Genomic DNA, 60,948 nt, shown 5'->3' on the forward strand with positions numbered 1-60,948 from the left:
CATCATTTTTAATCTAGCCGTTTTTTGTTTTTGTTTTTTTTTTTTCAGAAGTCGTGCTTCTGAAGTATGGAGTTAACAGAATTTATACGCTCTACTTTGGCTCAATAGTTCATTCAAACGTCGAACTTAATTTAATCGTGCTTGACCAGAAGGTCCATTATTCTCGACAGTTGATATAACATATGATGGCAGCCATCAAGAAAACCTGGATTTCTGATTTCGCATCAATCCCTGAGTCTCTATGACATAAGTTTAGGGCTACGGTTACAGGGCTCGTGGTAGCTCATAGCAAATAATAATAGATCCCAATTAAATACATTTTAATTAAATTTACTTGGCAAGCAAAGATAAGATTAAAACGTTCGACCAAGGCTGGTTTGGAACCCCGGGGGGTGGGTACTGCCACATATGGGTTACATAGGTATGTGCGTCTGTGAAGGGTATGGTTTTCAAGCAGTTTACTCCGGGATAGGGTATATAAATCAGAGAGTTTGGGTCAAGAATAGGGTATCATTTTCCATGAAACAGATCAGTTGGTTGAAGATGTTAGTCTAGACTAGGGAACCGGGAATTGCCTCTCAAAAATTTTAAAAAAATCAAATCAGCAAGTTTAAATTTATGCAACTCAGCCTAAAAGGTACTCTAGGATAGGGGGGATTTGGGGAGTGTAGTCTAGTATAGGGCAGCAAAATTCCGCTGAACTAGCTCTGGTGTAGGCTAAGGGGTCCAGGTCCCAGCGGCACATCCCCAAAATGACAAAACTTTCAGCTCGGGCCTACGGTTACAGGAGTCGGTACTCAAAGCGAATACAGTAGAACCCCGATAACTCGAACTCGGATAATTCGAACTCCCTGCTAACCCGATCAAAAAGTCACTGAAATTTTCCCCGATAACTCGAATTCTGTTTCTTTTAACTACATTCGGATGCCACCCCATTAGCTCTTCTTGTTGTAAAGGGCCCGAAAACACTAAAATTCGCACTGGTCACTATTAAAGGAAATTTGATTTAAAGTGGTAAAACGAACAGATCACGTTTTATCATAAAAGTGCCTAATCGTGTTATCGGACTGTTTCTCATGAAATAATTAAATTTGTGCTCCACCATACACTGAAGCACTGAGAAAATCAGTAAATATCAATTTCTAACATGGCATATTGAATTTTTCAATCGACCCTGATAACTCGAACCCTCGCTAGTTCGAAATGTTGTTCGTTTCCTCTCAGAGTTCGTGTTACCGGGATTCTACTGTTCTTAGAATACTTACTAGTCATTAAAAATTGGTAGAAACCAGTCGAGGAGGGTGACAAGCGCGTGGACTGAGATTTTCACGCTGTTCTCGCTCAATTCGCTCACTTTGCTTTCTCTGAGGAAAACGAAACAATACTCGAGTCTATGAATCTACGGTCTGTCCGTCCGAAAAAGTGGACGGTGTGGACGCATGTATCTTTGTAGACAGGTTGTGACTGCAATGCGATCAGCTGAAATTGCAATAGTAATTAAATGCTCGGCCAAATACAATGAAGACTGCCAAAACTTAAAGATGTAAAATTAGGATTTAATGGAGCCCAAAACAATTGTAGAATTGTACGAACCTTAGGCATCCTCTACTGATGTATGGATATCTCAATTGCAGGAGCAACAATCAAGTCTGTACCCTATTAATTCAATAATCAGTATTAATTATTCAATCCTCTATCTGTATATTAATTCGTCGTATCATTCTCAGCTTCATTCAATAACAGTCATGAACTTTTTAGCAAAAACTGAAATCGCTCTTTTTCTTTACCGACCTTTTTTTAGTTGATTCGGCTACACACATCATGCTCTACTTTCCGCTCATAAACATTAACGAAAATGTTAGTCTTATCCACTTCTAAAAAAAAGTTATGAACTTTATAGCAAAAAACTGAAATCGCCCTTTTTTCTTTGCTGATTCTTTTTAGTTGATTCGGCTACATACTTCATGCTATACTTTCCGCTCATAAACCATTAAACCATTAAAGAAAATGTTAGTCTCATCCACTTCAAATAAACTTGAACGAATGAGTAGAAAACAAAGTAAGGTCTTAGTAAATCAAGTATACTATTAAAGCAAATACAACTTGAAGAGCAGTTCCCATGGTAACAACATCCTTTGCACCGCTGACCACCTCCTTATTGACATCGAACTTCACCTGCTCCAATTTAGGATAGTAATTATTCCAAAAAGACATTCGGCGAGAATTATATGACGTCTTCAGTTTGGGACTTGTGTCCACTTTTAGGTAAGCTCTGTGACTCGAGTTGTATTTCTCCCACGCGACACCGTTGACTGAAGGATCGCCAGACCGGGCGAAGTTTGCATACATGGTCATGATAAACAGACTGACATTTCTGTCAGCCTGACTATAATGTGGCGAAAATTTGGGAAGCAAAGGAACACCGAAATCAAAGGGAATGTTTTCGCCATGAACAACGCCCATCCACTCTGCACGTGCCACCAAACTTGACTTTGCCCGATGAGCAAATTCATACATATAAACAGGAGCGACCTGACTGTGAACATCAGCGACCTTGTGACTGGGGGCAACGAAAAGGTTATCTCCAATAACATCAACAAGTCCACTTCTTAATGCGTATGTGTTACTGTTGTCAGGCCAAGGGGTGTACATGAACTCCAAGGCATCGGCGAGAAGATCAGCAATCTTCTTCCTAAAAAAAGTGACAGATATTTAATAATTTTTCCACAGACCAGAGCCGTGCCCAGTATGAAGCAATCCGAGGTACTTGCCTCACTGGTTTTATCTTGAAGGCGAAAGTAAAACACTGCTTGCAAATAAATGTTAATGTAACACAAGAGAGAAACATGATCGGTGGCCTGTTATGACCCCGCTGGGGTACTTGCTTATATGACCTATACGGGGATTTGCCTCTGGACAGGGTGTGGTTTTTGACCGCTCTGTCCTTAACAGGGTATATAATTTCATGCGAGCCTATCCTAATTGTAAACAGGATAAAATATGCTTCCCCTCCAAGTATACAGAAGCAATGACTATAACGTGAATTTTCTCTATTGAAATTGCTAATAAATGGCTTAAAAACAAGACGGCGTGCATTTTTTCCTGTGTCCTAAACGTCGGCACCTGACAGGGTATGTATTTTAGAATTTTGTTGTACTAAACGGGGCCAGGGTTTCAAACCCTCAGCAGCTCATCTATACCCAAATATTGCCCCCCCCCCCCGGATTATGACGTGCGTCTTCACCCCCAACATCTCCATTATTTTTCAGCCGAAATCAAATAGTCAATTCAAAATTAAATCTCAAGAAAAAGAGTGCTAACGAGCCAGTCCATTTTGTTTCATTGACTGATAGTTTTATAACGTTGTCTGCAAAACTATCGAAACCTCTGTCTTTAAGGTAAGACGCCCCTGCTTCAACCGTGTATCTGTGGGCTCAAGAGGCTTAATTGTCCTGCATGCAGCAGCCTAATGTAGAAGCGAAGTCCCTGTGGAGCCACGCGAGGGTCTAAAACGCCGGGTTCAGTGCTATTGTGCTGAGAATCCACGTTTATGAGCAAGTCAATAAATTCCAAAAGTGTGACTACATCTACAGTAGAACCTCAGTAACTCGAACTCAGAAGGGAAAGGAAAAACAGTTCGAATTAGCGAGAGTTCAAGTTATCGCGGTCGATTGAAAAATTCAATATGCCATACTTCAGTGTAAGGTACACTTATTTCATCAGAAACGGTAACATGATTAGGCACTTTTTTGATAAAACGTGATCTGTTCGTTTCCCCAATTTAAATCAAATTGCCTTCAATAGTGACCAGTCTTAGTTTTAGTGTTTTCAGACCCTTTACAACAAGAAGAGTTAATGGGATGGCATCAGAGTGTAGTTAAAAGAACCAGAATTCGAGTTATCGGGGTAAATTTCACTGACTTTTTTTGATCAGGGGAAAAGAGTTTTAGTTCGAGTTAGCGGCGAATTCGAGTTATCCGAGTTCGAGCCATCGGGGTTCTGCTGTACTTTAAAAACTACTGAGCAAATATTTAATTTTCACTGATCTTACCTACTGTTTTGAACTTGAGCAAACTTGATAAGAAATGATTTGAACAAAGTCGGACTGACTCCATTGTCCACGCTCTGCATCAGCCCTAGAGAATTGTTGACCATGTCTCTAAGAAAAGTCGACCCCTCGTGACTTGTGAAGGTGATGATAAGCGGCACTTGCTTAAATTCTCCTTTTTTTCTCAAAACTTGGGGTGTATCATGAAGAAAATTTTCATCTACGACTGGTGCCCAGTAAAGATAATTAACGAAACCAAATTTGATTGACTCGGCGGTTTTTTGCATGTCGGACGCTGTTTTACTGCGCATACAAGAAACCATTGCATAATGGTCACTGGAACCACAATTCAGTTTTTGTGCAAGCTCTTTAGTGAAACGGAGACCAAAAGACGTTGGCTGAATCGCAAAGGGACTTAAATCTACACCGCTCTCTGGAATGGCTTGATGAAAGAGATCACGAGATAGAGGCGATAGAAGATGGAGTCCCACGCTGGATCCTCCAGCGCTCTCTCCAAATATGGTCACTTTGCTGGGATTCCCGCCAAAGTTCTCAATGTTTTCTTTGACCCACTTCAGTGCTTCCACTTGATCCAACATCCCATAGTTACCAGGCGCCGCCGAATCACCAGTCGTCAAGAAACCAAAGGGACCTAGACGATACTGGATTATGACCACCACCACCCCCTGGAGAGCCAAGATATCGCTAGGAGAAGTGATCGCTGTTCCTAAAACGTAACCTCCACCGTGAATGTAAACCATCACTGGCAAACTGAGGCTGATGTTCGGGCTGTAGACATCAAGATATAAGCAATCCTCGCTGAAAGTGAAATTTGAAGTAAAAGGCTTGATTGAGTTTTCGAAAAGTTTGAACTGTAAGCAGACGCTTCCATGGGTTTTAGCCGAATAAACCTTTGGTTTCCACTTTTTTGGCGGCTGTGGTGCTTTAAACCTCAGCTCTCCAGTTGGTGGAGCGGCGAAAGGAACGCCAAGAAATTTGCTGACAGATTTGAACGGACCAGAGGCATTCGGATACGAAGTCACGAGACCCTCGATATCTCCATACTTAGTTGACACTGTTTCTGCTCGAATATGAAGCCAACATGCACAAAAGATAGAAAACGTTGCTAGCAGCATCTTTGAATACTTCTTCTTGTGGAGCTGTTTCTTTTACTAATACCAAACAACGACCGCGCCTGACTTGTTAACACTAGCCAAATGAAGGTTAAGTCGACAGTTTTAAGTTACCTTTCAACTCGCGGCGAGTCTGTTTATGGAATTTCTTTAAAATCCTGGACGTCAATCAAACTTGATACATGTACATGTGATGGTGAAAGAGTGCCGATATTTTACATGAACACAATTTGAGCACCCCACATTTTCCTTATTGGCGTTTTATTGACTATATAATCTGGCTGATAAAAACATATTTCTAAAAAGGTTACAAGAAAATTTAATGCAAACTATGAGAAAAATCTGGATCAGTTCAAGCATCTTCACCCTGAATGATCGATCTGGGCCCAACACATGCAACTCAAGTTGCCCCGTCAAGTTGTCGAATTTCCTTAGTCTTATTGCATGAGCGAGCCGGAGCACCTTAGATTCGCTAACTGTACACTTTACAGAACAAAAGAAAACTTGTGTTGTTCATGGCTCTCTGCTTTTATTAAGGATATTATTCACTGAGCTGGTGGTTTTAATACTGACAAACAAAGGTCTTTTGAAAACTATATCCTGGCACATCATGCAATTAATAAAAGCAAAATGCCATGAAACTAAAACCTAATATCGTCCCGCACGTCGACTTAAGAGAAAGTAGGTCTTTAGAGTCCTTAAAAACCTGTATACTCAGCAAAATTTTTTAAGGACCCACATAGTGGCATGGATAAAACAATTGTTTTCCCTTAAGGTTAATTTCCACGGACGATTTCATCGGCTACGCACATTAACGCACGCAAATTTTAATCACGTAAATAAAATTGAGGGAAGATAAAAAGTGCTGAGCTTAAACGAGAAGTTGAGCGAGGTTCAACTTTTACGCTTACGAGCGACCTTTCATGTATGGCCTCTATTTTATTTGCGAACGTAAATTTTAGGCACCTACGAACGTAAAAATTACGCGACACCGGTAATCAACCCTTACACTTATCCATACGGGACTTGTCAGAAATCAGCAGGGAGGGGTGGAACCAGAGGGAGGGTCACAAGTTTTTGAGACTGCAGAAAAGGGAGGGGTCATGAAAAATGGGCCGTTAAAAGGGGGAGGGTCATGTAAATATGTGTCCGTGATCATGTAGAGGTTCGCCCACAGAAGAAAAAAGAAGTTCTTTATTTGTTAAAAAAATCCTGGGCGGGATTACGGGTCATTGCGAATGCCATATCGCAATTAATGTGTACTTAAAAATCCGACTAATGTAACTCACCTCGACGAGATTAAGCTAAAGATATGGAGATTAATTAATGCAAATTGAGTTGGTTTCTTCGTTAGCAAATGAGGAGTTTGGACGAAAAGTTGTGGCAGAGATGCCTTCCCTAGGTTTGGTGGAGGATCTTAAAATTTTTGGAAAGAAAACGAGGGTATGATAAAAGTGTCCGTAGGCAGGAAGCTGGGTTACCAATTTTTTGTGCTTCTGCAATAAAAATCGAAAAAGCGTTTGAATAACTTGAACATAATCAATAAAACAGGTATGGGCATAATGTTCAGAACAAGAGTATTAGCAAAACAAAGTGAACAAGACACAATAAATACGTCAGTTTGTTATATAACTTTAAAAGGTTGCTTTTGCAATCGGGTATTGGGCATTAAGGGCATACGGAACTCACTACGATGATTTGCTCGAGTGGCCATCAAACAGTAGCTTCCCAGTGCACAATTGCCCAACTTCAGTTCATTGAATCAGATATATGGTGTTGGATTTTAAATTGCCGTGAGTACGGGAAAATAACATAATGACTGTTGCCGACTTTCAGAGAAGTTCAACTTTACTTTTCTGAGCTCAGAGCAATAAGCAGATATAAGCTAAAAAGACAAATAAATGCTAATAAAGTAAAATCACAACAAATTCAAGACTGCCAGATCTGATACCTTTCCAAAAACTGTTCCCTTTATTAAGTTCATTTGGATTACGTCATGGTCTACTTCCCACCGAGAGAGATTGGGGAACAGACCTAATCCTATATGCACTTGTAATTGACTAAAATAAATGAATACATAATGCGAAGCAAGGTCTTAAGCCCAGTACACATTTTTTAGAAGCGCGTGGTGACATACATCTTCTTAGTGAGGGTCAATTTCGCGTTGTCGATAAGTGCCACGGCAACTTTGACTGCCTCGTAAATCCTATTCATCAAACTGAACTGAGGCCTAGACTTAACACTCAGAGTGACTCAATCAGTGCTATACTCTTTGTTTTTAAAACTTGTAACATATTTCTTATATGTTACTTTTCTTTTTAATGAGCTATTGTTTTTCTTGCATTTATAGAACATTCATACTGCATTTTTTACTTGATAATGACAGCTGAGAACGTCGAAACGTAGTCTGTTTTTAAACTTTTTAAAATGTTTTTAAGAAAAGTTTTTTTCGCAATTTTTTATAGCTAAATGTTTTAAGTCGCTTCTTTTTGAACAATTATAGTTTTACAAAATAAAAATGTAGTCACAACTGAGTATAAAGCACAGATTGAGCAGAAAGTAGACACAATCAGGTACCTTCCAAGACAGCACTGCCAAATGTTTTCAATGCGATACCACACCATATTTGGAACTCCACAGAATTTAGTCATGTTAAGAGTCAGTTGACAAGTCACCTTAAAACTAAGCCGAAGGGCAAGGCTGTATTCTTAGTGACCTTTTCATTAGTTTTTCTTTTTCACTAGCTTTTCTTCAATTTTGGAACTTGTCGTTTTATTATCATTTTACTGTTCATAGGTTTGTAGTAATGATAATTTATAACAAATTGATGAGTAGATTAGTAGGTTAGGTTAACGGTAGTAGTGAGTCACAGACAAAGAGCCGTATTTTTAGTTTATGGATACAGTGGAACCCCTTCTTACGGCCACTTTTTTTTGGCCGCCCGGCAAAACGACCATACATTTTCTTGTAAAAAAAAAAACCTCGTTAATACGGTCACCCGCTAATACGGCCAAATTTTTTTGGCCCATTGGCGACCGTATTAAAGAGGCTGTCCTTTGAATAAACCATTATAATTATTATTTTATCATTGTTATTATCATTATTATTATTATTATTATCATTATTATTATTTTGCTTCCCTCTCAATCAAAGCAGGAGGATCGAAGCCTTTTAGACCAAAAAGCGAGATCCTAGAATTACCGGCGAAACAGCAAAATGACAGCAAAAAGTACTCTGTAGTTTGAAAAAACGAAAAAGACAGAGACCTCACACTTTCCACGTTATAATTATGAACTGTAAACAGCCCCGGACCTAAGAATCAATTCCAACATATTATAGCTACTAAGCAAAAAGTTACCTTATTTCACATTTTAACCGAATCAAAGTCCCTCCACATCGTCCCTCCACTGAGACCGCCATTTTTTTTCTTTTGTTGAGTCCGCCTCGTTTTGGCGCACTAAATTGTGAAAAAGAGTCATTCGGAAGTCAACCGGTCCACCGAAAACTGGAATGTCCGCATGGTTTCTAAAAATAACTTATCTCTAATCAAGATATCCCAGCCGACGCCCAGATGTCCTATCACTCCCCTGGTATTAAGATTTCTTACCTAATGTCTTGACCTTGAGCTAACTTGCTTACACATGATTTGAACAAAGTCGGACTGACTCCGTTGTCCAAGCTCTCCATCAGCCCAAAAGAATTGTTGACCATATCTACAAGAGATGTCGCCCCCTCGTGACTTGTAAAGGCGATGATAAGCGGCACTTGCTTGAAATCTTTCTTTTTCCTCAAACTTTGGGGTGTATCAAGAAGGAAGTACTTGCCTACAACCGGTGCCCAGTAGAGATAATTAGAGAAGTCAAGTTTGATTGACTCTGAGGCTTTCTGTATGTCTGAAGCTCTTTTGTTGTGTATGCAGGAAACCATTGCGTTGTGGTCGCTTGCACCACAGTTTAGTTTTTGCGCAAGCTCCTTAGCGACTCGAAGACCAAAAGACGTTGGCTGAACCGCAAAGGAACTTAAATCTACACCGCTCTCTGCAATGGCTTGATGAAAGAGATCACGTGACGGAGGTGATAGAAGATGGAGGCTCACGCTGGATCCGCCAGCGCTCTCTCCAAATATCGTGACCTTGCTGGGATTCCCACCAAAATTCATCCACTTGATCCAACATTCCATAATTACCAGGGGCTCCCGAATCACCAGTCGTCAAGAAACCAAAGGGACCAAGACGATACAGGATTATGACCACCACCACACCCTGAAGAGCCAAAAATTCGCGGGGAGAAGTAATCGCTGTTCCTATAATGTAGCCTCCACCGTGAATGTAAACCATCACTGGCAAACTAAGGCTGATGTTCGGGCTGTAGATATCAAGATATAAGCAATCCTGGATGAAAGTGAATTTGAAGTAAAAGGCTTGATAAAGTTTTCGAAAAGTTTGGACTGTAAGCAGACGCTTCCATGTGTCTTAGCCGAATAGACGTCTGGTTTCCATTCTTTTGGCGGTTTGGGGGCTTTAAACCTTAGCTCTCCAGTTGGTGGAGCGGCGAAAGGAACGTAACCTGAGTGTCAGGCGTTTCTGGGGGGAAAGGGGAAAGATGGAAAGCAAAAATCTCCTCTCCCGTACCCCCTTAGGAAGGCCTGATACTCAGGCTAAAAGGAACGCCAAGAAATTTGCTGACAGATTTGAACGGACCAGAGGCATTCGGATACGAAGTCAGGAGACCCTCGATATCTCCATACTTAGTTGACACTGTTTCTGCTCGAACATGAAGCCAACATGCACAAAAGAGCAATAACGTTGCTAGTTGCATCCTCGAACACTTCTTCGTGTGGAGCTGTTTATTTTACCAAGATCAAAAAGCAGCAGGGCTTGACTTGTTGACACTAGCTATTATGAAGGTCAAATGAGCAATTTTAAATTACTTTTCATCTCGCAGCAGCGGACTTTTTTAATCCTGACGTCATTCGAACAACATACACTATTTAAAGACCCCTTATTGGCTTTTTGTTTATCATGCAATGTGACTAATGAAAAATTTTTCGCAAAATGTTAGAAACTGATTTACTACAAAGTGTAAAAAAAAGATCAAAAACTAAAGTAGTGCAAGCATCTTACCTTAACCGTGAATTACCTACAGTGTACCTTCTAATGTCGATAGCTTTCTGAAATAGTGTGACATTGTTTTTGTTTTGTTTTTGTTTTTTATTACTTTGCCACTGCGTTGCTAGGAGCTGTCAAGTTAACCATTTTTTGATTATAGTAAACGGAATGATGTATCAAGTCAATCAACGTTGTCTGTTCTTATCGTGAACAGGAACAATGAACAGATGTTACTGATGTATTTTAGGTTTGCATGCTCACGCGATATATTCAGATGTAATCAGCTTTTGTACGGAACGGGTCCTTTTTGGAAATACAGTCTATCACTTTCGACGGAGTTGGATTTATTACTCATTCTCAACATCTAAAACCTTCTTACTTTTTTAAAATTAGTTTAGTGCGTGATCGCAGATCGACCGCGCGTCGGATTCGATGACTACGCAATTTAGAGAACAATGGCAAGCTGACATGGGCCTAAACGATACAATTCATTAAGTTGGAAGTTTAATTAGAAATAAAACTCATATCAATACAGTATATCACTACAGATCATGCAATCAGCAAAATCACTGAACCACCCATAACTGACATCATCGCCATCATTTTGACTCTAGCCGTTTTTTTTTTTGTTTTTTTTTTCAGTATCGTGCTTCTGAAGTATCGAGTTAACAGAATTTATACACTCTACTTTGGCTCAATAGTTCATTCAAACGTCGAACTTAATTTAATCGTGCTTGACCAGAAGGTCCATTATTCTTGACAGTTGATATCAGTCATATGATGGCAGCCATCAACAAAACCTGGATTTCTGATTTCGCATCAATCCCTGAGTCTCTAAATGACATAAGTTTAGGGCTACGGTTACAGGGCTCGTGGTACCTCATAGCAAATAATAATAGATCCCAATTAAATACATTTTAATTAAATTTACTTGGCAAGCAAAGATAAGATTAAAACGTCACACAAGCGTCAAGCTAATTTAAGGTTAAATTGAAGTGGGTTCGACCAAAGCTGGTTTGGAACCCCGGGGGGTGGGTACTGCCACATATGGGTTACATAGGTATGTGCGTCTGTGAAGGGTATGGTTTTCAAGCAGTTTACTCCGGGATAGGGTATATAAATCAGATAGTTTGGGTCTAGAATAGGGTATCATTTTCCATGAAACAGATCAGTTGGTTGAAGATGTTAGTCTAGACTAGGGAAACCGGGAATTGCCCCTCAAAAATTTTAAAAAAATCAAATCGGATGATGAGAGAGAGATGCCACCTTGATAAAACTAGTATTTTGTCCGAAAGCTCCTTCCAGCTCTCAGCGGACCTTTCATTAGATTTACTTAAAATGAAAAATAAAAATTACTACTGGCTCTTGATTAGTAAAGATCAACTTGAAATAAACGCTAACATGAAATGGGAAAGAGACCTCCTATCTGAAACAATACTTGCAAGGCATCATTTCTCCCGTGTGAAAAATATTTGCAGAGACAACAAACTAAGAGAATTCTACTTTAAACTCTTACACAGAATTGTCGTCACAAAAAGAGAACTGTTCACGTATGGTATTGCAGAAAATGCGCTTTGTCCTTACTGAAGACAAAATGATTCAATAATTCATACTTTTTGTAACTGCCACTGGACCAAGTGGTTTTTTTCAGAAGTAATCAAATGGTTCAACGTCGAGAATGCCACCTCCTTTGCGCCATCCTCAAGTGAATCAATTTTTGGTCTTAATAATGACAGAAAGAATCAAAGCTCTTCGGCAATTGTCAAAAAGCTCGATTTTACTCTTTTGTTTGCTAAATATTACTTGTACATAAATAAGTTAGCTCCTAAGGATTTATCTTTGGATGAATTTAAGGCTAAAATCAGTTGGAGATACGATTTCAAAAAACCCCCTCCTTCAATTAGTTAGTAAGTATCCATCTTACCGGAATAATCTGTTAATTAGCAGGTCTATCGTTATTGTGCGTATTATTACAACTGCTGTACTATTCTTTCTCGTCTTTATGTAATTTTAATTCAATCTGTAATATCGATATATACTTTTTTTTTTCTTTTAGTTTTAAATTTTGCAACTGTAATATATGTTTTGTCAATAAACGTAAAAAAAAAAAAAAAATTCAAATCGGCAAGTTTAAATTTATGCAACTCAGCCTAAAAGGTACTCTAGGATAAGGGGAATTTGGGGAGTGTAGTCTAGTATAGGGCAGCAAAATTCCGCTGAACTAGCTCTGGTGTAGGCTAAGGGGTCCAGGTCCCAGCGGCACATCCCCACAATGACAAAAGTTTCGGCTCGGGCCTACGGTTACAGGGGTTGGTACTCAAAGCGAATACAGTAGAACCCCGATAACTCGAACTCGGATAATTCGAACTCCCTGCTAACCCGATCAAAAAGTCACTGAAATTTTCCCCGATAACTCGAATTCTGTTTCTTTTAACTACATTCGGATGCCAACCCATTAGCTCTTCTTGTTGTAAAGGGCCTGAAAACACTATAATTAACACCGATGAAAACGAGAGAATACTCGAGTCTATGAATCTATGGTCTGTCCATCCGAAAAAGTGGACGTTGTAGACGCATGACCTTTGTAAAAAGGTTGTGACTGTACCTTCAGAGCAATGCAATCAGCTAAAATTACAGTAGTAATTAAATGCTCGGCCAAATACAATGAAGACTGCCAAAACTTAAAGAATTAAAATTAGGATTTAATGCAGCCCAAAACAATTGTAGAATTGTACGAACCTTAGGCATCCTCTACCGATGAATGGTTATAATTGCAGGAGCAACAAACATTTTAAGTCTGTAGCATGTTAATTCACTAATCAGTATAATTATTAAACCCTCTATCTGCATAATTCCTCGTATCATTCTCAGCTTCATTCAATAACAGTTATGAACTTTTTAGCAAAAAACTGAAATCGCCCTTTTTTCTTTGCTGACTCTTTTTAGTTGATTCGGCTACATACATCATGCTCTACTTTCCGCTCATAAACCATTAAACCATTAAAGAAAATGTTAGTCTCATCCACTCCTAATAAACTTGAATGAATGAGTAGAAAACAAAGTAAGGTCTTAGTAAATCAAGTATACTATTAAAGCAAATACAACTTGAAGAGCAGTTCCCATGGTAACAACATCCGAAAATTTGGGAAGGAAAGGAGCTCCGAAATCAAAGGGAATGTTTTCACCATGAACAACGCCCATCCATTCTGCACGTACCTCCAAACTTGACTTTGCCCGATGAGCAAATTCATACATGTAAACAGGAGCGACCTGGCTTTGAACATCAGCGACCTTGTGACTGGGGGCAACGAAAATATTATCACCGAGAAGATCAACAAGTCCACTTCTTAATGCGTATTTATTACTGTTGTCAGGCCAAGGGGTGTACATGAACTCTAAGGCATCGGCGAGAAGATCAGCATTCTTCTTCCTAAAAAAAAGTGACGGATATTTAACAATTATTCCACAGACCAGAGCCGTGCCCAGTGTGAAGCAATCCGAGGCACTTGCCTCATTAGTTTTATTTTGAAGGGAAAAGTAAAACAATGCGTGCAAATAGAACACAAGCAAATAAATAAAAAAATGCAAAAAGGGAACAATGAGACACAGGAGGAAACACCCTGTCTAGCCCTTGGGGTATGTGAATTTCACCAAAGTTATTTTGAGACCGATAAACGCTTGAGTTAATCGGAGGATGGTCTCCAGAGAGAAACAGCAGTCGCTATTACTCGCTCTTGATAAATGTTAATGCAACATGGTTGGTGGCCTGTTATGACCCCGGGAGGTTACGTGCTTAGGTTATATGACTTATACGGGGATGTGCCGCTGGACAGGATGTGGTTCATCAAACAGGGTACATAATAACCTACGACTGAGTATATTTCGGTAGTGGTTACGTTGTAGCGGATCAGTGTACAGTGTAGTGTAATTTTTGGAGCGAAAATATAGTCGATTGAAAAATTCAATTCAGTGTATGGTGCAGTACAAGTTTACTTATTTCATCAGACACTAACATAAAAAAAATATGATTAGGCACTTTTACGTGATCTGTTCGTTTCACAAATTAAAAATAAAATTGCCTTAAACAGTGACCAATGTCAGTTTTAGTGTTTTCAGGCTCTCATACAACAAGAACAGTTACTCAGATTAGTTAGTTTATAGATTAGTTTAGTAGTTAAAAGAACCAGAATTCCAGTTATCGGGATACATTTCAGAGACTTTTTTGATCAGGGGAGGCGAAAAGGCGTCTTAGTTCGAGTTAGAGGGGAATTCGAGTTATCCGAGTTGGAGTTAACCGAGTAAAAATGACAGGAAAGGGAGGTAAAATCCAAGGGAAATTGAACTTAGTTAGAGTTAGCGGGGAGTTGGAGTTAACGGGGTTCTGCTACATTGAGACTACTGAGCAAATATTTAATTTTCACTGATCTTACCTACTGTTTTGAACTTGCGCGAACTTAATAAGAAATGAATTGAACAAGGCCGGACTGACTCCATTGTCCACGCTCTCCATCAGCCCTAAAGAATTGTTGATCATATCTCCGAGAAAAGTCGCCCCCTCGTGACTTGTGAAGGTGATGATAAGCGGCACTTGCTTAAATTCTCCTTTTTTTCTCAAAACCTGGGGTGTATCATGAAGAAAGTTTTTATCTACGACTGGTGCCCAGTAAATATTAACGAAACCAAATTTGAATGACTCTGCGGCTTTTTGCATGTCTGACGCTGTTTTGCTGCGCATACAAGAAACCATTGCAGAATGGTCACTGGATCCACAATTCAGTTTTTGTGAAAGCTCTTTAGCGAAACGGAGACCAAAAGACGTTGGCTGAACCGCAAAGGAACTTAAATCTACACCGCTCTCTGGAATGGCTTGATGAAAGAGATCACGAGATAGAGGCGATAGAAGATGGAGCCCCACGCTAGTTCCTCCAGCGCTCTCTCCAAATATGGTCACTTTGCTGGGATTCCCGCCAAAATTCTGAATGTTTTCTTTGACCCACTTCAGTGCTTCCACTTGATCCAACATTCCATAGTTACCAGGCGCCGCTGAGTCACCGGTCGTCAAGAAACCAAAGGGACCTAGACGATACTGGATAATGACTACCACCACCCCCTGGAGAGCCAAGATATCGCTAGGAAAAGTGATCGCTGTTCCTATAAGGTAACCTCCACCGTGAATGTAAACCATCACTGGCAAACTGAGGCTGATGTTCGGGCTGTAGATATCAAGATATAAGCAATCCTCGCTGTAAGTGAAATTTGAACTAAAAGGCTCGATTAGGTTTTCGAAAAGTTTGGGCTGTAAGCAAACGCTCCCATGGGTTTTAGCCGAATAAACCTTTGGTTTCCACTCTTTTGGTGGTTGTGGAGCTTTAAACCTTAGCTCTCCAGTTGGTGGAGCGGAGAAAGGAACCCCAAGAAATTTGCTGACGGATTTGAAACGACCAGAGGCATTCGGATATAAAGTCACGAATCCTTCGATATCTCCATATCTAGTTGACACTATTTCTGCGCGAAGATAAAGCCAACATGCACAAAAGATAAAAAACGTTGCTAGCAGCATCTTTGAACACTTCTTCTTGTGGAGTTGTTTCTTTCACTAATATGAAACAACAACCGAGCTTGACTTGTTGACACTAGCCAAATGAAGGTTTTAAGTTTTAAGTTACCTTTCAACTCGTAGCGAGTCCTTTTAGGCAATTTTTTAAAATCCTGCACGTCAATCAAACTTGATTCATGTACATGTGATGGTGAAAGAGTGTCGATATTTTACATGAACACAATTTGAGCACCCCTCATTGTGCTAATTGGCGATTTACTGATTATGTAATCTGGTTGATAAAAATATATTTCTATAAAGGTTACAAAACAATTTATTACAAACTATGAGAAAAATCTGGATTTCACTTATCTTCATCCTGAATGATCGATCTCGGCCCAACACTTGCAATTCAAGTTGCCCCGTCAAGTTGTCGAATTTCTTTAGTCTTATTGCGTGAGCGAGCCGGAGCACCTTAGATTCGCTAACTGTGCATTTTAAAGAACAAAAGAAAACTTGTATTGTTCATGGCTCTCTGCGTTTTTTTAAGGATATTATTCGCTGAGCTGGCGGTTTTAATACTGACAAACAAAGGTCTTTTGAAAACTATATGAATAATCATGACACATCATGCAGTTAATAAAAGCAAAATGCCATGAAATTAAAACCTAATATCGTCCCTTACATCGACTTAAGAGACGGAAGTGGGTCTTTAGAGTCCTTAAAAACGTGTATACTCAGCAAAACTTTTTAAGGACCCACATTAACGCACGCAAATTTTAATCACGTAAATAAAATTGAGGGAAGATAAAAAGTGCTGAGCTTAAACGAGAACTTGAGCGAGGTTCAACTTTTACGATTACGAGCGACCTTTCATGTATTGCCTCTATTTTATTTGCGAACGTAAATTTTACGCACCTAAGCACGTAAAAATTATGCGACACCAGTAATCAACCCTCATACTTCCATAAGATAGCAATCTTCTCGGTGGATGGCACTATCCACCCTTCAGGGGCACCCAACGTCAATTTTCGGAAAATATCTGTTCGGAAGACGATTTGAGATCTACAATTCTCAGGAACATTTGTTGTAAAATTTCTTGCTCGCCTGTCTCTCCTAGGATTTTCGAACATCTAAAAAATGGTATAACGGATTTTTACCCTAAGAAGGTCACCTAGAATTTTCGGGAGCCTTTTTCCTGGCTGAAGTTTTCAAAAAGGTAAGTTTTGATCCCTATAATTTACGGATCACTAGACTTTCAGCTAGGAAATCCAAACAGATAACAAATTTTTAGGGGATAAAAGTATGCCTATATCTACCGTTCAAATACTAAAATAAGTTTAACAATGCCACGTTTAAGTGGTTTTGAACTATATTCTCGTTGGGTGCCCCTGAGGACCTTTTTACCAACCGTAGTCAGGACCATAAATGGGGAGCAAATGTTAAGCAAGTCACGTCTTTCTATCACACTCTTCAATCTTAATGAATTAAGGAATTTATACCTACGTTAATACTTGAAATCAAATAGCATGTGCAAGCTTTCTTTCAATAGCTTAATTTGTTGATAGAGACAATATCCAAGGCTTAACGGATTCAGGACCTATCAAAAAACAGATCGAATGGCAACTGCGAAAGTCAGATCACAAAACAATATATTTTTTCTCTCACAGAAGGTCACATTTCTTGCGACAGAAACAGGTATTGTTCATTCGCTGCCGGTTTATTCTGTTGGCAGTTTTAGCAACACATCCCGGGGGGTACTACTGTGAATTCTTGGTGGTGGTGTGCCGCCCGGTTCTCCAAATCCTAACCCTATTTCAGACAAAAAAATGTAGTTCCACACCCGTTTTCAGACCTGGCCTTTAGGCAGAAATTATGTCGTCATTACTTAGATTAGAGCGCAAAAACAAACTGAAAATTCTTCAAATCCATTTCTTCGAATTCCCATATTTTTCTTTCTTTCTTAGCACTCATCTGGAATTGAAACGATAAAGACGTTCATACAATCCCGTAGTTCCCACAAAAACCATACTCGATTCCAGACCATGAAGAGGGTTTTTTCATTTGTGAATTATAACAATGTTTACGGTCGGTGAATCACCACCCAATATCCCAGGCAAATAAAGGAGAACAGCAAACTCAACAGCGTTGGATTCAACAAGTGCCAGTCCTCGCTGGGAAAGATTTACAAACTAAACTACTCCGCAAGGCCGAGAAAGTCGACTTTAAATTCAGGGCGAGCAACGGCACAGCGAAGGTAAACGCTGTAAGCTAAAGACAGAGGATGTAAAGGGGCAGAAACAAAATAGAACAATTACACTGCAAACAAAGCCGACGAAGACCGACTGCCGACGTTTCAGCAAAATGCCGTCAAAAGAATTCGCAACGAAACCGTGGAGGAATCATCGAGAGGCAAGCTTACCGTCAAAATTATCTTCTTCGATGCAACGATAGGCAGCAAGAATTACACCATCTGTAAAATCGACATGAGGAGTATCTTTCTTACGGACTGAGGACAGCCAATCAGCCTTCTCACCGTTTTACAGGAAGCTTTATCTCAGGGGCGTAGTGTCCTTTACGCAAATACGCACGTGCGTACTTGAGAAATTCGTTGGATTTTTTTTAAAGATTTTCTGTTATAAGTAAAAGCCATTTATAGTGTCGTGACTTGACATTGTTTGTGCAAATTTGTTCCTGTCTTTCGATATCTCGCTGTTATAGCGCATCGTTTTTACACTATAAATAAAAAAAGTTTGAGTGGTGGAATGTGATAAATTTGAAACATTTTTCACGATACATTGCGGGGGGCAAAAACGTTATTTTATACTAAGGGCCGGTTTACATGGAGATGGGGGACCCCAGGTAGGTGAGGTAACCCTCTAAGGGAGGGTAATCCGCCACTCCATATAATCTCTCATCTTAATTTGATCACGTTTACATGATAGGTGGGGTGACTCGCTACATTTTACCTCATCTACCTGAGGTCCCCCACCTCTATGTAAACAGGCCCTACGTTTTTGAGACCGTATGGACCCGTGTGCGTACTTGCCAAAACGGTTACGCTACGCCCCTGTATTTTACAATGAACAGTTTAAAATTACGGCATACGGAGCTCACTGTGGTGATTTGCTCAAGTGACCATCAAACAGTAGCTTCCCAGGGCGCAGCTGCCCAACTTCATTGAATCAGATGTATGGTGTTGGATTTTAAATTGCCGTGAGTCACGGGACCATAATGTAATGACTGTTGTCGACTTGCAGAGAAGTTCAACCTCATTTTCCTGAGCACAGCAAAATAGGCAGATATAAGCTAAAAAGGCAAAAGTAAATGCTAATAAAGTAAAAAACGCAACAAATGCAATACTGCCAGATCTGATACCTTTCCAAAAGCTGTTTCCTTAATGTAGTTCATTTATATTACTTCATGCTCTACTTCCTACCGAGAGAGATTGGGGAACAGACCTAATCCTATATGCACTTGTAACCTACTAAAATAATTGAATACATAATGCGAAGCAAGGTCTTAAGCCCAGTTAACATTTCTTAGAAGCGCATGGTGACAAAAATCTTCTTAGCGAGGGTCAATTTCGCGTTCTCAAGAAGTGCCACGGGAAATTTGACTGCCTCGTTTACGAAATGCTATTCATCAAACTGACCAGAGGGCTGGCCTTTTAACACTCAGAGTGACTCCATGAGTGCGAAACTCTTTGTTTAACTTGTAACATATTTGTATATGTTACTTTTCTTTTTAATGAACTATTGTTCTTCTTTTATTTATAGAACATTCATACTGTATTTTTTGTTAAATTGATAATAACGTCCTAGAACGTCGAAACGTATATTTTTCAACTTTCTAAAAAATTCTTAAATGTTGTTAAGAGCAGTTTTTTCGCAATTTGTTTATAACTAAATGTTTTAAAAAGTCTCTTCTTTTTAAACAATTATAGACGCCAAGACGGCACTGTTAATGTTTTCAATGCGCTACCACACCATATCAGGAACTCCACAGAATGTTGTTATTTCAAGAGTCAGTTGACAATTCACCTTTAAACTAAGGCGAAGGGCAAGGCTGCATTCTTAGCGACCTTTCCATAAGTTTTTTTTCACTAGTTTTTCTTGAATTTTGGAACTTATGGTTTTATTATCATTTCACTGTTCATAGTTTTGTAGTAACGATAATTGATAACCAATTGATGAGTAGATTAGTACTAGGTTAGAAGAGCTATATTTTTTGTTATCGATGTATATACTGTGAATAAACATAATAATGATAAACCATTATAATTATAATAATAATAATTATTATGGATTGAAGACTTTGGACGAAAAAAGCGAGATTCTAGAATTACCGGGTAACGGCGAAAAGCGAACAAACTGTACTCTGTAGTCACGACTACACGAAGCAGCTCAACAACACAACGTAGCAGCAGGAGTACACTCGAAAAATGAACAGTCACGTGCTTGGTAATGACTATGCGCAGTACCGAACATGTTTACTAATGGTAGAAATCCGTAGTCGTCGAAACTTAAAGTCTCTGATCCTACAGCTCCGCCTGCTCCGACTCCGTGGCAAGTGAATTCCATCTTACTGCAATCATATAAGCATTAAAAAGGAGGAGCAATAGGCATTAAAAATCATCTAAAAATAAACAGCGTTCTCTTGTTCAAAGATTTAAAATCAGTGGCTTTTGGCTTCCATCGTAAAACATTTGAAAAAACATAGGTTATCGGTTCATAAAGATAAGAGTAACATTTTTAACAGTCAGTGATAATTACGCCATGTTATGCTTGTTTTGGCTTTTGCTTGCACAATCCTGGCTAGATCCTAGTACATCAGCGAAACAACAACAAATGAAACCAGAAAAACTTTTCCCATGGCAACATTAACAAGAGCATTAGCACCGCTGATCACTTTGTCTTTAATGATATCAAACTTCAGCTGCATCAGTTTAGGGTAATAATCATTCCAGAAAGACATTCGGCGAGGATGAAATGACGCCTCCATCCCAGGATTTACGCCAACTCGCATGTAAGATCTGTGACTTGAATTGTATTTGTCCCACGCAACACCGCTGACTGTAGGATCGCCGGACCGGGCAAAGTTTGCGTACATGGTCATAATAAGCAAACTGACATTTCTGTCAGCGGGACTATAAAGAGATAAAAATTTCGGGAGCAAAGGAACTCCGAAATCAAAGGGAACGTTTTCGCTATGGACCACTCCCATCCAATCAGCACCCATACTTGTTTTTGCCCGATGAGCAAACTCATACATGTAAACAGGAGCGACCTGACTGTGAACATCAGCGACCTTGTGACTAGGAGCAAAGTAAAGGTTATCACCAATAAGATCAACAAGTTGACTTCTTAATGCGTATTTATCACTGTTGTCAGGCCAAGGGGTGTACATGAACTCCAATGCATCTGTGATGAGATCAGCGCTCTTACCGCTGGAAAAAAAAAGAGAATACTTGTTTTTTAATGAAATCATACTTGAATTTAATCGGCCATTTGAGGCTGCGTCTGGGACTGAGTCAGTGATGTTTTGCAATACTGTGAGTATGGGACTGTTCTGGAGTCGATTTCGCTTTACTAGTTAGAGTGGTTTTCGTTTGAGTGTCGTAAAACCAAAACCAAAGTAATTACTCTGGCCAATCACATAGGACACAGACAATACATTGAACCAATCAAAACTCGAAGTAATTACATGTGGCTGATGCAAAGCGCGGGAAAATGCATGCGAGCGCGTCACAATTGGCTTTGGTCTTACTTCTGATTGGATGAAAAGGTGGCGCGAATCTTTTAAGCCAATCGCATCGTGTAGAAAGTGCAAAACCAATTACTTTTCGACACTCAAACGAAAACCGCTCTATTGCAACGTTTGGCGGGAAACTGGGTCAAAATTCTTCCCTTAAAACAGTCCCAGCGGCAGTGCGACACAACACCGACCCAGTGTCAATCTCAAACCAGCCCACTACCGCATTCTGTCTGGCTGACGTAGTTGGTATCTATTTAACAAAGAGATTCCGTTTTTGCCGCGTGCTTATTTAGTTATTAGAGAGCTTTAGCAACGACGACGGCGTCGACAACAAGAACGTCAATAAAGCATTAGCATTATTAATAAAACAACACCTTTGCACGATTTGTACATTTCTTTACCGTTACCGCGCGATTACGACGTGAAAATGCCTAATTTCACGTTTTGTGGAGAACAGGAACACCAGACAACGATTTTCTTTTCATTCTCCTGATCTTCGATACAGTCCTTTAGAATTCAACTCCAGAAGAATTTGCCAACATTGTCGAATTGAACGAGATGGAATAAACGTGATAAGTTTAAAGCAGAGCAAATTCACTTCAGTTTCAAGTGAAGTTTTCGTAGCCGTTGATGTCGTTGCTGCTGCCCCGTCTACACGCGTCCGCACATTTTTTTTTTCTTTTTGTAGCCAGCCTTTAATTCTTCTAGAGTGGATAGTACCTACGAGTGCAAAACTCGACAAAATGACACCTTAACCGACCAGGAAAGACAAGAAGACGTTCAGTTAAAGGTATGTTAGCTTTGTTTTGTTATATTTTGACTTCTGGACTATTTTAGTTCATGGGAGATTCGACGACTCATCCCACTTTGTCCATGTTATTGAGAGACACTACGTCTGGGCGCCCTGTGCTACAAGGTGGCTCTAACGTCAGACTCTATACGTTGTGACCAGTCTCATAAAATTCTGCTGAATTATCAGATAGTATACGTCATGGGGAGTATATGTGATAAGCGCGGGACGGCCCCACAAGCTCGCTGAAAACTCCTACGGACAACGTGCTTAGAAAACGATGTCAAAACCTACGAGTTTGAACTGTTATAAGAGGGGACGCAATAACAATATAATGCAATACAAGAGGTACGCCCCCGCCTTGTAAGCTACGGTCACGCTTGCGTTACTCCAACATCTGGAATATCAAACTCTAGGACATTCTCATACTCATATCTTTTCGGTTACCCGGGTCCCAGATTTTTCTTCGCGACTCTTTCTCCCTCACGCGGAGGAAAATAAAGAAAAACCTCTGGGACCAGGATACTTCTAGCCTTTGTGATTGAAGAAGTCGTGAGATTAGGTAGATCGCCGAGTTTGCTAAGGGAAGGCCTCTATACAACTTACCTACTGGTTCGAGCACGAGCAAATTTGGATAGCGATGCTTTGAATCAAGTCGGATTCACTCCATTGTTCACGCTCTCGTTCAGCAAAAAAGAATCGTTGACCATATAACCAAGAAAAGACGCCCCATCATTGCTGGTAAAGCCAATAATAAGTGGCACTTGCTTAAAATCTCCTTTCTCCCTCAAGTTGCGGGGTGTGTCATGAAGAAAGTTGTCATCTACCACCGGTGCCAAGCAGAGGTAATTAGTGAACACAAATTCGATTGATTCTGCGGCTTTCTGCACGTCTGTAGCACTCTTCTCGCGTATACAGGAAACCATTGCATGGTGGTTACTCAAGCTGCAGTTCAGTCTTTTTGAAAGCTCTCTCGTGAAACGAAGACCATAAGATTTTGGCTGAATCGCAAAGGAACTTAAATCTACACCGCTCTCTGCAATGGCTTGATGAAAGAGATCACGTGACAGAGGCGATAAGAGGTGAAGCCCTACACTGGACCCTCCAGCGCTCTGTCCAAATATGGTAACCTTGCTGGGATTCCCGCCAAAATGCTTAATGTTTTCATTGACCCATTTCAGAGCTTCTACTTGATCCAGCATTCCATAGTTACCAGGAGCTTCCGAATCACCGGTCGTCAAGAAACCAAAGGGACCTAGACGATACTGGATTATGACTACCACTACCCCATGAAGAGCCAAAATATCGCTGAGAGACACTATCGCTGTTCCGCCGGCGTAACCTCCACCGTGAATGTAAACCATCACTGGCAAACTGAGGCTGGTATTCGGGCTGTAGATATCGAGATATAAGCAATCCTCACTGTACGTGAAATTTGGAGTCACAGACCTGATAAGGTTTTCCAAATAATTCGGTTGTACGCAGATGCTTGCATGTTTTTTGGCCAGATACACTTTCGGTTTCCAACTATTCGGCGGTTGTGGTGGCTTAAACCTTAGCGCTCCAACTGGTGGAGCGGCGAAAGGTACGCCAAGAAACTTGCTAACGGATTTAAAATGACCAGAGGCATTTAGATACGAGAACTCTAACCCTTCGATGTCCCCAAATTTGGTTGACACTACTTCTGATCGAGCATAACATGTAAGTGCACCGAGTACGAAAAACGTTGCAAATAGCATCTTTTACAGCCTGAATCTAAAAGAGTTGGTCGTATATATTCAAACAATAGCCGAACTTAAAAGTTGACGCGATTCGACTAAAAGTTCTTTTACCTTTTTAACCCGCCGCACGCCCGCTATATCGAGTGTTAAGTTATATAGCGCGCCAATGACCGCGCCGAAGAGAAAATGAAGCGTGTCCTCTTGCATGAGGCAAAAAATGTTTTCGACGCAAAAGGTCACACTCACTTTTCGGGTTATGTTGCACGACGAAGACAACAATTTCCCCTTTTTCACAAAATTTATTTTGACTAGAAAAAAATAAATTGATAAAATGACAAGCAACGACTAAAGCGCAATTGATTTTACCTTTTTGCGAAACTGAACCAAACAGAAATTTAGCAACCGGCCTTCAGAATTATCGCTTTTCTTACTCACTGACATTATATCAGTTATGCGGGGGTTACGACATGCCTGCATAGTGTTTCAGTTTCCTCCATACGCAAGCACACGATCATTTGCAGGGTACTCGAATCTTAGTTATCACATAATTAGATTTTTGGCTTTTTCTCAGTTATGTCTCAGTTACAATTTAGCTCAGTTAACTTAATTTCTTTTGATCTCAGATCTTTTAAATCCTAAATTTCTTTGCTTACTGTTAACAATTCAACCAATTATCGTTTCAGCATTTCAACCACATCCAAAGCCTTCTTTGATAGTTTTTTTTTATTTATTTTTGGTACAAAAGAAAATGTTGCTTCGATATTGTTCGTTCGTTAAAGACTATTTAAGTGGATGGTTAAAAAACAATGCGAGCCTCCTGTGAATACTATTTGACAACGTGTAAATATATTGTAACGTTTTGTTAGTCTCACAAGAGTATGTATTTTTGGGATGATCCGCACCAGGATCACTGGGATCATGGTGCATCATGAACCGATGAGTCCTTTCCCAGCATGGATTTGTCCGTCCCTTTGATGTGCTTTGATCCGAGTGACGTCGGATCACCAAGCCTGATCAGTCGGATCATCCCAGTGGAGCTACATGATAACTATCGAAGTATTTAAGGCGTAATTGTAAAGGCTCGTTTTCACGAGCGACGGAGTCGGAGTCGTAAGAGCGCTCATGAATCAGTGAAAATCTCAAAAATGGGAATTGTAAGCGGAGTCATTAGCGCCACGGAATCGGAGTCAGAATAATCAGAACGTTTGTTCCGACTCCGCTTAGAACTCCGTCGTTTACGATCTAGTGAAACCCAGATTGACGGAGTAGGAAGCAGAAGCGGGAGGATGCAGCCAATCACTATGCACGTTCTCACGCTTTGTGATTGGTTTATTTCTTCTGCTTCTGCGCTTGTGACTCCGACTGGACCCAGTTTTCACTTGATCGTAAACGACGGAGTCGTAAGCGGAATCAGGTGTTTTTAGTGACTAAAAGACAATTTTTAAGCCAGTTTTTTAAGTTATGCAAGGGCACTTCGACGCATCTCTGTCAACCCTGATTTTTATCTCTTTTTTCTTACTCCCTATTGTAATTTTCCTTAAGTCTAATATAATACTGTAATAACGTGCCTGTAATGCTATAACGCTAGCGCTCTCTTCACAGTATTGCGCATGAATAAACGAGATGCGCGCTCCTAATTCTATGTTTGGGATTATTTAGATTTGTTACAAAATATTTTATAATCGTTTCAGCGTGATTAGAGTATAATTAATTATTTTAAGAGCAAACGCGAAGGAGTGAATCTAACCCTCTCCAGAGTGAATGATACAGTCGAGTGTACAGTCGAATCTCCCGTAAGCGACCACCCAAAACGCAAAGACCAAAAACACGTTTGGGTTTAAACACTTCTTTTACACTCAGGTAAGTATTTTGTGGGGACAACTCCTTCCTGAGTGAAGTGTACCTCAATAGAGGGAGTATTAACTTTTTGGAGCATTCAAAAAGCTTTGTTAAGTTACTAACTGGTAATTATTTCGAATGATTTATCAAATAAATGGCTTTCAAAATGGTTTTTTTGTGCGACTGGGTTGACTGATCTCTTGTGAAGATTTTAGAGGAGCTGTGTCACGAAATGTATCAAAATTCAAACAGTGGGATGCGTCACCAAGCATAAAAATAACTTCTCAAAACTTGAAAACAAGGTATAATTAACAAAGCAAATACAAAAGGAGGGACGGATGGACAAACATGAAGAAGACTGAAACACTTGTGGTTTTTAAAAACTTGTTAGCCTAAACGTTTTTCAAAGAGGGAGTATTGAGAAGTTGTAAAAAGTCTATAAATAGATGCCTATAACATGCATCCGAGCATGCAAAAAGCAGATAAGTTACTAACTGGTAATTCTTTCGAATGATTTATCAAAAAATGGCTTTCAAAATGGTTTTTTTTTCGGCGAAGGGGTTGACTGATCTCTTGTGACGATTTTAAAGGAGCTGTTTCACAAAATGTATCAAAATTCAAACAGTGAGATGCGTCACCAAACATAAAAATAACTTCTCAAAACTTGAAAACAAACATGAAGAAGTCTGAAACACTTGTGGTTTTTAAAAACTTGTTAGCCTAAACGTTTTTCAAAGTTCAGTTTTCTCGTTTGCAACGTTTGGTATAATGTTTCTTTGACACGAAGCTGTAATTTTGTCATTCACAACGAATTTTTTTATTACTATTCGCCACACAATAATAGAAAATGAATTACAAATAATAGGATTAGTAGAAAAAAGAAGTGGCGAAGAGACCTAACAGAAACTAGGAGCTTATGAGAAGTTAAACCTCCTCGAGATTTATGAACTGCTTTCATATTTACAATTATGATTTACTCTTCAGTATTTTTTAAAAGTTGATGACCTCGTTGTCAAGTGAATTATTAAACTTAGCGGGTCCTTGAAAAAAAGGCGAGAACTTCTTAGTGTTTGTTCGATAATACGGTAGACGGTAGGCCTGGGAATTTCTTGTATTGTAAGGGTGGAATTGATTGTTTTGGCAGAAATTACCAAGTTCTATGGCGAAAAAGGGCTTATAACTGACATTAAAAACAAAATGAACTAACAGCTGTGACACCGGGCGCCTTAAAGACGGTTGTTAATAGGAATCTCTCCTCGCCCGGCGCGTTTGATCTGACTCTTGTGTATTAAACGTGCCAAGTAACTGGCCTTTCGACGGTTTTTGAATTCACGAAAACTAACTCTTGCTCGCCACAAGTGGCCCTGACACGTTAGAATTTTGTAGCAAAGACTCGAGCAAATGACGTTCACATTCAGTTGGGGTGACAAGAGTCCGTTTGAAGTATGTATTTATAACTGTCCAGCCACACGAGAAACAGAGCACGTTGAGTTAAGTTGCGAACTTCCAAGTATCCAAAGCTGAAAACTAATCCGAAAAGGTGGGTGGAAATTTTCATATACCTACTATATTTACTCGATTAAACGACGCCCTCGAATAAACGCCATCCTCGATTAAAAGGTCTTAAAACTTGACCATATTAATCTTGCACCCAGATCGATCTCTTGTCGACGAAGTCGAAGTATGGTCTGTAACTATGGTAACTCTCGTTAAAGTTAACTCGGTTGGGAAGGTGACCTACTTTCCCAAGACAACGTTTCTCCACATAAACTGGGAACCTTAAAAAATTGTTAGAGAATCCTTCTCTTGCTATAAATAACAAGGCTGTAGACAAGTATCATCAGCTAAATCTCTTGGATTCTACATCGACCAAACCTTAAATTAGGACTACCATAATAACAAAAAGATAACTTCTGCCATTAGTGCTAAACGAATGCGTCATCTTATCCCATATAAAACAAAAGAAGCAAGGCTTATTTTACAGTCGGGAATATATTAAATATTTTTACCAATATTTCGGAAGGCAGGGCCTTCCTTCCTCGGGGTCTTACATATATTTCGTGCCTTCCGAAATATTGGTAAAAATATATATATAATTTCCCGACTGTAAAATCAGCCTTGCTTCTTTTGTGTAATATTTTCACTTATTGCTGATTGGATCCATTATTAGGATCCGGTCCTTCTTGTTTGTAAGCTGGTCTTTGCTTCAAAAATTGAATCTTATCCCATAATAGCCTTGTTCAGCCTCACTTTGATTATTCTAATGTGGCGTGGGGAGACTGTATCAAAGGCCTTTCTGAAAAGCTGCAAAACGGGCGAAGTCCCCGTTTTAATTATGTCTGCACCTACCCTAAGGGGTCCCCTAAGGGTTATTATTTCTACTCTCCCCAATCTTCCCCTGTCATAGAATCAAAGATGGCGGCTACAACAATACGAACATGAACAAGGTTTCGCCCACCCAAAATACGCCTGCACTGCAGGCTAGTCTGTAAGCTAAGATTGTTATGGATGATGTGTCAGGCCAGTTAGGGTGGTATTAACTCTGCCAACAAAGACTAGAATATTTACGACTGAATATCTACGATCAAGATTCGCTTTTAACGCGACCATGCGCGCGAATGCTTATCGTTTGAGGAACACCAAAAACAAACTAATTCTCGCACTGATTTTTTTAACAGACAAGTTTTTCATGCAGTGGAGCTTCAGTTTTGGAACAACTTACCAACAGAATAAGCTACTTTCTTAAAGGAGTTCAAGACAAAACTAGTGCCACAGCCAGTTAAGTTAAGTTTTAAGTATAATTGAACACGGCCTCCACGAAAAGCAGTATTTTTTTTTTCACTTTTTTATTTTTTATGTTTTTTTGTATTTTGTACCTTTTAGTTTGTTGTTAGAAAGATAGGTAGCTTGCTGTTATATTAACTACTGAGGGAAATACCCTTTATGAATTTAAGTTGTCTAATCCATTCTATTCTATTCTACAGTATTGTTCTATTCTGTTGTGTGACGCGTAACCTCGAGTGAAGGGTAGAGGAGTGGGGTGGGGGGAGGGCGTGGGTTCCGTCGAGAAGTAATTTATCAGTAGAAAAAAATTTGTATTTTTGAACCAGAGTTTGGATTGCCCTTACGGTCGTATCAATGATCGTATCGTATCCATGATCCGCCTGTAGCCTAGTATTGTAGCTAATTGTCTATAGCTACTAAAAACACCTCCACAGCAAAAATTTCCGTAACGATATTTCGACTCAACCGTGGAACGATGTTATTTCTTTATTTTACTTCATTTGAATTACAATCATTATGCTCTATTTCCCGCAAGCAGTAACATGAAGGAAAAGTTCAATCTTTATATCCACTTATGTAATAGCTTAAATGAATAAATACATAGAACAAAGAAAAGTCTCAGTAAATTAAAAATAACATTAACGCAAATGCAATTTGAAAAATAGTTTCCTTGGTAACAACAGCGATAGCAACGCTGACCACCTCCTTATTGACATCGAACTTCACCTGCTCCAATTTAGGATAGTAATCATTCCAGAAAGACATTCGGCGAGGATTAAACGACGCCTTCAACTCGGGACTTGTGTCCACTTTAAGGTAAGCTCTGTGACTTGAATTGTATTTCTCCCACGCGACACCGCTGACTGAAGGATCTCCGGACCGAGCAAAGTTTGCGTACATGGTCATAATAAGCGAACTAACATTTCTGTCAGCCTGACTATAATATGGCGAAAATTTCGGAAGCAAAGGAACTCCAAAATCAAAGAAAATGTTTTCGCCATGAGGAACGCCCATCCACTCGGCACCCAAACTTGCCTTTCGCCGATGAGCAAATTCATACATGTAAACAGAAGCAACCTGGCTGTGGACATCAGCGACCTTGTGACTTGGGGCAAAGAAGGAGTAATCGCCACTAAGATCAACAAGTTGACTTCTTAGTGCGTATTTATCACTGTTGTCAGGCCAAGGGGTGTAAATAAACTCTAAGGCATCGGCGATGAGATCGGAGGTCTTGTTTCTGTAAAAAGCGAAAGATATTTGTTGTTAAAAATCGCATTCAGTTTGCCATAAAAGATAAAGAGAAAAATTTTCACCGAGACTAAACAATCGAACCTCATCTGAGGGCCACTTCCCTATTTAAGCAGTGTGATTGTAGACCCAGACCCCATTTAAGACCAAGAGAGACCCTGAAACCATGCTCTGTACAAGGCTAAATCGGTGGTTACCCCTCCGCCCCTTTTGAGATGCAAGGCCTGGTTAACCTGTATTTGATATCGTATTCTCGTGGGTTTTGCTCCTAGGGCAATGTTGTTTAGAAAAATCTGAAGTCGTTTGTGGGATATGTCATGGTAAGTTGAAAACTCAAACTTAGGCCCCTCTGTTCATATGTTTAACCCTAGACTTTGTCAAAGTCCTTTGCTTCTCGTTTCCGGTTCCGCTAGCATTGCCACCAAAAAAAATTTAAAAATTTCTAGCTCGCGCTTTGCGCTCGAGAAAAATTTTGAGTTCGAATTGTGAGCAAGTCTAGTTTAACCCTAAAAAACTCTCATTCAAAATACAGAAAGACCTCTTATGACATAAATCCCCCGTATGTATTTGGGAATTATACCAAACTGAAAGAGGCAAGCTTAAAGATGAGTTTTACAGGTTACATTTCTATAAACACTGAGCTACAGCATGAACATTAAATAAAATCTATATCACAGAGTACTTTCCTGTGGTACTGATTACTGATCCTACTCATATACATTGTCAGTAACTGTTCTCACATTGTGGATGGCTCCTTCTAAAATGTTCTACCATTGATGTAGGATTTGATGGAGCCAAAACCAATTGTGGAATTGCACACCGTTTTTAGGCATCCTACCAGGAGCCACAGGCTCCTGATCCTACTGATTAACAGTTAGGACTTTTAGATATTTCGAGCAACAACAATTTGCCGTCTGTCCTCTTTGAATGAATACAATAAAAACCCCAATGCGCTTTTATAATGAAGTTTTACGTCTCTTTTGTTTGTAGTTTGCCCCCTCGTTTTCGAGCCTGTGAATGAGTTCCCAAAGTACAGTAAAAACCCACGAGAAAGAACCTGTATTTTCCCAAGTTAGCCTGAACAGGTTCTTACATAAATGATAGTAAGCACAAAGTTAGGCTATTTAGGTTCTTAAATAGGTTCTTATTTTCTGAAGAAAAAAATTTATTGTAGCTAAGAGTATTTACTGGTGCAAATATAAGACAAAAACAACTCCAAAAAACATCTTGTTGTTGGAGTTGTTTTTGTATTATATTTTCTTCATCTGTCGGCGGTAAAGGTATTTACTGGTATTCAGTTGGATTTTCAACATTAGCATTTACATTGCAGTTGGAGTTATAAGGCTCCTATTTCTCCAAAGATTATCCTGAATGTTGACTTATCTTATTTGCCCAAGTGTACAGAATTTTTCTTAGCGGTTTTAGAAAATATGACTTGTTTCAAATTATAGGCTAAACAGGTATAGAGAGGGCCTAACTAACAGGTTCTTGGTTCTCACTGAGGGGGGTTTTACTGTATGAATTAAAAAATTACAGCTGCAGTGTAGATATTTAGTCATTTAATATTCACTGATCTTACCGACTGTCTCGAGCATGAGCAAACTTGGCTAGATATGTTTTGAAGAAAGGCGGACTGACTCCATCGTCCAAGCTCTCCTTCAGCCCAAATGAATCGCTGGCCAATGGTCCAACAGCCATTGCCCCCTCGTTACTTGTGAAGCCGATAATGAGCAGTATTTGCTTGAAATCTCCCTTCATTCTCAAACTTTGAGGTGTGTCAAGAAGAAAGTTTTTGTCTACAACTGGTGCCCAGGGGAGATAAGTAGAGTGATCCACTTTGATTGACTCTGCGGCTTTCTGTATGTCTGAGGCTCTTTTGTTGTGTATACAGGAAACCATTGCGTAGTGGTCGTTCGAACCACAATTCAGTTTTTGTGCAAGCTCTTTTGTGATGCCTAGACCAAAAGATGTTGGCTCCGTTGCAAAAGAACTAAATTCTACACCGCTCTCTGCAATAGCATGATGAAAGAAATCGCGGGACCGAGGCGAGAGAACATGTAGAGCCACGCTGGATCCGCCGGCGCTTTGGCCAAATATGGTCACCTTGCTGGGATTCCCGCCAAAATTCGCAATGTTTTCACTGACCCACCTAAGAGCTTGCACTTGATCCAACATTCCATAATTACCAGGGGCCGCCGAATCACCAGTCGTCAAAAAACCAAAGGGACCAAGACGATACTGGATTATGACCACCACCACACCCTGGAGAGCCAAAATATCGCTGGGAGAAGTTATTGCTCCTCCGACGATGTATCCTCCACCGTGGATATAAACCATCACTGGCAAACTCAGGCTGGTGTTCGGGCTGTAGATGTCGAGATATAAGCAATCCTCGCTGTAGTTGAAATTCGGAGTCGTTATCACAGGCTTGAAAAAGAGTTCAATCAATTTAGACTGTAAGCAGATACTCCCATGTGTCTTAGCCGAATGAACCTTTGGTTTCCACGCTTTTGGCGGTTGTGGGGCTTTAAACCTCAGCTCTCCAGTTGGTGAAGCGGCAAAAGGAACCCCAAGAAACTTACTGACGGACTTGAAAGGACCAGAGACATTCGGATATAAAGTCACGAGTCCTTCGATATCTCCATATCTAGTTGACACTGTTTCTGCTCGAACATGAAGCCAACTTACACAGAATATGAACAACGTTGCTGATAGCATTTTCTACAATTCCTTCTTATGGAGCTGTTTGTTTTACCAATATCAAATCACAGCGGATCTTGACTTGTTGAATTAAGCTCTATAGCTTTTAAATTGCTTTTCGTATCGCTGCAAGCCTGTTTATATAGGGAGACTGAAAAATGCCGACGTCATGGAAGAGAGTGAATTCGTCACGATATCTTACCCAAGCACACAAATTGAGCTTGAGAAGTGAAAATTCAATGTCATGCAATGCAGACTTTTTCTCAAAGGGTTTCAAGAAAACTTGCCATAAAAGGAAAAATATGCGATAATTATGAAAATGAAGAAAACAAACTGGACTTTAGCCTGCAAAAGCGCGCGTATTTCCGGTGGACAACCGGATATACAATTGCAGTTGTTCTATTTTGGTCTGAAATGGGGTAAGGGGTACGGTTTTCGAGGGAACTACATGAGTGTATGAACATATTCATCATTTCAATTCCAAATGAGGGAAAGAGAAAAAGAAAGATGAGAATTTGAAAAGAAATTTAAGAGACCTTTTTGTTCTTGTTCTAATCTAAGTAATGATGAAATAATTTCTGAGATGCCAGGTCTAAAAACGGAAACGGTGTTAAAAATAACAATTTTTGGTCTGAATTCCCAGGAGTATATCCCGGGGGAAAGCGCCTTAGATTTATTTGGGGGAGTAGGGTTAGCGCTTATCATGTAGACCGCCAGAAACATAACAATTGGCACTAAAGCATACAGTACGTTCCGGCTCAGCAGTGACGTTCAATTTTAGCAAACGGACTGCTAGTTTCTTGATGATACGGCAGCAGCAAATAGTGCTTCCTTATAGGGTAAACTATAATAAGATCTTCATCAAGCTTGTTCACTTGTAATTGTGTACTTCAGGTATCAAGAGTCCTCTCGGGAGACAGTATTACGCAACCATTCCGTGTCAATAAATATGATCACGTTCAATGGATTCGCATCGTTAAGTCACGTATCGGACCGTATTGCCTTTTTTTTCCGTGGCGTCCTTATGTGATCGTATGTGTGTGTCTCAGTGAGTAGAAACGTGAAAAAAGTCGGTGGAAATTTTCATTTCAGCGCATTTAAGTAAATTTTAATAACATGACAAGCATCAGCCGAGTCACGAATGATATTAGTATATTTACCTATTACATAATCGGTTAAGTATCATGTTTGTGCAAAAACGTACTCCTGTCCTTAGCAGAATGTTTGAAAGGTATCCCCAAATATTTCTGATATGAATAGCCTTAAAAAGCATTAAGAATGAGTGCATCAGCGATTCGATGAAACGAGCTCATTTTTCGACTCCCACTAACTGTAGACCCCCACGCATTTACCCGGAATTTTATTTACAACGCGCAGGTCGAAATTCGGATCATCTTTTGACTCAGTTATTGAGCAAATCATTGGTAGATACAGAATCCGTACAGAATCTGCCAAGAAAGGAACATTTTATACTGGAGCCCGGGCTTTTACTAAACTGCCACGACATCTGAAGGAAGTTGACTCCATAGTGATTTTTAAAACACTTCTTAATGATATTATTTATGAGAGTTCTAAAGTTTTTATCCATCGACATTGTACATAGGTGTTACATTTTTTCTGATCGTTGATCTGTTATAGTCATTTTTTCCTTTAATTGTTAAGTTTTTAGTTGCCAAGGGCACCCGGCCGTATTTCTTCGAATAAGCGCCCAACCTCGAATTAGCGCCCACCTCGAATAAGCGCCCATCTTAAAGGCAGAAAAAGTTAATAAGTGCCCAGCCTCGAATAAGCGCCCTTCTTCACTGTACCCGAAGCGCACCAACAACCACAGGGATCACTACGGATTTCATATGCCACATTCTCTGTATTTCTAGTTCTAGGTCTTTGTACTTGCTTTTTTTTCAGTTTCCTTCAGTGCGATGTTTCTATCTGATGGAACAGTCATATCAATCAGTTTGCAGGTGGAATTCACTGAATCTTTAACGATGATGTCTCGTCTGTTCGCTGTTATAGTTCTATCAGTATTGACTGGCATGCCCCACATGATGGTGATGTTGTTATCTTTATTGTGCATCACGGTCTCTGGCACGTGTTCGTACCATTTGTCTGTAATCTCTATATTATTATTACTATTATTATTATTAGATTTGATAACAAATATTTTAAGACCCTTAAAAACCATGTTTCAAATCAGTCAATTTTATTCTAAAATCGTGGTGGTTTGAAACGGACCAGGGTGTGCGACCAGCCGGGAGGGTTGTTCCAAAAACGTTGTAGGTAAAGTTAAACCAGAGTTAGAAAGAAACTAGAATTTAGCTATGAAAGCTAAAAAAGCGAATTCAGTTGAATTCTTTTTGTCTTCAGTTTAATGAGAGTATGTGCTGTGAGGAGCCTATCAGCCTATCTGGCTGTATAGATATTTCTCATACGGCATTTTAAACTCAAGCAGTCTCTCTTTTTTCCTTAGTCCTTCGAGAGAAATGCGCGAGACACACCCGCGACAATCCCCTCACTAAATCTGAAGAAAAAGATAAGCTACTCGCAGTCTAACTACCTGTAATATAAACTTAGCCCTGGATGAAGGCTACGAGCAGTCTCTCTTTTTGCTTGGTCCGCCGAGCAAAACGCGCGGGACACGCAAATGAACACGCGCGTGACTAGTCTGAAGAAAAAGAGAGTGCTCGCAGTCTATGGATTCCATTTGTTGCAGTCGTTTCTCTTCTTATATTGGTACTCTGGGCTTATACAACTTCACGTTACTTCGTGAGGAGTTTTAGGACGGCTTATAAACGGAGAGGCTTATACAATGGAACCTCGATATAACGAATCTCTATATAACGAAGTTCTCGGTATAAGGAACGATATTTTCCAAGTGCCCCAGTAATAGTAAAATATATGAAAAAGAACCTCGTTATAGATAACAGATTTTGTCAGTCCCTTAGGCCTTCGTTATGTGGAGGTTCCACTGTATCCGGGGGGGCTTAAAACCGGACTAAAAAATGCAATTCAAAACAAGCTACAGAGTAGAGCAGATAAAAATACTTTTTAAAATTACTCGCTTTTTTAAACTTCAAAACGTCGTAAAATTTCAATTCATTTCAATAAAGGCTAGAGGGGGGTTCAACAACAATGCTTATTTGCACTACCATTTATATAGATGGTGTACGTTCCATACAAAGGAAAATAATACGGTGTCTACAAGTTCTGTCAATAATGCGGTGGACTAGCAATTCAGTGGATAAATCCTTTCATTTACTCATTTTATATTAATATATTTATTTATATGATCAACTTATTTTTCATATCACATTAGCAACCACAATCTCAAGGGGTACTAGTAAAACAGTAAAATGGATAAGGCAGCGACTTTTAAAATTGCTCCCGTAACAACAACTGAACTAGCACTGCAGACCAAATTTTTATTGGTATCAAAATTCAGTTGCGCTAGTTTAGGACGATAATCATTCCAGAAAGACATTCGGCGAGGATTAAATGACGCCTTCAACTCGGGACTTGTGTCCACTTTAAGGTAAGCTCTGTGACTTGAATTGTATTTCTCCCACGCGACACCGCTGACTGTAGGATCGCCGGACCGAGCGAAGTTTGCGTAAATGGTCATAATAAACAAACTGACGTTTCTATCAGCGGTGTCATAATCAGGCAAGAACTCTGGCAGCCATGGTATCCCAAAATCATAAGGCTTGTTATCTGCATGGACCACTCCCATCCAGTCAGCGGTCGCATAAAGAGTAGCCTTCTTGGACTTGTGAGCAAACTCGTACATGTAAACTGGGGCGACTTGGCTGTGAACATCAGCAACTTCATGACTCGGTGCATAGTAGAGGTAATCTCCAATGAGATCGACCAGTTGGCTTCTTAGCGCGTATCTATCGTTTTTGTCAGGCCAAGGGGTATACATGAACTCTAAAGCGTCTGCGATGATGTCAGCGGTCTCTTTACTAAAACAACAGAAAAACACGGCCGCTGCTTAAAATGATAGAAACGATCATGACACTAGCCTCTTCCAGGTGTTCAGATAGTTTAGGGTGAACGCCTGAAACAGGCTAGTATGACACAGGCAAAAGCTGTCTACACTTGTATGAAATGTTCAAAGTAATGTTTAGCGTTAGGAAGTGTGGAACCCTTAAAATTGCAAGCCCATTTAAGGTGAGAGGGATCCAGGAGCCAATGAGAGGCGCTTGCCATGCCAGCATGGAAGGAGGAGAGGGGCTGGTCCTTTATTGCCTGTGAGGTAGGGGGGTGGGGGGCTGGCCATTTTGAAAAAGCTTAATAGAAGATTTTTAAACCGACCTCCAACTTCATCTTACCTTTTTTAGAAATGGCCCCCTATAAATTTTACCTGTTGTGAAAGTGAACCTTCTCCCCCCGCCCCCCCCCCCAACTGATTGCTGTAGAACAACGAATGTTCTAGCTACATGCTGAAGTTCACCACATACTTAATCTACAGTCGTGTTCATAGGATCAGTGTTTACTACTTATGGCCGTTACATTCAATTTCAATTCACGCTCGTTACTGCTTTTGTACTAATTGAAAAAAGTTCCCCATGTAACGATCCCTTATCCGAACATGGCTCCCCAAAACCAATCACGATTTTGAAAATGACATCCCAGCAAGATGGCCTCCCCCCCCCCCCCCCCTCCTTCCCCGCCGCAGGTAATAAACGACCAACCCCTAACTTGGGTAGAGAAAGGCGAGAATTTCTTCTCCTTTCCCCATCTACCAATTCATTCTTTCAGTTTTTTTTTTCTGTATTTATGATAACTCTATATTATAACAAAATCATAAGAAGAAAAACCCCTTAAGTTCTACTCTCTATGCCCATCTACTTTCGCCAATCTTTTCGGGCTTTCAAAATTACAAGATGGCGACTACACGGAAAAGGAGCGAGCCCTAGCTCTAGAAAAATGCCTGCACGACCTTTAAGTTCAGCCTTCAAGTGTTTCACCGCATTAATATACGAGCTTGACAAAGGCTGAGACATAAGGGGGCCGGACTTGAAATCTCAGGCCTAAGTCATGATACAATTGCATTCTCCCCTGATTTCTCGAAACCTTGGTATTTGGAAATTTCACCTAATTTGAACCAAAGCCCAACTTCCCTTCACCAGTCAAACACTGTAATTTTACCCCCCCCCCCCCCCCAAATTTTTCAAGCCTCCCGATTATTAGAAGCAGTTTACAGGTTTACTTTCCCTCATTTGGTTCGAAAAATCAAGATTCCATAGTTAATCATCAACATCAGAAGTAGCTTCAAGCAAGCTCCTTGGCCATGGTTGGCGGCAACCCTTTTTGGTTAGTTTTTTCACCACTGCCAAATATTGTTTTCTTCATTTTTGTTTAACCACGACAAAGGTCACTTGGGGTCTGAGTCTGTATGCATGTGTTTTCACTAGGAATGGGGTAATGACGGAGGACGAAGGGAAGTGCAAAAAAAAGTATCCAGATTTCATCACTCTGGAGGTTGGCTGAAGGCAAATGGGTAAGCTATCCCGGTAGGGAACTCTCTATAATGACCTATACGGGGAGGCTCCACCCAGGAGGGGTATCTTTTTCAGGTTTCAGGAATAAAAAAGGGTAGGAATTTCACTAGTTGAAGTACATGAAAAGGCAGGAAATTCTGTCATTACCATCTCTAAAAAAGCCCAAATTGTCCTAAGAGATGTACTTAATGGCTGTGAAAGTCTGAAATTAAACATGCAATTTTGACTCACCGACTATTTCTCGAGTTTGCAAACTTTCTTACAAAATCTTTAAACAAATTCAGTTTGACTCCACTATTCACGTTCTGCATAAGGCCAAAGGAAGCGTTCACCATGTAACCGAGTGTCGTTGCACCTTCGTGGCTGTTAAAGCTTATCATTAGCGGCACTTGTCTAAAGGATTTCGCTTTCCTCAGTTTATAAGGAGTGTCAAGAAGAAAGTAATTATCCACAACTGGAGCCCAGGGGAGATAATCATGGAATCTAAAGTTTTTTAAAAACGATGCCTTCAAAATGTCACTGGCCTTCTTGTCACGCAGGCACTCCATCATAGCGTTAAGGTCACTCGTGCTGCAGTCCAAATTTTTTGAAAGTTCTTTAGCATGACTGACACCGATCGAAGTCGGCTGAATTGCTAAGGAAGACAGATCTACTCCGCTTTCTGCAATGACATGGTGAAAGAGTCCCTTTGACAAAGGAGACATCAAATGAAGGCAAACGCTTGATCCACCAACGCTTACACCAAATATTGTAACCTTTCCGGGATTTCCACCAAAATTTTTGATGTTTTCGTTGATCCACTTCAATGCTTCGACCTGATCTAACATTCCAAAGTTTCCGGGTGATGCCGAATCTCCGGAGGTCAAAAACCCAAATGGACCGAGACGATACTGGATCACAACGACTACAACTCCTTGTAGGGCCAGGATGTCACTGGGAAATGAGATTGCTGTTCCATACAGATTGGAACCACCATGAATGTAAACGAGAACAGGTAGACTAGCACTGACGTTCGGAGAGTAGACATCAAGGTACAAGCAGTCCTCGCTGTAGGAGAAATCTGAAGCAAACGGCTTGACAAGATATTCATAAGTTTTCCATTGCAAGCAGATATTTCCATGACTTATAGCAGGGCGAACGTTCGGTTTCCAGGGTTTTGGCGGTTGTGGGGCTTTAAACCTTAGCTCTCCCGTTGGTGGAGCGACGAAAGGAACGCCAAGAAACTTGCTCACGGATTTAAAGTCGCCTGTTGCATTTGGATAGAAGGTCATCCGTCCTTCTATCTTTCCATACTTTGTTGGCACAGTTATCGACAAAACGGTAATGAGAGGTAGAGATGAACAAAATATTAACCAAGTTACAAATAAAAACGTTACCATTTTCCTGAGAAGATATTCTTCCAAATATATCTCGTCTAATCTGGGGCTTCAAGTAGTTGCTCCCAGTACTTTAATCAAACCCTATCGATTGCGTGATCACGTGGCTATCCTAACAACAGCACATAGGGGACTGTCACGGGTGTCTTTCTTTTCGTATCGATGGTCAAGAGTTCCAAGTCGAGGGCGAAGGTTCCAGGTCGAGGGACGAGGATAACAGTTTTTCCACAGTTTTCCCCCATTTTCTTAAGTCTATAGTATTTAAAGCAATTTTAAAAAATTTTTACCGTGTTGCATCTTTCAACGACGCGCGACACCGCCCCGGAAGTTAGGGGCTGGGGGTACATAGCTTTTGATACTTGAATAGCACGCGAACAAAAAACTGTAGAACCTACAAAAACCCATATGTTATCAAAAATCTGGTTTGATTTACCTAATACGCGCTAGAAATATGAGAGAAAGCAAGGTTGAATAAAGGAGAACATTTGTTTCCTTTAATTCCGAATCCGCTGCCGCCATCATTTCAAGCAACTAAATTACGTAATTAAAAAATTGCTAGAGCACCGGCGAAGCGTCAGTCAGACATTTAGACCGAGAGCAAGAATGTTGAGAGCTGAGAGCACGTCTGATATCGATGATTTTAGATTGGAAGAAGTCGATCGCCAAAACTGTCAGCCAAGTGTTCAAGAGACTGAGTCATGTGTCGGTAGAGTTGGAGAAGACTTTACGCTGAACATACCGTGAACGAGCCTGAGAAGCTGATTTATATTAGATGAACTAAATTTCTCTTTCAAGTAACTGGTTTTCCAAACCTCCAACAAGCGATTATAATTGCGGCAGGCTTGATAGTAAATTTGCTTACCAATTGATAACTAAGTGCATTGAAATTTAGCGCCTTTTAACAGGCTTTAATTCTCGAAGATCGTCTGAGAACCAAGGCGCATATGGCCTTAGGGTTCTATTCCTTGTTTGTTTTGTGGCGTACATGTCAAGTAGAAGTCGCAATGTATTATCATACGAGGTTATCTTGTCTTCCAAGTCTTCCATCAACCAACTCTTTAAAGAAGACACGGCAGATGTCCTTCCCAAAAGCATCAAGATCGATGTCCCAAGTCTTCCGATGCGAAACAGTTATGGGTACAGGCCGCGGTAAATTTATGAAGCACCGAACCGCTTGATGGTCAGAGAGAGGATCTGGTAAAATTCTTGTATGAGAAATTTGTATAGTATCCATTTCGCGAGTGATGAGGAGACCCAATGTGTGTCCCAGACGATGGGGTAGGGCCATTAACATGCTGTTTTAGATCAGCAGGAACAAGGTCGTGGAATTGTTTGGCTTGCGTTTGTATTGTCATCGACGTGAAGTTTGAAATCACCACAAAGAAGAAATTGACTGGATGTAGAATTCAACTCCTCTAAGAACACAGAGAATTCTGATAAACACCTTTCTACCGTAAAACCATTTTCCTTGGACGCTGGAGGTCGATACACTGCCACAAGGCGAAAAACCTTGTTACCAGAAGTACAGGTAAATCAAAATGTTCAAACGTAGAGAAAATGCAGCTTTCATTCCGGGTAACACGAAACCCTTTGCGTGCGATAACAGCGAGTCCACCTCCTCTGGAAGTAGATCTTGCAACAAGTGATAAACAGCGTTATCTTTAATAATAGAGGTAACAGGTGCAAAAAATATGTGAACATTTTTCCGGGACCAAATTTTGTGTCCCGTGAATGGAGGTGTCCGAAAGGAGCTAGAGATTCCACTGCAACAGCAAATCAGTTTTTTTTTTCCATAATTGTCGTATTTTTAGTTTATAAGGAGTGCGCAAATGGTCCGAAGGACCAATTGTACAGCGTCGTTGATCAACTGTAGGTCCATATAGCTTTTTGCCAACCGATTGTGCGGTTGGCTGATGTTACGAGCTACCCTGTTTTAGTAAAGATGTCAGCAGTTCAGTTATCTTGCTGCTAACACATCAGTGCAACTAAGTTCTAAGTTATTTTGATACCAAAGGCAGTCATGAATAGTGCATGGTTTTTCCCATACACGTAAAGCATATCGTCAGTTCCCAAAATTTTTGAAGGGACAAATAGAGTTTAAAATTAAGGCGGTCGGTTATAAAATCAAGTGTAAAAGTTATTGAAACAGAACTCTTTGCATTTACGTCATACAGTAGCTTCTGTATATTTAGCATTTCTTGTTTCAGCGAGTTTATGCAGTCTGCCTCTGAGTGGGTTCCAGAAAGGTTAAAAGCTGTAAGCACAGAGAACCACAAAAGCGTGGAAAACGATGGCATAAGTATAAGAGAATGCGAATCATGTTGTCATAATTCCGTGTTGCAAACTCGATCAAGTGGGTAAAGGTAGGAGTTGAAGATCGGGCTTCCAGGTCTTCATTGCGTCACCATGCCTTATTGATTGATTGATATGGCAGAGATTCGAATCCGCTTTACTTTATCCTACCTAAGTCTAAGCCTTTCCTCCAATGCCACGTCCATAAGAATGTACTCCAGTTAATAGTCTTAGTTTAAACGAAGTTTCCTTTCTCCAAAAGAGTTTGTCATTTTCACTGACGGAAGTCGACCGTCCCGTAAGGTCTATTACAATGTTTTTCCCTTGCTCATAAACACTGCCAAACTTATTGCGGGCGCCTTAGAATTTATGTACACCCCGTGACCTAATGAACGACGGCAAAAATACACCCTAAGAAGGCAACGAGCAGACCTCATTGGTGAATATCCCACTGTGGCGCCATGAGATTACCGATATCCACAGCTAGGTTGCTCCTGTGAATCTGTACGAGTTCGCCCACCATCCCATACATGATACTTCGGCAAAGTGGCTGGGTGTGGTCCATGGGGCCAACTACCCATATGATTTTGGAATTTCACTTTTATCAGGTCCTTCCATACAATGCTGCTGCTCTTTCTTAGCCGTTAAATGGAAAACAGAAAATACGGTTAATACGGTCATCAAGGGGCCAAAACATTTTGGCCGTGGTAACGGGTGACCGTATTAACGGGAGTTTATTTGCATGAAAAAGTATGGTCGTTTAGCCGAGCGGCCAAAAAAAAGAGGCCGTAATAACGAGGTGGCCGTAAGGCGGGGTTCCACTGTAATTTTTAGTCGTTATTGTATCTCTTTCTTATATACTACTATAACTTTAAAAACTTATTAGTGATCAAAACAACAGTATTCTCTAGTATCGCTGATGACTTAAGTGTATGACTATCTAAGAATGTTAGAATTATTTAGCGGTTACCGATGACATTAAGCCTTAAATGATATGCATAGTTTCACAATGGAGTCAAATCAGCTCGTAAAGTTCAACCGCCACAGGAGCTTTAGGGTTAAGGTAAAGCCTTCCTTTTTTAAAATGAATTTCTGGTGCAAAACTCGTTCATGGCCGATGACGTTCCTTTGGCATCTCATAAGAGACTTCTTTTTATATTGGCCCTGGCTTTAATTTTACCCAAGCAATAAATATAACTTTTTCTACCTGACAATTCTTCTTTGCTGTATAATTGTATATTCACTTATTAAACTTGTCTCTTTTGTTACAATGATTATTAGGGAACGTGATTAACATCACAACTACAAATTGTACCTTAAAAGTATGACTTCATACTGGTACATATCTGATTAGTATGCGCCTCGAGAGATTTTTATATTTGCCTGGGTGCGGTGTGTATTGTATGTTTTTTCCTTCTTGTACCTTTTAACCTCAACAAGTAATTTTTTTTTAGAAATGAAACGCAACTTCTGCGGGCTATTGATTGAGAGATGACGGCATAATACTATTTCACTACCTGACTCCTCTCGTTAAATTATCCCGTAACGATTTTTAATTTTTTTTTCTGCACGTACGAGTACCGTTTATTAACTGGCCAATATCAAACTAGAAATAAGCCTGCCTACAGACATCTCCTCATTTTCTTTGTTACACGGGGAAACAGAAGACCTCTGCACCCAGTCTTCCCAGAAACGAACATATTACCTAGTTACAAACATGACCTTGCAATTATTAGAAATCTTCAGATTAAGTAACACTGGCTTAATTTGCAACGTGATGTACAAAACCATGCCCTGACGTGGCCTCTCGTGAATTTCATCACGAGTAAGTTGAGAGTCATGGTGTGCATTCAAGGGGGAACAAGTGATGATATAAGCCTCTCAGCGTAGTGAAGGTGGAGCACGTAAGCACGCACCCGTGCTAGTAACACAGGCAAGTCTACAAACTTTGCTAGTTACTGGTGAAGGGAAGTCTATCTGAAATGAATCATGGCGATCCAACACGCATCACTATTCCTGTTGTGTCCATTTGTTTCTGTGGTCGCGTCGATCAGTGTGTTGAGAGTGTCAACAACTTATGGAGAGATCGAAGGTCTGACCATGCCTTCTTACCCAAGTGTTTCCACGCAATTTAAATCTGTCAGCAAGTTTCTAGGCGTTCCTTTCGCTGCTCCACCGATTGGAACACTTAGACTAAAACCTCCACAGCCACCAAATTCGTGGGAGCCGAATATTCGTCAAACTAAAACCCATGGAAATATCTGCTGGCAGGACACAACCTTTGAATTTATCTTCAACCCTTACGGAAGAAATTACACGGTGAGTGAGGATTGCCTGTATCTTGACGTCTACACTCCAAACATCAGCTTGAGTTTACCAGTGATGGTTTACATTCACGGCGGAGGCTATGGATCAGGTGCAGCGACTGGGTATCCTAGCGAGGTATTGGCTCTTCAGGGAGTGGTGGTCGTTGTGATTCAGTATCGCCTGGGTCCATTTGGGTTCCTGACGACTGGAGACTCAGCCGCACCTGGAAACTTTGGAATGCTGGATCAGGTGGAAGCGCTAAAGTGGGTCAAGGACAATATCGACAACTTTGGGGGTAACGCTAACAAGGTGACTATTTTTGGAGAAAGTGCTGGTGGGTCGAGCGTGACGCTTCACTTGTTATCGCCTTTGTCCGATGGCCTCTTTCATCAGGTCATTGCGGAGAGTGGCGTCGACGTGAGCCCCTGGGCAACACAGTCCGTTTCATTTGGGGTTGGCTTCGCTAAAGAACTTGCTCAAAAACTGAACTGTCCAACGGAAAACCACGAAGAAATGGTGGGTTGTATACGCAAGAAGGACGCTGTAGACGTACAGAGAGCTTCTACTTCATCCAACTATCGTTTGGTTGATTATCTTCAGTGGGCACCTGTTGTAGACAAAAACTTTCTCCATGACACACCTCAGAATTTGCGAAAAAAGGGAAGTTTCAAGAAAGCACCGCTCATGATAAGTTTTAATAGTAATGAGGCTGGAATCATTCTTGGTGGCATGGCCAACTCTTTGAAGTTGATGGATAGTGTAGAACAAGGAGTCAACTCTTCCTTTTTCTACACTTTTTTATCAAGGCTTGCGCATGCTCGTAACTTGGGCTACTCGTAAGTATATTGCTTTTTTATTATCCGAGTAAGTTTTTTCTTTTTTATCATACATATTTGATGAATTAGAAGTCACATAGACTTTCTACAAAACTACTTTTTTGAACGCAGAACTGAAGTTGCGAAAACGAGGGATGAAAGTTAAAACGGACCCTTACAAAGTCTAAAATTCACAAAGCCTCCTTCTTTTTCTCTCCCAAAGTTTGAGCCTCTTCCTTAAGAAACATTGGATTGTCAAGGCGCCAGTGTATATGTCAAAATTCAACCGAAATTCGTGAGCACTTTGTTTCATAATCTGCCCGTTGTAAATGAAAGTAGATAAGAGACAATGATGCTTTGCTAAACTTATCGAGATAAATTCTGACCAAATCAACGTTATTGTTGTTACTGTTATAGTTTTTCTTAAGATTCATAAAAAAAAGATTTCACTAATTTATTCCTTAGAGAGAAGACCGCTGACGTTATCGCAGACGCTTTGAAGTTCATGTACACCCCATGGCCGGATAACAATGATAGATATGCGCTGAGAAACCAACTTGTCAACGTCATCAGTGATTACTTCTACTTCGCACCGAGTCACGAAGTCGCCGATATTCACAGCCGATATGCTTCAGTGTACATGTACGAGTTCGCTCATGATACGAAGGTCACTATTGGAGCTCCGTGGATGGGTGTGGTCCATCTTGACAATGTTCCTTTTGACTTTGGTATACCACTATCACCAGACGGTTTCCGATATGACGCAGCTGATAGGAATGTCAGTCTGTTTATTATGGCCGTCTACGTAAACTTTGCTCGGACTGGTGATCCAACACCACAGCCGGTCAATGGTGTTACTTGGAGTGGCTACAACTCAAGCCACAGGGCTTACCTGCGAGTTGACCCAAATCCCAAGATGGCTTCAACGTTTTACCCGCTGCGTATGGCCTTCTGGAATCATTATCATCCTAAACTGGTGCAGCTGAAGTTCGAACCCAGGATAGTGGTCACTTTTACGGCAAACGGCGAGCGTCAATTTGTGCCATTTGACCAAGTTTTTCCTTGACTTGTGGTTTACTGTTCATTACTTAGCCTGTGTACAGACCCCTCACCCCTCCCCTCAGTAAAAAAAAAATCGATTTTTCTAAGGGGAGGGGAGGTCTCTCCACAGGCTATTCATTACTTTTACCATAAAATAAGTAAATTCACGTTAGTTTTGTCTATAATGACTGTTTTGCCTTTTAGCGTCTCCCTAAATCTCTCTAACTTTTGGCAGCTTTGTCGATTTAAAATAGGCACGGTGTTCCTCACACTAACACTGGAAAAAGTGGACCTTTTACAGAGATAACAAGATACGTCTATAATTTTTAAACTTACAGACTTTTTATAAAGGTGGAAATTTTCCTCTCTTTCTCACAGGGAAAACAAAATGTCTGTAAAATCATTTTTGCAGACATTTCATGAAGCTGTTTTAAATATTATATAGAGAATGATTATGAAAAGTCTGTATAGTTGAGGTCTTGAGAGAGAGAGCAGATTGCTTTTCTTCTGTACTTACCACTGAGAATAAAACGCCTACTTTCCTGGCTCCTTATATGTCATCAATACGACATTTTAAACTTGCATTCTTAGGAAGCTTTTGCTGTGGACACCTTCTGATAGATTATTCATAAAATTAACAAAAGAACGAAAATTGCCATGAACACAACTCAGCTTAATACCTAGAACGCCAGAACGAGTATCGAGTTAACTTTTCGAATTTTCTGGAGAAGCCTGCCGACAGCCACTCCGCCACAGTTAAAGAACTCTAACAGTCCGCTTTTTCTTAACAGTAATGAAATCTGGTTGTTTTATCCATTTTAAGTTAATGTATGTAAAACGAAGGAGTATTTTTAAAAATGACACTAACACAAGTTAGCGGTGATTTAAAATCAAGGAAATGGTTTAGGCATTTTTCTTTTTTTGGCCATGGCATGGGCCAAGAAAAATGTTTGTTCAAACAGAGGATTCCCCTCCCCTCACTCCATAGGCCATAATTTTTGTAATGGTGGGTCCTATATTTCAAACTTGTGTCTCCTACCTAGACCCTTGAACCAAAAGTCCTCGTTTGGAACCATGGCCTCAGTCTCTGAGCCGTGCAGGACCTTCGCAGGGCATTGCGAGAATATAGCAGAGAGCATCTCGAACATTTTCGCTGGTTTGGAATACGTACCTCTAACCACACCCGGCGTAGCTAATCGAATTCAATCGAACTTAATTGAACTCAATTTATGGATTGAGTTCTTTTGATTCGGTAATCGAACATAATCGAACAAGGAAATTTTCTGTGTGTTTCGATTAACGAACTAATCGAACTCATCGATCGAATTAATCGAACACAATCGAACAGAATCCATGAAACACGTTCGATTGCCGACTTGGCAATTAGGGGATTGGATGAAATTGATCCGGGAATTGAGCGCAAATTATGGTACAGCTACAAAATCATCCTATCAAACACAAAATGTTGACGCGCTTTTAATTATTGAGCAAATCAAAGTGTCAACAGTAACAATAACAACCTGACTATTAATCTTATCAAAAGTAGGTACAGAAACAACCAAGGTTAAAAACATCGGTGTTATCAATAATAGCTTCAACTAGAACGGACCCGTCTTTATCCCTAATTTATCTCTTGGAAATTACTTAGTTCTCTGGTCAGGGTGAGAAGTGCTACGATCTCAATGCTTTACAACATTTTGACAGCTCGAAGTGTGGTTCCAAAATCACCGACAAAGAAGAAAGAGCTGTATTGACGGTATGTACACACCTGGCCAGTATTCCAAGGCGTATGGAACCCGGAATGGAAGCAGCAAGACCCCAAGAGGATGGGAAAGAAGCAAATTCTGTTGTTAAAAAATTCATAGTTAACGTGCGTGATGTTCTTTATTGTTTCTTAGGCGTCCAATATAATGCGTGCAGCTCTTTTTGCACCCGTAAGACTCTTTCTGGCTAGCAATTCCTTACTGCAATTAAGATGACCAGATTGGACTGAGGTAAAACATAACTGGCTTCATAACAGCGAGACAGAAAATAACTACGTGGCTTTGCGTGAGATAAGGACTAATATGCCTCAAAAGTCCAAGTCGTTTTGACAGTTTCTGATAATTTCTTCAGTAATAGATTGTGATCGATTACTTCAAAGGCTTTACGGAAATCAACATAAACTAGTCGCGTGACTTCATCATTATCCATTTTAAACAAAATTTCGCCTTCATGATTCTGATAAGTGCCGTTTCAGTGGAATGACTAGAACGTACTGGAAGGCTGATTGTAATTCATACAGCAATTTGTTCTCTTGAAGACATTTTAATAGCGAATTTGCTACATTTTAGCGATAAAAGAGTTACTTATAATCCCGTCATAGTGATATAATAAACAAAGATTCAATTTACAGGATAGGAAAAAAAACTTCTTACACACAAGCTTTCGATTCCTTCGCGGAATCTCTATAATTTTGCTACATGTTTTTCGAGGATTTTAGATGGGATTGGTAGCAATGATATGGGGCGATAGTTGTTTCTTTCACGTTGCTGACCACTTTTGTGCAGTTGTTTAACTTGGCCGATTTTCCATTTATCAGGGATTGATAAGTTCAGTCGATCAGGACAAACGAGTTCAAGTCCGGCCCTCACCGCTAACTCGAGTCCAGATTTTTGAAAAATAATCGGCTAAGCTTTTAAAGGGGCTAATAGTATGTTGTTTCATCTAATCTGATCTAATTGATGGTAAGAAGCGCGGTAAACAGTATACGAGGGAGAGACCCAGTGAACATTCATCACGTCTATTTATACGATTTCTCTTAGCGCTTTCTCGATCCTCGCGCGAGCCTCCCGACAGAGTCACGGACTATTGAAAGAGCAAATGACACCACGTGATGTAAATAGAGGTGATGATTGGCTATGATCGTGCTTGACTTGGCTGCTTTCTGCGCATGCCCGAACTTCGCAAGCTGATATTTTGCATCTGGATCGGAAGACCGCGAAGTGTTCGACCTGTAAACCAGTTTGTGGTAAGTTTTAGCTCTTTATAGCACGACAGTGACCAGAAAACCACTCGACTAGCTTCAGAACGCGTTTTTCGGCAAAATCTCTAGGAGCGAATGGGTTAAGCAAAGGACCAAGCTTTTTGAAAAAAATCCACTTTTCAGCATAAAACAACCAAATCTGTCTATTTCATGTCAAATCAGGTGAAAAAGTTGGTAAAAGGCCATTTTTAGGTTTTTTGATTAAGGAAAAAAACACAAGGATATCTATTCAAGCTTGTTCACTTCTAATTTTGTACTTCACATAATCACTAATGCTTTTAGAAAGCCTCACCTCAACTCAGAGCAACTTGCACGCAACCTTCTTTTGACTTTGTTGTCTCATCGTTCAACCGATCAGGCTGTAAAATGCACGTTTTGAAGCTTTTTTTATTTGTTTGTGTGTTCCTTATTTTCTTCTAGAGTTTTTTCTGGGAAGGTCGTGAATGTATCTAAGTGCGCAATAATATAAGAGAACTCGGTATGACTCTTCATTTCAGCACATTTCAGTAAATTTGTAGAAAATTATTCAATTGCTCGTGATACCGTGTCACGAAAAACATAAATATATACACTCACGTATCACTGCATAAATTACATAGATAATTAATATCACGTTTATTCCATAAATAACAACATACGTTCACTTTATTGTATGACGTACTCTCATGTTTCGTGACTTTTACTCCGCCCCTGCGTGAAGAATATAAGCAGTGCACAGAAGTATTTTTCAGAACGTAGCATTTGCCTCGAGTAGAAGCATGGCCGTTGTTCAACTAACGACGTTGTTAATATTCTTTTCGTGTCTCTCTCTCGTCCCGGCCGTGACTGTGTCAACAAAATATGGAGAGATCGAAGGTCTTATAACCTCATACCCGAATGCTTCTGGTCAGTACAAATCAATAAGCAAGTTCTTGGGGGTTCCTTTCGCTGCTCCGCCGATTGGAGAGCTAAGGTTTAAAGCCCCACAACAGCCGAATGGATGGAAAGGAGTTCGCCAAGCAAAGAAGCATGGAGGCATCTGTTGGCAGGGTCAATTGCTTGACTTATTTACGAAAATATTCGACCCCAATTTCACATACAGTGAAGATTGCTTGTACCTCGATATTTACACCCCGAACGTCAATTTGAGTTTGCCAGTGATGGTTTACATTCACGGTGGAGGTTACGAGTTTGGTACCGCAATTACTTATCCCGGCGATCATTTAGCCCTACACGGAGTTGTAGTTGTAGCGATAGAATATCGTCTTGGTCCATTTGGATTTTTGACAACCGGAGACTCCGTGTCCCCTGGAAATTATGGAATGTTGGACCAGGTGGAGGCAATGAAGTGGGTCAAAGAAAACATCAAGAATTTTGGCGGGAATCCCGACAAGGTGACCATCTTTGGAGCTAGCTCCGGCGGAACAAGCGTTAGTCTCCATCTCCTGTCACCTCTATCAAGAGAACTATTCAACCAAGCCATTGCAGAGAGCGGTGTTGATCTCAGCCCTCAGGCATTTCAGCCAACATCCTTTGGTGTCCGTAACGCTAAGGAGCTTGCTCGAATTTTGAACTGTCCTACGACAGACCACAGTGCAATGGTTACCTGTCTGCGCAAGAAAGAAGCCCAGGACATACTGAAAGCCTTAAAATCAACGCGATTTGAAATCGTGGATCCCACACAGTGGGGTCCGGTGGTTGACAAAAACTTCCTTCATGACACGCCCCAGAAACTGCGAGCGACAGGAAACTTTAAGAATGCGACTTTCATGATCAGCTTTAACAGTAACGAAGGCGGAGGAGCTTTGGGGATAATGGCGAACATGTCTTATATGGGAATCATGGAGAGTGTGGACAATGGAGTGAGTCCGGATTTCTTCAAAACGTTTCTCAAGAAATACGCCTATGTTCGGCACAGCAGGTTAGTAAAATTAACATGTCTATGATTCAGGGCCTTAGCTTCCTAAAACAATTATTCAGTTTAACGTTTCATGGTTGAGAAAGCATATCCCTGAATGAAGGAGATGTTTTCTGAAGAAACATTTCATGAAAAATGCTGAAAATAGATTTTCAGAGACTCCAGATTTCAAACTTTTCTTGTCGGTGTGGTGGGAGTGGGCATGCCCTCAGACCACCCTACTGGATGGTGCCTTTGGCAGTTACAGATCTTTCGATTCGTTTGGGTCGGCTTTTGTTTTTTTGACAGAATGTTTAGGTACATTAAAAACTTCATGGCACCTTTAGTAGTCTTCTCTACTCAGTCATTAAATAACAATAACTTTTGGCAAACTTAGTGATCAACTACAATGAAAACCTTACAAAACACTTAATACGCTTTCGTCCTTTTTCAGTAAAAAGACAGCCGATGTCGTCGCGGACGCCATGGAATTCATGTACACCCCAAGGCCTGACACCAGTAATAGGTATGCACTGAGAAGCCAGCTTGTTGACCTAATCAGTGATTACTACTACTTTGCTCCCAGTCACAAAGTAGCCACCATTCACAGTCAAGTTGCCCCGGTTTACATGTACGAGTTTGCTCACAGATCAAAGTTCAGTTTCACACCCGAGTGGATTGGTGTCGACCATGGCGTTAACGCAGCCTATGATTTTGGATACCCTCTGGTACCTATATGGCCCTTCCAAGACAGCCAAGCTGACAAGAATGTCAGCTTGTTCATCATGGCGGCGTACGCTAACTTTGCCAGGACTGGCAATCCGACAGCGCAGCTGGTCAGCGGTGTTGATTGGGAGAACTTTAACTCCACTCACAGAGCGTACTTACAAGTTAGCGTAAATCCAAGTATGGAATCGTCATTTAATCCTCGTCGAATGTCTTTCTGGAACGATTACTATCCTAAGCTGCTGCAGCTGAAATTTAGTACCAAAGAAGACGTGGTCAGCGGTGTACATCGCGTTACGATGGAAGCTCTTGCCCAGATTGTATGCTTCCTTATTCTGATAGTATTGTAACTTTATTTAGCTAACCGAAAACAGGAGCCCATAACCCTGCCGAAAACGATAGTGATGAAGTCTTTCCCCTTTTTTTTTTTTTTTAAAAAAAAGAAAGAACAACTAACTGATTTGTGAGTAGCCAAACTGTGAAATATCTCGTCCAAGCACTCACTCACCACCTTTTAGCCTCTGTTCTTGATCCCCTTTTTACTTCCAATAGAGAAATAAACCTGGCCGAATTTTCTTCTCCTCTTCCGTTAAGCATTTTTTTTCTGACAAAAACTGTCCAAAGTAGACAGTACAACAACTAAGAGTACAACCATTGCTTTTAAAAGAAAAAAAAATTCCTCCTTTCTTCCTCCCCGCTCTTTCTAATCATCCTGTCCTTTCCCTTTGCTAGTGCGATTTTCAGGCCAAAACCTGCCCTTTGGCCCTTTTTCAGGCAAACGGCTGTAATTCTCGCACTGTGTTTTTTTTCAAAAAATAGGCTAGACATATTTATTGCAATATGTTGTTCTGTTAGACCTGTAAAATGACTTACCCTTTATGATTATCGCATTTTCAACATATAATTATAAGCTTTCAGGGTTCTAAAGTTTGCAAAAGTAAAGTGATGACACAAATTAAAAGTTTCTCCCTCTCAGAAACATTCAAGAAGGAACTAAAGTCATGACTTATGGACAATTATTAATCGCCCAGAATTTTACGTTTTACAACACCATAACAATATTTTGACCTTTCGTTGTTATAATACTGGTACCCATTAGTTCTTTGTTTTTTCTGTGTGTATTATGCTACCTTCTGCACCGCACCAGATGAATTTTTTAATCAGACTGAAAACTTTGAGAGCATACTTATTAAATTCGGTATTTTAAAGCTTAATCGCTACGATGCTACAGGATTTCAACAAAAACAGAACATAAATCTGGACATCAAAACACCAGCAAAGGAGCACGCACGGCATTGTGGGATGTCCAATACGTATACTTACGAATAACTTAAACAACCTAAACATCCGGTTTTTAAACTAGTGTATTAAAATACACTACAGGAACCGTTTAATATTTTCGCTCTGTTCACAAGGTAATGACGAACCAGGTTGTTCAGTGGTTTTACTTTTTATTTATGCACCGAGCGCTACTTTAGGGAGGGGGAGGGGGAGGGGGAGGAAGTGGAATAAGGGAGAGGGGGGATTGGGGGGGAGGAACCCTCATAGGAACCCTCTCCCTTCTCCCTTTCGCGCTTTTCTCCCCCTCCCCTCCCATTTTTTGTGCCTGTCACGCAGGCTACGCTGAGTGTCTTTTTCCCCTTGGGAAGCAATTTTCACGCGCGCTAGAGGAAGTTTGCTCCATTTTCTTTTCGTGAAGAAAATGAAGAACTACGCGTAGCTTCTGCTTGATGATCAGATCACAGTTTAGTAGCAATAGGCTAATTTACCAACAGAACGGGAACGTCAGTTGACGACGGCGCGCGCAAATGCAAATCAAAGAAATGGCTTGACCAATGGCAGAGCGGCAAATTGAGCACCGGAAGTCGTGTTTAGTCCTTTTCGCGCGCTTTCCCGTCGTCAACTGACGTTCCCGTCCTGTTGCTAAATCAGCCTAATAACAAAGGGTTTACGGCCGCTTCCTAGTCATATTTCGGATACGCTTTCTATTTTGTTCTTTCCACACTCCTCTACCAATTGTTCACTCTCCTTTTTTCACACTCGAGAGGTAGAAGAAGAAGTAGTCGTCTTAGACTATACTGTTTACCTTTCAGTTGCGGATCTAGGGAAGGATCTCGGAGGTCGACCTACGTATTGAAAGAAGCCCATCACCCAGATGGTGATGGGCTCCTGTTATTGGTCAAACTGGGGCCCGCAGGGCCGACAAAAAATACTTTCGAGGCCTGCCCCCCTCTTTTCCTAAGGACTTGATGCGCCCCCCTCCCGCTAACTTACTTAAAGATCTGATTCCACCACAGTTTATTGTTGTTGCTCTTCCATTCGAACTGATTTTCCAATGAGTGTGTGTTTTGTTTTGTTTTTGCTACTTTTCAGCTTCGATGTAATCAGTAGAAATGGTTTCGCGTCACGCAATGATTTTAGTGTGATTTTTTTGATATTCGAATACCGACACTTGACCTCTTAAAACACTTACTCATCTCCAGTCAGTGGGTCACTTATAACACTGATTTTAATATCCCGGGGGGTGTTCCTGGGAATTCTTGGTGGAGGTGTGTGCCCGGTTCTCCAAATCCGGACCCCTTTTTAGACCAAAAAGTGTTATTTTTCACACCGTTTTCAGACCTGGCTTCTAAGAAATCATATCATCATTACTTAGATAAACAGAATTAAAAAATCACTGAAGACTTTGTAAAACCCATTTCGAATTCGCATATTTCTCTTTCTTTCTTACTCATTTGGGATTGAAACGATAAATGCATTGTTCCCTCGAAAACCATACCCGATTCTAGACCAAAATGGGCAAAGTCAATACCCGTTTTCAGACCAAAACGGCGCACCTACCCTTTGGGACAGCACAAACCCGATATGGCTTATATAAAGGAGTACCCCTTCCCCCCCCCCCACCCCCACCCCCCGAAGCATATTTATTTCCAGGTCTTTCGCAATCGCTCATAACTTCCCGATTGAATTTATGAGCAAGTTTGTTTTAGTCTCTATAATTCTAGAAGATCGAGGAAGTGCCATGACATCACTCACAGCTATTTTCATATTCTGTGCATTTTTGCCTTGCGTTCCCTCGGTTATAGTGTCCACCAACTACGGAAGTATTGAAGGTCTCGTGACATCGCATCCGGATGCCTCTGGTCCTTTCAAATCCGTTAGCAAGTTTCTTGGCGTTCCTTTCGCCGCTCCACCGATCGGAGAGCTAAGATTTAAAGCCCCACAACCGCCAAAGGAATGGAAACCAAAGGTTTATTCGGCTAAAACGCATGGAAACATCTGTTTGCAGATGGGAAGCTTTGCATTCTATAATGAGTACCTCAAATTGTTTACAGAAAGTCCTGTCTACAATGAAGACTGCCTTTATCTTGACATCTACACCCCGAACGTAAATTTGAGTTTGCCAGTCATGGTTTACATTCATGGCGGGGCTTACGAGTTTGGTTCAGCTGTGACATCCCCTAGCGATATATTGGCATTACAAGGGTTGGTAGTGGTTATCATACAATACCGCCTTGGGCCATTTGGTTTCTTGACGACCGGGGATTCGGCTGCTCCTGGAAATTTTGGAATGCTGGATCAAGTAGAAGCACTAAAGTGGATCAAGGACAACATAGAGAATTTTGGCGGCAATCCCAACAAGGTGACCATATTTGGACAAAGTGCCGGCGGAACTAGCGTAAGCCTTCATCTGATGTCCCCCCTCTCAAAAGATCTCTTCCATCAGGCTGTCGCAGAGAGTGGAGTAGATTTGAGTAGCTTTGCGATTCAGCCAACTTCATTTGGTGTCAGCAACGCTGCAAATTTAGCTAAAAAACTGAGCTGTGCTGACCAAGACCAAAATGCTATGATAAACTGCTTACGTGAAAAAGAAGCTTCAGATATAAAGAAAGCTGCCGATTCAATCGCCGCAGACGCAATTGCAAATACCCAAAGTTTGCCCGCCTATCTGACCTGGGCGCCCGTTGTGGACAAAAACTTTCTTCATGACACACCTCGAAATTTGCGATACAAAAGGAATTTTAAGTCAAAGCCATTCATGATCAGCTTTAACAGCCAGGAAACCGCGGAGATTGTTGGAGTTTTATCCAACAGTTCGTCCTCTGGAGTAAGCCCGACCTTTTTCAAAACGTTAATCAAGGTGTTTACTCATTCTCTCCAAAGGAGGTAAGATAGAAGTTGACATCAGTCGTTTCTTACTCTTTCCGGGTGTTCAATCCAACACTTTTCCCTCATGTTCGCCGTTTACAATTTACACTCAAAAGATCCCCCTAAATGACGGCTACGGCATCACAATTATGTTTTTAATTAAGCCCTCTTTCCACTCCGAGCAGTAAAGAACCACTGTTTTCTTCAAAAAACCTTCATATTTTTATAGTGGCCAGGGTTAAAACACCTTATATTTAATTATAAAATAACTAAGATAGCACGCGCGCTCTGATTGGCCGAGAGGAGTGTTGGCATGAGAGTATGTAAACATGGTCGTGGCGTCAAGATGCTTTGCTTTTCGCGCGCTAATCACGCAAGCACGAATTTGAAAAAGTTTTCAAGTTCAAAACTCGACAAGTTACTTTATTTACCCATTCCTTCGTCGGCTGAAACTTGGAAAATCGTTACAAAGAAAATGTGGCGTTTTTTTTTTTTCCGCTTAAGCTGTCATTTTAAGCGGAAAAGTCCATATTTTGGAAAGCATCTTTTTGCAAAACAAGCTGATTACGCGTGCAAGACTTCGTGGATAAGACTTTTCGACTGGTAAGAATTTCTCTTTTAATCAGTGCCATACAAAGAGTTTTGCGTTTTTTCTCGGGAAATTTATTTTATAAAAGCAATAGAAAAACTATTTTCCTGTGTTTGGATAGCCTGATATATACACTCGAGGCGTTGGGAGAATTCTCGACAGTTACGCAAACCCTCGACTTCGTCTCGGGCTTGCATAACTGTCTCGAATTCTCCCAACCCCTCTCGTGTTTATATCGGGCTATGCAAACGCGGAAAACGGTTTCTATTGCTTAAATAGCGTAATTTTTTACATCATGATCGACGGCCTAACCGCAACATCAAATGTACTTTCTAGAGTAGAGCTCACTGACCTCATCGCCGACGCCTTGGAGTTCATGTACATCCCATGGCCAGACAACAGTGATAGATATGCGCTGAGAACGCAACTTATAGACCTTCTCAGTGATTACATCTACTTTGCACCTAGTCACGAGGTCGCTGACATTCACAGTCAAACTGCCCCTGTGTATATGTACGAGTTCGCTCACCGCCGAGTGAAGTACAATCAGAACCCTACCTGGATGGGTGTGGTCCATGGTGATAACGTAGCGTACGACTTTGGACTTCCCCTCCTTCCAAAATTTGGGTTTGCTTTTGACGATGCCGATAGAAACGTCAGTCGTTTTATAATGGCTATGTACGCAAACTTTGCACGCTCCGGCGATCCTACGGTCAGCGGTATTCCTTGGGACAAGTACAACTCCAGTCAAAGAGCTTACCTACGAGTTGACATAAATCACAGGATGGAGGCGTCATTTAATCCTCGCAGAATGTCTTTCTGGAATAATTATTATCCCAAACTTAAGCAACTGAAATTTGATACTACAGGTGTTGTAAAGAGCGATGCCAGCCCCTTGGTTGCCATGGGAACGTTTAGTCAAATTGTAGTTGTCGTTCTTTCAGCGATGTATAGTAGCAGAGCAATGTTTAACAGGCAACAGGTGCAATAAAACGGTGTATCAATTAGATAAATTCGAATAAAATTCTGGAATGAAGCTGTTATCGACCTTGATAATTGGTCGTGGTCAAAAGAGGGAAACTAGCATTTTTTTTTTTTTTTTTTTTTTTTTATCTAATCATCATTGTTGCCCTAACTGTTCAAAGTTTTATCATTTTACATAAGATTTAACACGCTTACCAATTTGGCTTGTAATTTGCAATATTATAGAAAGCAAGTTTTCAAGGAGGACGGGGGAGCGTATAAAAGAATTATTTATAAAACCAGGAATAAAGCGCTGGCCCGCCTAAGGGTGGATTTCCAATTTCGCGTAAATTCTTCTTGCGTACATACCTAAATTTTACGCGCGTAAATAAAATAGAAGCAATGTATGAAAGGGTGCGCTCAAACGTAAAAGTTGAGCGAGGTTCAACGGTTATGTTTACGCGCGACCTTCCACACATTGCCTCTATTTTATTTACGCCGGCGTAAAATTTAAGCGTGCGCGCACGTAAAAATGTCGGGACAGTGGAAATCCACCCTAACATGTAAAACATGGTTCGTACAATCTTGAAAAGGTCTTGAATTTTAGTCGTCTTGAAAAGTCCTTGAATTCGGTTAAGGTCCTTGAAAAGTACTTGATTTCTTTATGAGGGCTTGAAAAGTCCTTGAAATTCACTACCTTCTTTACGCTACACCATTTTCTTTGAAATTAAATTATTTTGCCAAGGAAAATTTGGCTCATCCGCGGTGTAAGAAACTTTAAAACTTACGGGTAACGTAAAAACATTTTTGTGCATAAACAATATTTTATTTCTGTATTTTTAGTTTAAATGCTATAATCTGTACCTTATATGCAACTGCACTAAGTTATACTCAGTGACTGTTGCCTTTTTGCAAAGTGTTGTTATGGAAAGTAGTAAAAAATAACTGTGATCAACCATGGCTGAAGAAGAAAACATCGTGTTTGATTCCGTTAAGTGTTTTAGCCAATAAGGTTTTCAAAAGGGGGTTAAAAGAAGCCGATTTATAGAATAAATCTTAGTCCTTTAAAACTGTAATTTAACCTTGAAAAGTCCTTGAAATTTGTTTGTCTGAAGTTGTACGAACAATGTAAAAGCAGTAGATGGCAAACTTGACCATTCGTAGACAACTCCGACATTGCTCTAGAAGCACGACCTGTACTGGCTGCTAGAATGTCTTCTTACTGACAGTAACTGAGCTTTATAGCGATCTCCCAATTCTCCTTCATGTTCCTTTATGTCGAAACCCTGCCTCTAAATTGCGTGATCCTAACACATTTACTGATCAGTGACTGCTACCCTAAGTCCCTTAAGATAAGTTAGGACCTCTGAATGTGTTTGATTTTTTGTACCCACAAGTAGGAATGGCAGAACACAAGTCAATATCATGTAGAAAATACATAATATTATACGCTATATGCGGTTGATGAGGAATACTTGTCCCGATTTCAATGGAGGCTCGATCGTGTCAAAAAACAAGTAAACTAACGTAATAACCCGATATTTAGTTTCACAGTAAGAATGGCTTAGACAAACACTTCAAGCAAAGGTTTTTGGGATCATTCTGGTGGACAATATGAGGAATAAGGTCACTGCTTGCTTCTAGTACTATAGATTATTCCTAACTAACGATTGTCTACCTAAACAATCCCAGAACTCAATGCGCCGAAAGTTTGTGCCAATTCTCCTCGCAGTTTCTCGAGTAGAGAATGGCGTTCATTGAACAAGTCACCCACTTTTTTTATACACTTTATTGTGTGTCTAATTCTGTTTTGTAGCGTGTCTTTTTAAAAGAAACTGGGGTGTTATGTGGGTTGTAGAATGAACCGAAAACAGGCAGCTTTCTAATAGGTCAACCGAGTTGATAAAGTAAATTCACGATAATATATTGATATGACGTTTCCAAAACTAGCCCAAGGGTCATGATCAATTTTAAGTAGTGGGAAAATGTTAAAATGTATAAACAACAGACAAATTAGCTCAATAAAACGCTTTCGTTTACGTTCTTGATTTGGCTTACTCTCTTACCTTGGTGTGGGGAGAGCTAGACTGCAGATCGTCATGTCCTAATTAGAATGATCGTGTGGTTATAGATCACTATTTTCATTTCTCGAAGATGTTAACGGAAACGGTGGCCTGGCTTTCTCTCTGTTCTGCCACTGATGTAGATAGACAATAGATGACATGCCAGGTGGTGCATATAAAACTGTCAGTGATTTTGAGAAAACTGTTTGGTTCCTGAAATTGTGTCTATATTTTGAGTGAAATTTCAAGTCTGAACCTGTGCGAGCTCATTTAAAGGTCCAGTTTAGGTAGAGTGCTTTCAGTCATTAGACTAAGAACTTGAAAATACGATCAGATTACATCGAGGCAGGCTCACTCGACCTACAGATATGAAGGGAAGGCTTAGGAGGCCCACGGACTGCGGCTAAGTTCCGTCAAGCGGGTTGAAGACTAGTTGCCAGTTAAGCCGCCTTTCTTTGTTTCTTAAACAAATTCATTCAAACCGATTATTCAAATTATTCCGGGTGGCATGTCGCCAGAGCTCCCAAGAACGCTCACCCCCAAAAAATCCCGCCTATCCCACCCCCACAGGTGGTTCTTGTCCCATTAGCTGCCAGTATTCACCTCTTCGAAAATATCTTAATAATCTAGCCAATGTTATCGTAACAACAACACACAACTTTATTAACAACAAAGAAACACATAATACCGGCATACACGCCTACATTTGGCAAAAACTGTTCGAGGGACGCTACGTACGCGTACTGGTACAATTGAGACACTTTGCAAGGAAATAAAAGAGATTTACAACATACCAGGAGAAAGAGACAACTAGAAAAGAATAATGTCAATTGGTAGGCCTGTCAGGTTTAAGTCATAGATTTAGGGGTTGTTCATGGAGGGAGAAGGATCCTAGTACCAGGAAAATCCTAGAAGGCGGATCATCCCAGCACCAAATGTTTTCTGTGTATTCAGTTTGCATCCAAAAGGTTGCACTTGTCCCTCGTGCTAGGATCTTCCCAGCTGAGTGAGAGGTAGGAAGATCCTAGCACCATATAACCTGCCTTCGCTAGGAAGATCTTACAGTGCTAGGGACAAACCAGACAAAAATGGTGGCGGGTTGTTCAGTGGGTAATCACAACAAAGCCAACCATTTCGTTTGGTGTTACCACGAGCATATTATAGTGATTATTATACATTGTACTCACTATCTGTCTTCTCATTGGCTAAGAGCCTAAAGCTAAATTTGGAAATCAGTGCACAACCTACAGATTAGTTACTTATCTGCTTGCAGATATAACAGACTAGCCTGTATGTTGCGCGCGCAATGCATGATTTCCAGTAACAATACTAATTCAGGTTCCTTGCGACGGTGTGGTTGTCGTTTTTTTCGTCAAAACAATATACAGTCTAACCTCTCCTTACGGACACCTCTATAATACGGTCACCTCTCTATGACGGACTGTACCTTTGGTCCCAGAAATGCCAAAAATCATACATTCCCTACCTCTATAATACGGACACCTCTGTAAAACGGACACTTGGTTCTGTCCCTTTGGTGTCCGTATTAAAGAGGTTTGACT

The 60,948-nt window shown here is 40.5% G+C and overlaps 7 protein-coding genes and 2 pseudogenes across 7 annotated transcripts; 3 read left to right on the plus strand and 6 right to left on the minus strand.

Annotated features, from left to right (window-relative positions):
* Positions 1–2,035: 2,035 nt before the first annotated feature.
* On the minus strand, positions 2,036–5,184 carry LOC140932344 (neuroligin-4, X-linked-like). The gene is made up of 2 exons (XM_073381961.1): positions 4,052–5,184; positions 2,036–2,692 (listed from the first exon to the last, which is right to left on the minus strand). Exons 1-2 carry the CDS (start codon positions 5,182–5,184, stop codon positions 2,068–2,070), a joined length of 1,758 nt encoding a protein of 585 aa, XP_073238062.1. The 3' UTR covers positions 2,036–2,067.
* Positions 5,185–8,784: 3,600 nt separating this feature from the next.
* Positions 8,785–10,062, minus strand: LOC140932345 (cocaine esterase-like; annotated as a pseudogene).
* Positions 10,063–13,357: 3,295 nt separating this feature from the next.
* On the minus strand, positions 13,358–15,954 carry LOC140932346 (neuroligin-4, X-linked-like). The gene is made up of 2 exons (XM_073381962.1): positions 14,719–15,954; positions 13,358–13,718 (listed from the first exon to the last, which is right to left on the minus strand). The coding sequence occupies exons 1-2, from the start codon at positions 15,846–15,848 to the stop codon at positions 13,358–13,360; spliced, it is 1,491 nt and encodes a 496-aa protein (XP_073238063.1). The 5' UTR covers positions 15,849–15,954.
* A 4,614-nt stretch (positions 15,955–20,568) lies between these two features.
* LOC140929768 (neuroligin-4, X-linked-like) lies at positions 20,569–24,110 on the minus strand (annotated as a pseudogene).
* A 5,223-nt stretch (positions 24,111–29,333) lies between these two features.
* LOC140932347 (neuroligin-4, X-linked-like) lies at positions 29,334–32,932 on the minus strand. The gene is made up of 2 exons (XM_073381964.1): positions 31,543–32,932; positions 29,334–29,952 (listed from the first exon to the last, which is right to left on the minus strand). Exons 1-2 carry the CDS (start codon positions 32,679–32,681, stop codon positions 29,334–29,336), a joined length of 1,758 nt encoding a protein of 585 aa, XP_073238065.1. The 5' UTR covers positions 32,682–32,932.
* A 1,940-nt stretch (positions 32,933–34,872) lies between these two features.
* On the minus strand, positions 34,873–39,543 carry LOC140931176 (neuroligin-4, X-linked-like). The gene is made up of 2 exons (XM_073380932.1): positions 38,396–39,543; positions 34,873–36,622 (listed from the first exon to the last, which is right to left on the minus strand). The coding sequence occupies exons 1-2, from the start codon at positions 39,541–39,543 to the stop codon at positions 35,998–36,000; spliced, it is 1,773 nt and encodes a 590-aa protein (XP_073237033.1). The 3' UTR covers positions 34,873–35,997.
* A 4,278-nt stretch (positions 39,544–43,821) lies between these two features.
* LOC140932348 (neuroligin-4, X-linked-like) lies at positions 43,822–46,020 on the plus strand. Its single transcript, XM_073381965.1, has 2 exons — positions 43,822–44,975; positions 45,420–46,020. The coding sequence occupies exons 1-2, from the start codon at positions 43,822–43,824 to the stop codon at positions 46,018–46,020; spliced, it is 1,755 nt and encodes a 584-aa protein (XP_073238066.1).
* A 3,660-nt stretch (positions 46,021–49,680) lies between these two features.
* On the plus strand, positions 49,681–52,049 carry LOC140931177 (pyrethroid hydrolase Ces2e-like). Its single transcript, XM_073380933.1, has 2 exons — positions 49,681–50,920; positions 51,351–52,049. Exons 1-2 carry the CDS (start codon positions 49,779–49,781, stop codon positions 51,970–51,972), a joined length of 1,764 nt encoding a protein of 587 aa, XP_073237034.1. The 5' UTR covers positions 49,681–49,778; the 3' UTR covers positions 51,973–52,049.
* Positions 52,050–54,597: 2,548 nt separating this feature from the next.
* On the plus strand, positions 54,598–57,401 carry LOC140931178 (pyrethroid hydrolase Ces2e-like). Its single transcript, XM_073380934.1, has 2 exons — positions 54,598–55,789; positions 56,697–57,401. Exons 1-2 carry the CDS (start codon positions 54,645–54,647, stop codon positions 57,349–57,351), a joined length of 1,800 nt encoding a protein of 599 aa, XP_073237035.1. The 5' UTR covers positions 54,598–54,644; the 3' UTR covers positions 57,352–57,401.
* Positions 57,402–60,948: the final 3,547 nt, after the last annotated feature.

Source organism: Porites lutea, chromosome 3 (assembly GCF_958299795.1).
Source record: "Porites lutea chromosome 3, jaPorLute2.1, whole genome shotgun sequence".
Classification (NCBI taxonomy): Eukaryota; Metazoa; Cnidaria; class Anthozoa; order Scleractinia; family Poritidae; genus Porites; species Porites lutea.

Excerpts from the sequence above, each read along its gene's own strand:
- LOC140932344 (XM_073381961.1), bottom strand. The coding sequence starts at position 5,184 with ATGCTGCTAGCAACGTTTTCTATCTTTTGTGCATGTTGGCTTCATATT. Across the intron at positions 2,693-4,051 it reads GCTCAAGTTCAAAACAGTAG|GAAGAAGATTGCTGATCTTC; the intron begins GTAAGATCAGTG and ends CACTTTTTTTAG.
- LOC140932346 (XM_073381962.1), bottom strand. The coding sequence starts at position 15,848 with ATGCTGCTAGCAACGTTTTTTATCTTTTGTGCATGTTGGCTTTATCTT. Across the intron at positions 13,719-14,718 it reads GCGCAAGTTCAAAACAGTAG|GAAGAAGAATGCTGATCTTC; the intron begins GTAAGATCAGTG and ends ACTTTTTTTTAG.
- LOC140932347 (XM_073381964.1), bottom strand. The coding sequence starts at position 32,681 with ATGCTATCAGCAACGTTGTTCATATTCTGTGTAAGTTGGCTTCATGTT. Across the intron at positions 29,953-31,542 it reads GCTCATGCTCGAGACAGTCG|AAACAAGACCTCCGATCTCA; the intron begins GTAAGATCAGTG and ends CGCTTTTTACAG.
- LOC140931176 (XM_073380932.1), bottom strand. The coding sequence starts at position 39,543 with ATGGTAACGTTTTTATTTGTAACTTGGTTAATATTTTGTTCATCTCTA. Across the intron at positions 36,623-38,395 it reads GCAAACTCGAGAAATAGTCG|TAAAGAGACCGCTGACATCA; the intron begins GTGAGTCAAAAT and ends CTGTTGTTTTAG.
- LOC140932348 (XM_073381965.1), top strand. The coding sequence starts at position 43,822 with ATGGCGATCCAACACGCATCACTATTCCTGTTGTGTCCATTTGTTTCT. Across the intron at positions 44,976-45,419 it reads GCTCGTAACTTGGGCTACTC|AGAGAAGACCGCTGACGTTA; the intron begins GTAAGTATATTG and ends TTTATTCCTTAG.
- LOC140931177 (XM_073380933.1), top strand. The coding sequence starts at position 49,779 with ATGGCCGTTGTTCAACTAACGACGTTGTTAATATTCTTTTCGTGTCTC. Across the intron at positions 50,921-51,350 it reads GCCTATGTTCGGCACAGCAG|TAAAAAGACAGCCGATGTCG; the intron begins GTTAGTAAAATT and ends GTCCTTTTTCAG.
- LOC140931178 (XM_073380934.1), top strand. The coding sequence starts at position 54,645 with ATGACATCACTCACAGCTATTTTCATATTCTGTGCATTTTTGCCTTGC. Across the intron at positions 55,790-56,696 it reads ACTCATTCTCTCCAAAGGAG|AGTAGAGCTCACTGACCTCA; the intron begins GTAAGATAGAAG and ends TGTACTTTCTAG.